This window comes from Artibeus jamaicensis, unplaced genomic scaffold (genome assembly GCF_021234435.1).
Source record: "Artibeus jamaicensis isolate MK-2021 breed Jamaican fruit bat unplaced genomic scaffold, CSHL_Jam_final contig_482, whole genome shotgun sequence".
NCBI classification, from domain to species: Eukaryota; Metazoa; Chordata; class Mammalia; order Chiroptera; family Phyllostomidae; genus Artibeus; species Artibeus jamaicensis.
Genome location: NW_026521857.1, coordinates 6,429,604 through 6,501,692, shown reverse-complemented (window position 1 = coordinate 6,501,692; position 72,089 = coordinate 6,429,604). Strand labels below are relative to the sequence as shown.

The 72,089-nt window shown below is 41.1% G+C and overlaps 1 protein-coding gene across 1 annotated transcript; it reads right to left on the bottom strand.

Moving 5' to 3' along the window:
• Positions 1–26,614: 26,614 nt before the first annotated feature.
• On the bottom strand, positions 26,615–48,571 carry STMND1 (stathmin domain containing 1). Its single transcript, XM_037147954.2, has 5 exons — positions 48,490–48,571; positions 40,754–40,934; positions 36,970–37,121; positions 27,488–27,619; positions 26,615–26,899 (listed from the first exon to the last, which is right to left on the bottom strand). The coding sequence occupies exons 1-5, from the start codon at positions 48,568–48,570 to the stop codon at positions 26,615–26,617; spliced, it is 831 nt and encodes a 276-aa protein (XP_037003849.2). The 5' UTR covers position 48,571.
• Positions 48,572–72,089: the final 23,518 nt, after the last annotated feature.

The window sequence follows — 72,089 nt, the reverse complement described above, 5'->3', positions numbered from 1 at the left end:
GTGGTAGGGTGAGGGAAGGAGAAAGGGGCCAGTGTGGGTACTTTGGTACTCGGTTCCTAAAGTACCGCATTAGTGTCCTGTGACTGCTGTGACTATAAACTGAGTAGCTTAAAACACTAGACATGTATTCTTTCACAGTTCTGGAGGCTGGAAGTCCAAAACCACAGTGTCAGCAGGGCCCTGGGCTCCTCCGAGGGCCACAGGGCAGAATCCCTCTCACCTCTTCCAGCTTTTGACGGCCCCTGCCGTTCCTTGGCTTGTGGCAGCCTCCCTCCAATCTCTCGTTCCACCATCACACGACCTTCCTGTGTGTGTGTGTCTCTGCGTGTCCTCTCTTCTTCTAAGGACACCAGTCATTAGATTTAGGGCCACCCTAAATCCAGCATGATTTCATCTATAGATTCCCCACTAATTACATTTGCAAAGACCCTATTTCAAGCAAAGTCACATTCTGAGGTTCTGGTGGGACATGAATTTGTGGTGGGTTGCTCTTCAACCACTAATATGGCCGTTGTAAAAGTGGGAGAGAGGGGAGGGTGCCTTATAGATGGTGCTGGATAGGAGATAGAACAAGGTACAAAGTTAAATGTTTTCTCTAGAACTGCTCTTTTCTGTTCCTCCCTTGCCAGGTGAGACATGTCTTCTCCTTTCAGAAAATTAGGCCCCAGGGAGCAGGAGGTGGTACCTGTGAGGGCCCCGCCATGAGCCTGCTCTCCTCCACTCCTTAGACCTGCAGTGTATCCAGAAAACATTTCCTGCTCAGCCTGTCTCCTCCCACCCCCACCTGCTCCTTCTTAGAGAGGGACATGATTCTAAGGAGCCAGGGATGGCTTCCCAGAGATTGGGCTGCGGAGGGTTTTGAATGCGATAGCCTGGTGTTCGAGGTCTCTGTCCAGGAAGAAATTATTAGGGACACTCACTCATATAAATGGCATCCTCTAATTATCTAAGTGTTCTTGTTAATTATCGACATCACTTGAATGCAATTGGATCCCCTCAACCTCTGTACTGAGTACTGTTCTGACGGTTTCATCTTTACCTCCAAAAGCTTGGGTCTCCCAGGCTCATCAGTGCAGCTTCTTGGTGGGCAGTGGACAAGCCCACGGGCGGAGTGGTGGATGCCTGGCAGCATTTTCCACCAGCCAGGCCGAGTAATCCCATGCACAGGGGCTGAACGCTTTCCTGTTAAGTAAGTGCCTGATCCACAACAGGGCTACCCTCTGGCCACTTTCATCTTGCTCAGACCTTACTGAGCCCTTTTAAGGTAGGGACCACTTGGCAGCTCTGTCAAAGAAGTGAGCCTCCTTATATCAAAAGTTACAATTCTGACATAATCCTGGAATTTTTTGAGACAAATAGTTCATATATTCTCAGTTTGATCACACATTATTTATGAGTTTTTTCCTTTGTGACAAAAGATCAGCTTAAATTCAAAAAGGATACTGGGGTTTCTTTTATAGCCACAGGAAGAAGGAACCAACAGCAAGATGGCGAGGATGCGGCTCCACTGGAGGAGGAACCGTGAGAGCTCTGCCCACCACCAGGATCTGTGCCTTGGCTCTGCTTTTCCATGCCTGTTCACCTCAGTTTCACTGCAGCTTGTGTGAAATTTTACATCGCGCTGTTCCCACAACTAGAACAAGACTGACTGGCTCTCTCTCTGGTCCCAAGGTAAAATAAAATGCCAGGAAGGCTGTGATTGTCTCACCTTGGGCAAGGATATCACTCCTAGAACCAAGAGCCCTCATATCTGGAAAAGTCACTTCCTTTGGATAATTTATTATATTATATTAAGATCCCTGACACTAGCTAAGTCATCTGCTCTTTTATGTAATGCAAGTGTGGAGAATATTTCCTAGAAGGAGGAAGCAGTGTTCACGTAAACACACCAGCACAGACCGAGGGGCACGGCTCTGTGAGGTAAAGGGACCAGCTAATCCTACCCAGGCCTGGCTTGGTCCCTAGAGGATGACGGGAAAGAGAATCAACTGGCGATCAGAAATAGTTTAGCATAAACACTCAGGCACCAATATTCTCATCCAAGAAATTGCTATGAATGTCAAGTGCATCATATTTTCTGAGGCAGGATCAGAGACCAGCCAGATTCTAGGCCATGCCAATAAAAGGATGAAATATTATGTTGTTTTTCCTGCTCACTAATATCCAGTTTTCCTGAAGCAACATTTCTCCTAGTGCTAGAAGGAAGCAAACATGTCTTTGGTCTTCTCTGGCTCTTGATGTCAAGCTCAGTTTTGCAACAGAAGGGCCCAAACTCATTCTAGTGGTCTATCTTGGCGATTTTCAACCAGTGTGCTACAAGGCTTTTTAACACATGCAGTACCTGACTATTCAGTCAGGGGCACTGACCTCTTTTCCCTTAGACTGTCAAATGACGAAATGACAACAGCCCATGACATCAATAGCTGCCCAGTGTAAATGAATCAAAATGATACCTATTATTTTTGTCAGATTGGCAAAAAATAGTTTTTGGTGTGCCACAGAATTTCAGTAACTAGTTTATGTGTGCCATGAGATTAAACGGGTTTAAAATTGCTGGTCTCCTCATAGCAATGTAGCTGCCAGAGAGAATCCGTAAAGCAGGACCTGGGTTAGATGAGGATGAACTCTGGACATGATACGGTGTTTGGGCCTCCTGGGCGGTCAAGAATCCTGCCCTTTATGGGGTAGCTGAAGGAATGGCAGTGACCAGCTGTCACTGGAAATTCTGATCTAGCTTCCTGAGAATTTGCCCAACCTCTGTGGGCAGCCGCTCTGCCCTGAGCGGCGCTCTGAGCCTGGCCTGCCATTTGCTGAACAGTGTTTTATTCTAGCTGGAGACTCAACCACTGGGCCCAGGGCCAGGACAGTCCAGTTTCTGTTGAGAAGTCAGGGATGCTTTCCATTTAATCCCATCTCAGATAACATTCAGATGCTTTAAGCCATAAAAATAAATCCAATTGTTTGAAGTCTAATGTGCGCTTGGGTCTTTACATGTAAACGATGGGAACTATATTTCATCATTGGCTCCAATAGAAAAAGCAGGCACTAAATGTTGTATGATGAAGCCTGGGAAGCCATTTCAAAGCCTACAATTGTCTACAGTTGTCTATAATGGGGGGGGAGTATAGAATTCAATAAAATGATAAGGTAGATTTTTTTAATTCTAAAGATAATATTTGAATTGATAATTATAAACACCATTCAAGTGGGTCTAACTTTATTTCTCAATTAGCAAAAGGTAGGAAAATCATTTCTGATTACTTTAGATCTGGGCCGTGATTGAACAGTTACTTCTGCCACAGAATGAGACTTGTTTCCTAAAGGGATTTTACTGTGGCAAAGCCTACAGCTTAGGAATTTGTCCAGAGCACCACCTACTGAAAAAATAGGTACTGTGGCAGAAACCTCAGGGGGGATGTAGATGAATTTAAATTTCTTGTTAAAAGAAATCAAGTGAAAACCCTTTTTGTCTCTGGTTTCTAAATGATTTAATATATTTTCTAACACATATATTGCCATAGTAAATCTAGCATAGTGAACACAACTAACCATTTCTCAGGCCAGCCAGAATCTGATAGTACTGTGAGGTCTCCCCATGAGAACTGAAAAGTCAGTTCTGAGACAGAGAGTGCCCTGACCCTTGCCTGGACAGCTTTTTATTGTTTTCTAATAGTGTACATCAAAGAAGGTTCTCATTCATTATGCTCACATTTACTTTAAGTGATTACTTTTAATAGATAACAAATGAAAGGATGTTACTGATTACTTCTTACAGATTAACAAGGAAAAATGTTTCAAATGCAAGGGAATAATAAGACTAATTGGTCTGGTTACACTCTGTCCTTGGGACAATTAGCATAGACTTCAGGAAATTACTTTAAAGATATGCAGTAAGCATTTATGCTTCAATTCAGGGTGAGGGCGTTTTAGCAAGAGCAAGCGTCAAAGCAGCCTAGGTATAATGCAGACCTGGTTTCCCATGGGAGAACCGATCCGTGGGTTTGGCTTCATGTGTGCTAGCTCACACCTGCCAGTTTTCTGATAGGGCTGGGCTACATTGGCCATTGCCAGGAGGACTGGTTCCCTATAGCAGAGGCCACTGCAAAAGGGCATTTGATTCCTCAGTGCCTGGCACAGTGCTCCTATGACTGTGCATTTAAAGCATTGTTCTTCACCTTGGCTGTATTTTAGAGTCCTCAGGGGGGCTTTCAAAATCACTGATGTCATGAGTCACCCCCAGAGACTAATTTAATTTGTCTGTAGAATGTGCTTGCAATTGGGAATTTTAAAAGTTCCCCAAATGATTCAAATGGGCAGTCAATGCTGGGAACCACTGATTCTGTAGGAACACATTCTATAGGTGCAGAGATTGCAGTATCACTTCTAGAAGGTAGAGGGCAGCACGAAGAGGGAGGACCTTGGGGATTTGCCTGGAACCACTCAGCAGCGTACCTGTCCCCAACAAGCTGCCTATGTGAGAGTAGAGCACTGTGGGAATTTTTCTGGCCTGCAATTACAGGTATTTGAGATGAGTGAAAGATAGAGTTTGAGGGCAATAGAGAGTTCCAGGAACAAACCTCCCCTCTGTCACTGGTTCACAAACTACCAAATAAACAAACAATTCCCAAAAAGGGAAGCAAATTAATAAAGGGCACATGAGAAATATTTAATTTTAGTAGTGATCATATGAGTGTGAGTGAAAATTTCCTCCCTCTTGGCTTGATCTCCAAAATATATAAAGAACTCACATGACTCCACTCCAGGAAGACAAAAAGAAAAACAATTAAAAAATGGGCAAAGGACTTGAACACACACTTCTCCAAGGAGGACATACAGAGGGCCCAGAGACATATGAAAAAATGCTCAGCATCACTAGCCATCAGAGAGATGCAAATTAAAACCACAATGAGAGACCACCTCACACCAGTCAGAATGGCCATCATAAACAAATCAACAAACACCAAGTATTGGAGAGGATGTGGAGAGAAGGGAACCCTAGTGCACTGTTGGTGGGATTGCAGACTGGTGCAGCCACTCTAGAAAACACTAAGGAATTTCCTCAGAAAACTAAAAATGGAACTGCTTTTTGACCCAGCAGTTCCACTGCTAGGATTATATCCTGAGAACCTTGAAACACCAATCCAAAAGAACCTATGCACCCCAATGTTCATAGCAGCACAATTTACAATAGCCAAGTGCTTGAAGCAACCTAAGTGCCCATCAGTAAATAAGTGGATCAAAAAACGATGGTACATTTACACCATGGAATACTATGCAGCAGAGAGAAAGAAGGAGCTTATACCCTTTGCTATAGCATGGATGGAATTGGAGAGCATTATGCTAAGTGAAATAAGCCAGGTGGTGAAGGACAAATACCATATGATCTCACGTTTAACTGGAACATACTCAACAAAAGAAAAAAACAAACAAAATACAACCAGAAACATTGAAATTAAGAACAATCTAACAATAGCCAGAGGGGAGTGGGGAGGGGACAGTGGGGAGAAGTGTTTTCAGGAACTACTCTAAAGGACACATGGACAAAACCAAAGGGGAGGGTGGAAGCAAGGGAGGGAGGTGGGTTTGGTTGGGGTCATGGGGAGTGGTGGGAAGAAAATGCAGACAACTATAATTAATAACAATAATTAAAATTGTTTTTAAATTTTCTTCCTCTTAACTACAATAAAAATTATTTTAACGATACTCAGTGTTAACAGGGAGGAAGTGAGACCAATCTTTGGTTTAACTAAATTTATGTTGCATGTCAATTGGGCAGCTTGGACAATAAAAATGTTCCTAACCTTTTGATCCTATCATTTCTTCTCTGAGAACCTGGTTTAAGGATGTAATTCACAATTTGGGAAAATCTATACACACAAAGGTGTTCATCATGGTTATACCCAATAGTGCAATATGAGCAACAGCCAAAGCATTAAGCAACACGAGTGAGGTTTGAAAGGGTATACGAGCTCTGTAACCACTGGGTGGAATAGTGTGCTGCCATAACAAAAATGAGCAGAACTAGGAATGCTGCCCTTGAAAATGTTTACGTTCTAATGCTAAATAAATTGTACTATAATGCTGTTCGTAAACTATACTTTCAATTGGGTTTTTTAAAAAGTCACCCGGGACATCTTCAATTCCAACATATTTCTCTCCTAGAGAACTATTATTTTGACACAACAGACATTTGTTTTCTGTATTGACTGGCCTATGATGGCTCAATTTTGTTTTCAGCTCTTTGAGCTAAACTGTCTATCTTTTGAAGTAGCTCTTGGTTATTTTCATCAGAGTGGACTATGAGTACAGACACTTATATTTTAACTCTCCATCTTGTACCTCTTTATAAGAGCCAGAGATTAATGAAAAGGAAGGCAATGAAATCCAATGAAGGTTTTCTCTTTGTATTGCACAAAGGAGAAATAAGAAACCCATTTCATTCATTTTTTAGGTGATCTACTCCTGGGGTCCCAGCCCCCCAAATCGAAACTTCCAGATGCTTTAAAATGAAAGACCCCTGCTGACTACCTCGAGGAGCAGTGTGGAGGCCTGGTTCATTACAGAGAGCAGAATCTCCAGCTCGAGTAATGATAAAAATGACCAAATAGCAAACTGGATGCGTGGAAGGGAAATTGCTACAAAATGAATAAGAATTATCTCATAAATCCATCTGCGAGAATTCCAGAACTTATATGGATATTAGAGCTTTGGAGTTGAGTTAAAACAGTTTTGCATGAGAAAGCAAAGCTGTTGCTTAACACAGAGGCCACAGTTCATGTTTCTGCTAACAAACTGGCCCGGGCTCTTAGAGCACTTGGATAACGAGGCTCAGCCGATGTACAGCCAATTAAGTGACACATTGAACTAAACGAAGGTTAAGTGGTGGTGAAGTACTTGTGATCTATTATTACCTTATTGTGAAAAGTTATTAACCTATTATTTAAAAAATGATTTAGTCCAAGTTATTTTCTACATTGTGGTCTGAAGGGTGTAATTAAAGTTTGGCTGGATCTGATAGGATTTGTTTTTTAATTTGTTTGTTCTGTTTTAAGGAAAAGAAAAGGAGTTTTGTTTGTTGTCTCTCCTACCTTCGTTGTCATCATCTGTGACTTCACCTAGGGCCTCAGATGATGCAGCTAAACTTCAGTCTTTTGCTGTCTTTCGGTTTTTGCCTCCCCCTGGTTGACTCAGAGTTCCTTTGCCTTTGAGAGGATGAAAAGCATTCTGACCAGATGAGCAGCGACCCTCGGAGGGAGATGGTAGAAGGTGGCAATTTGGACCTTAAGGCCATTTATTTACTATTATTAATTAATAATTATGGTAAGAAACACTTAATATTTACCATCTTAACCATTTTAAGTGCACGGTCGTGTTACATGTATGTGCATCATTGTGCAACAGGCTTCCAGAACCTTTTCATCTTGCCAAACTGAAGCTCCGCACCCATCAAACAACTACCATCCCCCCACCCCACCCCCACCCCCGGCAGCCACTGCTCTGCTGTCAGAGTCTGAGTTTGATTACTCTAGGGGCAGCGTGTAGTGGAACCGAAGAGCATTTGTCTTTTCTGACTGGCTTATTTCACTTAGCACGATGTCCTCAAGGTCTACCCAGGCTGCAGCACGTGACAGGGGCTCCTCTTTTAAGACTAAACCTCTGTGTTTCTGATTATTTATTTTTAGCATACAAATATGTTTAGTGATTCCCACTCATAATAACAAACAATAACAAAAGTAACCATAATTTCCTGTCTGTCCTCAGATAAACTCTCAAATGTCTGTCTTCGCTCTTTTTACTCAGTACCACAGTAAAGCCCCGCCACTCAGCCCTCCCTCTTTGGGATCTGGATTCTACCTCACCACTCCTTCAAAACTATTTCTTTGAACAGTGTTAGAATCTCCTTGAATATAAATTGAATATTTTGTTCAAAAATAAAGTCTTCTATAACAGGATGCACTCATGGGCAATCTACTATTGTTTGGTTTATGTCTTACTCCACACAGTTCTTTGCCCATCTTTTGCAAGCTCTCTTCTTTTTGTTTTTAATTTTCTTTTATTTTAGTATTGTTTTCAGTTATAGAACTCCTATAGAACAGACAGAAATTAAGCATGCTTTCAATGGACAGCTCTGCTCAAATGTTTAATTGCTCTTATATTCTGTTTGATATATTCCCCACCTTATTTTGAGACTAGCTTATTGTGCCTTTCCAGCTTTAAGGCTCACTATTACTTTCAGCCTAATTTTCTGGAGTCTGGTGGTCTGAAGAAGGTAGAAATTGAGCCAAGCTGGAGCTGAAGCCAGAGTCTGGGGGACGTGAATTCTGAAAGCACTTGGAGATTCTGTCTAATGTAACAGGGCCCACTCCACCCAGCAAGGGACGCATCCAATTCCCATGTGGTTGCTCATCTCCTGCCCTCCACCCCCCAACTCAACACGACATCTTGGTGAGTGGGAACCCTTATTTCAAGCATTTCTCAAGGCCTCCAAGGGAGAGAAGCGCTTGTAATTTGAAAGACTTTTCTATGTATTTCCCCCCGGATTCCAATTCATACCCTTGGTTTACTTCCCTGCAAATCGGAGGGCCCTAGTGAGAAGGCTGGAGACCCTGTGGACTGGCTCATCTTTCCTCAGCAGCGCTGCTGGGAGCAGAAGCAGTTGGGAGCCAGAGCAGATGGTCCCACTCCAGAGTCATTTGTTTCTTTCCTTGTTGCCTCTTTTTCAAAGAGAATGACATGAAGTTGTTCTTTTCTTCTTGTTTAATTATGCCTGGTAAGTTTTTATTGTTTCCTTTTGGCTTTTATGTTTGTTTTCAATTTCTTATTTCTTACTTTAGCTGTCGGGGAGAGATTCTAATAGTCGGCTTTTTTTCCGGCCATCTGTGCCTGGAAGGCCCTCGGTAATGTTCTCATTACTAAACATAATGATCCTTTGCTCAGTTCCCACCCCTCTCCACCCCCTAAGCCTTGACTATGCTTAAGGACATAGTTGACTATGGATGTAGTTGACCAAGATGATTTAAAGGACAGTTCGAGATGCCCTTTACTGACCCTAAGAGCTTTCTCTTTCTGACAACTTCTCACTAAAAAGAAGGTAATGGACTACTTTGCAGTTCCTGGTGCTAGTTGCTTGTTTGAATCACCTAGGGAATATTTTAGACACACTTCACTGTCAGGGATCTTAATTTGTTTTGCTTGAGGTTGAGCTTGAGCATCAGTATTAAAAACAAATAAACACACACAAAAATATTTATAGGAGATTTAATGAATGGCTGGAACTGAGAACCCTGGGTCCCTGGGTAGTGACAGCCCCTCCCTGCTCGGAGGCAGTAAGGCTGTCTCCTAGGTAGGAAGTGAGACTTACCAGAAATCCCTCAAAAGTGCAAGTAGTTGTAGGACCTTAGCAAGAAGGAAGATTCCATGAACAAAAAAGCACAATAAAGAAAGACAATAAAGATATAAGAACAGCAAAGAAGAGGGGCCCAAAACAGGATGCTGATGCTGTTTGGTGAGTCGAGAATAGGACCTCAATGTTGGGGTTTTAAAAAAACCATCCAGTTAATTGCGGTATTCAGTGAGATTTGAGAACTGATCCTCCAAATGTTCTTCGCTTGTCTCCTGCCAAACATGAAGTGCCAGAAAGCTCTCTCTAATGCAGGCTGCCTCGCCCAAATTTTTGTCCCTGGCTTTTTCCCCCCTTCTTCTTCTTCCTCGGGGCATTTGGAACAATCTGCAAAGCTTCAGTCTGCCTTTCGCCCACTTTATCTTCCATGCTGTTATTAGAACAGAGGTTCTCACACTTGAGGTGCTTCAGATTGGCAGGACCCCTCGATGAACACAGATTCCCAAGCCCATGACCGGAACGTCTGATTCTGAAGCCCAGGGCTGTGGTTATAATTTGGGTGTCTTTCAGGTTTCCAGATGAGGCTGCTCTTGCTAGCCTGGAGTCCCGCTTGGAGGAGCACTGTGCTAGAGTAGCCATCCTCAAACAGATGGGTGCCTTCGACCATCGGCTAAACCCTTTTCATGTGCACAGGGTAACACCCAACCGCGGAGCAGGGTACACAGCACTTCGGCTTTTCCAGCGACATCTCCCCGCACTTTGTCTCTGGCTCAGGTGCACCAAACACTTCCCTGTTCTGCCATCACTCCCAGTATTCTGCTTTCCCACTCCATCTTTGCACACACAGTCCTCACCTGGAGTCTTTTCCTCCCGTGTCTATATTGAGATGGACTCCCACTCATCAGTCAAGATTCTGCTTCAGTGTCACTTTCTTAATAACATGATCACAGAATCCTTCAGAAATAGTCTCTTTCTCCTCTCTTCTGTGCTCTAATTTGGGATGCTTTGCTCTGCATTTTGATGACCTGTTTGTATCTCTCTCTAATGCATCATAAGCTCTATAAATAAAGCTAAAATTTATTCTCTTTAGCTTTGTATTCTCTGTATTCCTAAGACCTAGCATGGTGTCCAGAAAAACTCACATGCTAAACAATGCTTGTTGCATGAAAGACTAGACAGTCAAAGGCAAACTATATAAGCAAAAAGAGTTGACTTTTTACTTAAATCATAAAATTATTTAAAGTGAAAAGACAGACTCACTCTTTAAATGGGGGTTGGGAATATCAATTAGCTGGTCTTAAAACTGTTTACAGGGCTTAGGTAATGGAATGTATGCAAAGTTCCCAAAAGAATTTCCTTAAACCTGTATTCTCTGCATAGAAGTAATACCTCATTTCCCACTTCTTACTCCTCCCTCCCAAAAAGGCTTCAGCATTTTAGATGTGATTGCTACAAAACAGAGTTCTGTGGTCTCACTCTTCTGAGCAAATAAACTGCACTTTTTTTCACATGACAAAAAGCCAGAGAAATGACTTAATAATACCCTTCCCACCTGAAATTTAGGACACACTGTAAATTGGAGGGAGGAGACCCAAAGTCTTTTTTTTTAAATTGAAGTTAATAGAAGTATTTTAGGGCTTAGACTCTTAAGTAGCCACAGGAGAAATTTAATGTAGCTCAAAAAAAAAAAAAACCCCTGCAGTTATCCATTTTCCAGTTTTTAAACTGGCTAGGCTTGGAAACCTAAATTTATGGACGATTCTAAGGGTGAGGATGTTTTCCATCCCTGACTGGTATTTTATAAAACATGTCACTGTGTTCGTCAGCCTTGTAGAACGTGTGCTATTAGGAGTTGTATACTCCAAGTGGGGGGGGGAGGTGGGGGCCCTAGGGGGATGGGCTTGGATGGTAGTAAAAGAAATGTGTACTTGAACAATAACTAAATAAAAATAAAATAAAATAAAATTCCATTTGAGATTAAAAAAGAGAGTTGTATACTCAGATAAAAGACGGGTCAAGGAAAGGGGATTGTTGGCAGAGCACCTGTAGGGAATTGATTTACAAAAGCATGTGAGCTGGTTTGTTCTGAGTTTTAAGCTTTCCTTTCAATAAAGCTTTGGCCAAGGACTTGTGGGTCTGCTTGTGCTTGTAGCACAGAGGGGCAAAGTGCTTGCTGTACATCCCGAGTGCTTGGCAGTATTTATGTGCTGAGAAATATTCCGGGATTCGGACACTGATCAACTTTACAAAGATGGAGGCATAGGTCAACACTTGGCCTCCTCACACAACTACAGCAAAAATTACAACTCAACTACACAACAAATACCAGCCAGATTTGTCAGAAAATCTAGCTGTGTGAAAGTCCGACGACCAAGGATTTAAAGCAGCCACATTCATCCAGACAGGCCACGCTACTCAGATGGGAAGTCCAAGCAGCTCCGCCTTCTAAATAGCCTTACAAGAGATGGGGCAGAACCAGGGAGGTGAGTTAGGAGGCTGTGACAATCACCCAGGTGAGAGATGGTTGTGACTTGGACAAGAATTTTAGTGCACAGGTGGTGAGAAGTGGGGAGACTCTGTACATATTTTGAAACAAGAGCTGACAGAATTTGCCGAAGGATCAGACAAAAGGCCTAAGAGATGTCAAGGATTGGGGTTTGGGGCCATGAGGGGGCGGAGGTGCCATTCGTTGATAGGGGAAAGGCCTTGCACTGTCTCAAGGCCTTTGATGTGGCCTTACCGAGCACTTGAGTGGAGCACGTTACCCTGAGATACAGGTGAGACACCCAAGTGGAGCCTGGACTTGGGGAATATGCCTGCGTTGGAGATACAAATTTGGTAGTTATCTGCATATGGATGGCATTTTAACCATCAGAGTGGCTGGGACCCCCAAAGATGAGAATCTAGCTAGAACAGAGAAGTCAGAAGAAAAGCCTATGGGCTTTTTGTGAAGAGATAAGAGATAAGAAGAAGTCAAGGAACTGAGAAGAATGTTGGAAGGATATTGAGATCACCAAGAATTAAGGCAAGAAGAGTGTTTTTTAAAAGTGCAATAGTATCCAGGAGCTAAAATATTTACGGGATAAACCACCCAAAGTTTTGCTTATTATGCAATCAAGTAAAATGATTCAACTGGTAAAACCCAACGGATTCCTTGGGTTTTCTACAATTGCGCTGCATATTAACTTCTATTAACTATCCTTTAGCGCCACCTGCTGGGCACAGATGAAAGCAGCTGACAGAAGGATGAGGCCTCCAAGGAAAGCCCTAGTGATTTTCATAAAGTTCTTGGAGGGTGGAAAAAAAATAGAACAGTTCTTAAGGTATGGTGATTAATTAATAATAACTAATTAATAATTACTTTGGAGAGATAGTAAATTTCAAAAATCTTGCCTTCTGAAATATCCAGGAAAGAAATAGAGGAAAAAAATGTGTAAGACGGAAGCAGAATTTGGAGAAGACTGAAAATAGGCACACGAAGGGAAAAGAGAGAGTCAGCAGGAATGAGATAGAATTGTCTGTTTGTTCTATAATTTGTCTTTGGGGCAGAAGACTATCCATTTTGTTATTTTTCATGTTTATATGTGTTTCCCCTCCTCCAATATGTTCAAGTTTTCTGTAATCAGATATCTCACTTTAAACATTGCTTGTAGCGAGCCCACTTTACCTGTACCTAGTACAAGGCCAGGCAAAGAGTAGATGTTTAATATTTGCTGAAGACTGGAGAACGGAGAAGAAACATTCAAAAGTGAAGATAGTTGTGCAACAGTGTGAATATACTTCACATAACTGCACTGTACGATGAGAAATGTTAAGATAGTTAATTTTATGTGATGTGCGTTTTAACCACAATTAAAGTAAAAAATAATTTTAAAGGGGCAACGTGAAAGGTCCTTCTGGAAACAGAAATATCCCGTATCTTGACTATATCAATGTCAACCCCCCAGTTGTGCTGCAGTTTTGCAAAATGTTACCACTGAGGAAAACAGGGTAAACGACCCGTGGCATCTCTCTGTATTATTTCTTATCACTGCAAAATAAAAAGTTTAATTTTTAAAAAGAATAAAAATACAATAAAATGTGAATAAAACTTATCAAAGACCAGAACCTGAATAAATTAGACTTCAGAACAGTTAAATGGATAGTCTGAAGCTTATCCGTGTAGCTTTCTCAAATTCTGTAGAGTTGGAAGCAAATTATTCAAATCCCTTGGTGGTAAATAGTTGTCAGGAGCAGCAGCAGGAGGTAATCAGACCCAAATCCAGCAGATTGGAAAGAGAAAGTGCTGTGTACCTTAAGGTTTCTGATAGATAATTCCTACGAACTTCTTATGAGAAATAACCATAATGAAGAAAAATGAATAACAATATGTGAAATTCAAAATGAGATATTAGCAAAATGAATCCAGCATCATATTAAAACAATAGCCATTCCTGACCTGTGATTTCCATGGTCTCTTGACTATCTAGCATCCATGTGCTCCTCTCTCTTCTGAATGGAGTCTCATTTCACTCAGGTGTCTAATCTTTCCAACTTGCCTCAGAGGAAGTGACCTTATTCCCCAACTCCAAGGAAGGATTTGGTTGGTCTAAAGGTACCTCCCGCTCCATTGACAGTGGCTGGCTCCAAAATTGGCATGGGCCAAATTTAGGCATATGATGCAAAAGGAGACACTTTCAGAGACCTTTAGGAAATTTCCTGTTTTTGAGGAACAGCTTCTAGAAGTGTCTTTTCTGCCAAAGGTAAGTAAGGAAGCATGTAGCCCCAATTGCTACAAAAACCATCCTACAACCACAGGAATACCCATGTTAGAATAATGCAAATGGCTGTGAGTAGAAGAACAGAGAGACAGGGAAATCTGGGGCTGAGATGACAGCTGAGCACTAGAACAAGACAGTGGAATCCAAACTACAGATGAGTGAAAGAAAAAAACCTGTAAGCCACAATCCTATGCCCAACCAGGACATCCCATCTCACATGTCCAAGAAATTTGAAAGTATGCACGAACTCAGTCTTGGTCTTGCCGAACCTTTGTCATTCGGAGTATTATGGGGGGAAAATGCATTCCATGGAAAGTAACCTCACAGGGTGATCTGATCACAAATTCCTAACTGGGCAGGTCATGGTGAGCAGTCACAGCTCACGCACATAACTTCTTTAGTAAAGGCGAATCTTTCCCTTACACAAGCCCTGTCCACTGTTGCTGTACATTCAGGTCAGCAAATCTCCGAAACACCCCCTTTCAGACCCCTCCTTCTGCAGCGTGAGATTGCATAGTCTTAATCTTAGTTGCTTTCTCCCACCTTCATGAATCTTCTTTTTGTTCCCTCCTTAGTTTCAAATGCATAAAAGAAACCACGAAACTGCTATTCTCTGGAGCCCCTGAGACCTCGCTCCCCTGCACGTGTCATCAGTTTGGCTCAGATAAACTCTTATGAGACTTCTCTGTAGGTTTGAACATTTCTTGTGTCGACATTATATACATCAGTACATTCTGTATTGTTTACAGTGGTGTGAGTTGGGCTCTTTACTATTTTTAGGCGAAAGCCTTCTAATTGATACAATGTCTCCGTTGGGGATTTATTCCAGCAGTGGCTGTGCTGTTTGGTATTGGCGAAGAAGCTACCTCGGTGCGTTCCACCAGCAGAACAAAAGAGAAAAACAGCACGACCATTCTGAGGTATACTGAAAAGAGTCCGGAAAAATTCAAGATATATTTGTGGGGAAGAGACTTCACTCATCAAACACTGAATAGAGAAATACTTACAAGCCCTCTTAGAGGGTGTGGAAGCAGCTCGGACATGTAGCCATCTGAGTGTTGCCATGTCTTTCTCTGTTTTCCCAACTCCAGTCTATGTGGGTGTGCTGACCAAACAACTTCTGGGGCCTACAGGAATCTGGATGAAGGCAAGTCTCCAGCTGGACTCCAGCAGGGAGAACCAGCATAGGGCTTTCTCTCCCAGGGGCAGGATGGTTGCCTAGAGACTGGTTTGAGGGAGCTCAGGACTGACAATGGTGGATTTGGGAAGAATGTAACTTTTAGAAATAAATGGAGCCCCTGGAGGGAATCACCATCCACTTGATGAAATGTGCTCAATTATTGGGTTCTAAGACCTTAAGAAGCTGCATGGGTTAGTTTAGACCTGTCTGTCCATGAGATCGATAAAGTCCATGGAGACCAGCATCAGGGCGCCTTCCCCCCATGCACACAAGGAAGGGTGCCCCACCCCACTGACCTGTACGTGTGAAACTCCCTGGAGTGGAGACTGGTTTGCCCCCTTCTTCCTATGACCGCTGCCTTTAAGGGCAAAGTGAGAGTATTTAAACACTCTCACCTGGGTGCTTCAATTAAATGTACAACAGCACCAACAGTAAAAATTCCCACCTAAGGGGGGTCATCAGTTAAAGACAGGATGACAAGTTGAAGCAAATAGAAGACATGCCCAAGGAAATGAAGCTGCTCCAGGAGACAAACAACATGGGGAAAAATATGATCAAATAAAAGGAGTCATGGGCAACACAGAAAAGAATTTATGAAGCTAAAGGAGAGAATTTAGGACCTCTGGTCAAGATGGAGGTGTAGGTAAACCTGCATCACCTTCTTGCCAAACTACAGCAAAAATTACAAGTAGACTACAAAATCAATATCACTCAGATTCATCAGAAAATCAAGCTGCATGACATTCTGACAACTAAGGATTTAAAGAAGACAAATTCATCCAATGGACCATACTCCTAAGACAGGGAGTCAAAGCAGCTCTACCTAATACACAGATACAAACACAAAGAGGCTGCCAAAACAAGGAGACAAAGAAATATAGTCCAAATGAAAGAACAGAACAAAACTCCAGAAAAAAGAACGGAATGAAATGGAGATAAACAACCCATCAGATACACAGTTCAAAACACTGGTTATCAGGATGCTCTAGGAACTCATTGGATAATTCAATAGCTTAAAAAAAAAACTAGGCAGAAATGAAGTAAAAATAAAAGAAAATCTATAGGGAACCAACAGTGGAGGGGATGAAGCTAAGAATCAAATCAACAATTTGGAACATAAGGAAGAAAAAAGCATTCAATCAGGACAGCAAGAAGAAAAAAGAACGAAAACAAAACAAACAAAAAACCAAGAATAAACTAAGGAGCCTCTGGGAAATCTCCAAATGTACCAACTTCTGAATCACAGGGGTGCCAGAACAAGAGGAAGAGCAAAAAATTGAAAACTTACTTGAAAAAATAATGAAAGAAAATTTCTCTAATTTAGTGAAGGAAATAGACATATAAGTCCAGGAAGCGCAGACAGTTTCAAACAAATTGGACTCAAAGAGGACCACACCAAGACACATCATAATTAAAATGTGAAAGGTAAAAATAAAGAGAAAATATTAAAAGCAGCAAGAGATAAGAAGACACTTACCTACAAAGGAGTTCCCATAAGACGATCAGCTGATTCCTCAAAAGACACCTTACAGGCAAGAAGGGACTGGCAAGAAGTATTCATAGTGATGAAAAGCAAGGACCTACATCCAAGATGACTCTGTCTAGCAAAGCTGTCATTTAGAATGGAAAGGCAGAAAGTGCTTCCCAGAAAAGGTAAAGCTAAAGGAGTTCATCATCACCAAGCCATTATTATATAAAATATTAAAAGGAATTATATAAGAAAAAGATAAAAACTATGAACATTAAAATGGCAATAAATTCAAAACTATAACTGAATCTAAAAAACAAACTAAGCAAACACATTGAACAGGAACAGATTCACAGAAATGGAGATCATTTGGAGGCTTACCAGCTGGGAGTGGGTAGGGAAAGGATGGGGAAAAAGGTATGGGGAATAAGAAGCATAAAGGGTAGCTACAAAATAGACAGGGGGAGGTTAAGAATGGTATAGGAAATGGAGAAGCCAATAAAATTATGTGCCTGACCCATGGACATGAACTAAGGGTGGGGACTGCAGGAGGGAAGAGGGGTACTGGGTGGAGGGGGGCAAAGGGGGAAAACTGGGACAACTATATTAGCATAATCAATAAAATATATTTTTTAAAAAGAAAGAGAATTTATCAGTTAGGCACTTCCAAAGATAAATAAAAGGAAAGTTTACTATTAAGGCTCACATTTCTAGGCTTGGAAAAGCAAGTACAAGAAACATCTCAATGACCAGAGAAAAAAGTATACCAAAGGAGAAAATAAGAGATTTGGAAAATAGGCCTAAACAATTAATTCTGTAAAAGTTCTAGAAACAGAGATGAAACTATAAAAAAAAAAACAAAAGAACATCTCTGTAAGTTAAATTGATAATGTTAGCCTGTAGATTTAAAGGGCGTACCGATTTCCAGACTGCATGAATGAGAAAAGATACATGTTTTAGGAAATCCCAATAAAATTCCTGAATTCCAAAAAAAAAAAAGAGAAAAATCATAAAGAACTACCCAAAAGAAAAAATCAGGCTGGCATCAAACTTTTCATAAGTAACACTTAGAAGCTAAAAGATGGTAGAATCAAACCTACAGATCTGTAAAAAGAAAATAACTACAAGTCTCAGTCCTTTACCCAACCAAGATATCCCATCTTGGTGTCCAAGGAGTGTAAAGGTGTGCATGAATGCAGACATTGTATCACCCAAATGGCCCTAAATGAGGAATTTTCTCAAGGAAATGCTCTAACAAGCCACAAGTCCAAACAGACATGAAGTTAGGACAAGATGAAGATGATAGGAAACAGCCAGGAACAAAGCAACCGGAGATATTTACGTCTGTAATAGATCAACATCCGTCTACCTGAAGGAGTTAGGGTAGACGGTCAGGGAAGCTGTATGTAAATGCCAATGTGGACTCCTGAAACAAGAGCATACCTTATAGAAAATTGATCGGTATTAAATCTAAAGTACTAAATTATCTTAGAAAAAACAGGAATTAGGGAGAGTAGTAACTAAAATCCTTCTAAAATTTTTAACTTAAGACCAGCTGAAGAAGGAAAAAAACTCTGAAAAATAGTCACTGATCTTATGGTGGAATACGGAACACGGGGGAGAAACAGCTCCTTAGCAGCCACCTCTGGGAGGGTTCCAGCTGGCTGGTCATCGGGAGGTTCCAGGGCGCACAGGGAGGATCCTGGTGTCTCCACTGAGAGCCCGGGCTTTCCTTCCTCTCCCCATTGTCTGCACTTGCCTACGGCAGTGCCGCCTCCTCAGGCTCTGAAAAAGTCCTTGATTATAGGAAATAGCTGGCTTTCATCAGGCTGAGTGACATGAACTTGCCAATAAGTGGCCCCTATGTAACCTACAAACCAATATCCAAGGCCATCTGCCATGAAAAGAGGACGTGCCTCTTTTCATCTGCTGTACTGTGTATTGCACAGGAGATGTCTGTCTTTCTAGCAACTGATTTGCAGGCGAGCAGTTGCCCACCTTGGGCTGAGGACCACAGTCCAAATGGATCGTCTGCCTTGGTGGCTGCAGCTGGCGAGTGCTGGTTTGCTTGTTTTTCTGTTGGGAATTTTCAGCATTCAAGCTGCACAGATTTCAACAAGTTTGGAAGGGTAAAGAATAGGCAGTCTCTCCTTGAAGAATTAAACAAATGGTTCCAAGTCGTCCAGCAATCACTCATTGTCACAATATTTCTGTGAAAATAGCAATTCTTCGCATTGTCAAATTCTCACAATGGTAGACATAAGAGACAAAAAGAAATTTTCCATTTTATAGAGCTTTTGAGATGAAATCTGACATTTAATAAACTAGCATTTGTATGTTTACAATAGCTAATACTATTGATAATATAATATTGATAAATTGAACATAAACCCTCCAACAATAGAGATTGGTTAAATAAATAATAGCATCTTCCAACTTTTTTAAAATTGCAAATCCCTTTAAGTGGTTTTAGAGTATTTTCAGCAATTTTGAATGGCATGTGAGAAAGATCTGATTTAAATTAAAAATATTTTAAAATATTTGATTGGTATAGTAAAGATTTTGTTATAAAATTTCCTTAAATACAGTAGATGAAATCAAATCTAGGAGATTATCAGTTAATTAAAAATAGTCAAGTAGATGGGTAGTTTACAGAAACCATGCTTATGTACCCTAAATATTTTAACTTAAAATATTTACATACAAGGTCTATCCAGGAAGTACCCAGCTATGTGCTATGAAAAATAGAGACATTTATCGAAGAAGATACAAGATACAAGAAACATTATACATAGGACAATGACACCCAGTCCCCTTTAGATTAGGCACCTTGGGACCTCACACAGTTCTTCCAGTCACCATCAGCTGCCCCATCATATTTTTCTGAATCTCATCAATGGTCTAAAATCTCTTGCCCTTCAGAGATGATTTTAGTTTTGGAAAAAGCCAGAAGTTGCTGGGTACCAAATCTGGGTTTTAGGAGGGCTGAGTCACCTGGGCGATTTGATGTTTCACCAAAAAACTCCACGTGAGACGTGATACATGAGTGGATGCATTGCTGTGATGAGGCTGCCAGTTACCAGTTGCCCATAGGTATGTCCTTCTGAATCATCCAAATAGTATCCGTAGAGGAATGTCCAAGCTTTACACAAAATTTCGATGCATATTCATTGCTGTACTCACTCAGTCACTTTGAATGTGACAGCTACACAGTACACATGCTCACTCAGTGGTGTCCATCACCCCCACTGATTAGTACAGTGAAGTCGTCATTGTTCACACATGCACATTCCAGTCCACTCTCCTTGGCTGCCAGGTTACATCAATGTCACACAAACCATTCTTGTTACATTAACAATGGTTGTACTTTTTCCAGACAGACTTCTTAGACTTTCATTTGAAAATATTTTGATGTAATACCAATGCATGAATAAAATTCCCACCTAAACCACATCCACGATTCATTATCAACAGTTGTAGTTTTAAATTTCCTTAATTGGACAGTGAAATTTGTACATTTTATGTGTAGGACTTTAAACGATTTCAAAAATAATTTTGTTTATTCCTTGATAGATCATTTTTTATAAAGCTATTCAAAATTAAATATAATAGCCAGTATAAATAGCATTAATAGGTTTTGGAATAAACTGAACTGATTCTTGGTAAATAATCAGCCCCGGGGACAGGGGTCCAGACCTGCTGAAAGCGCAGCCTTCTAGAAAGTGGCAGCTTACCCTGGGCTCGCCTGCAGAGGGCAAGACCCAGTGTGCCTGGGGACCACCCCGAGGGCTCCTTAAAACCGAAATCAGTAGGCCCCACAATGTGACACAGAAGGTCTAGGGCGGGGCCTGAGAACTTGAATGTATTCCAAGTTCCCAGGAGAGGCTGGCGTTGCTGGTGGGGGCGCCACATTCTGAAAACCACCCCCATAGACCAGTCCTACGATGCAGTAAATGAAGTTTGGATAAGTGATAATCCTCTTTCTTCCTTTTAACAAATAAGCACCCCCTTTTAAGTGAAGTGAGAAAAGCGTAAATTGTTATATGCATTTTTGAATGGTACATTTATTGTTTTAAGGATTGGTATGTATTACATACAGAGGGCATTTATGTATTAATTTAAAAAGTACTGCTTTCACAGCCCAGGTGTTTAGAATGATTGCATTTTGTGCTTGAAATAACCAATCGTTTTGTTTTTCTGACTATAATTTCTTCTTTTTCTTTTTTAAATTTGTTTCTAAACGACAAGAGAAAAGGTTTCAGACACTCTAACCGCAAACACATTCCTGGTAATAACAAACACTGCAACTGTGGTTAGTCCTTATTTCTGATCTGTGAGGAACCGACTCAGATAGGGGATGTAATAACTATCGCTCTTTATTTCTCTTTATCACATGGACTTTTGAAGCACGCTTGAGATCTTGAGGGTGATGAGATGAATTCCGCTTCCCAACCAGAAGAAGGGTCTGGAGGCAGATTTGCAAAACCAGTTGCCTCTGACCTTCAGTGTTCATTTGCAGTTGCACTCTGTCAGGGTTTTAAAAACAGAAATGTGTGCTCACTGTTTAGAGAGACTAAACAATGTTACATCATTATACTGTGGAAGTAGATTTATCTACATTGTTGAATGCAAAGAGCTAGTTGCAGAACAGCTTCTTAGTGTGCGTCTCCATCTTTGTGAGGAAGTGAGTGTACCAAAATGTTCCCAGCACTTACCTTGGTGGGAGGGGAAAATGTTGGACTTTTGGTATTTTCTGCTTCTGTTTTTCAGTATTTCCTGTTACATATTAGTTATGCCATGTGCAAAAAGGCAGCTATTATTTTTTAAATGCAAATACAAGTGACCCAAAAAGACCGTAACTGTCATCTCCCACGGCTTATTTCAGTGCCCTCATGGCCCGCCTGACACGTAAACTCTGCCATCCTGAAGGAAGGCGGGGCACGTGTGGGTTATATGGGCACTGAAGTGATCCGCCCGCTGACACACCAAAGCATTACACGTCTTTAGGATGCAGTCTCCATTGTATAATGGCTCCTTCAAATACCAGCTGTTTCCCAATACAAACACAGAAACAAGCATAGACATAAATTACTGGTAGTTACTATAGCAACACTTATGATAAATCCTGTTTTTGTATCTGAGGTGGCAATATTACTTTGGCTAACATAAGAATCTTAGGATGTGTATTATTTTTAATATATGTGAAATATTTTAAAATATATTTAAAATATTATTGTAAATATAAAAAGGTTATCGATAAGGTTCTCCCCCACAAAAAATATGGATGATTTCCTAGATATCAGATCATCTTCTCTTTGACACAGCATGACCACCTCTCTGAGAAAATCTACACAGGCTGTTTTCAGTTGCCCCCAATTAATATGATTGTAGAGACATTTACCAAATATTGTCTTCTTTACTCACAACTTCCTGAAGGTTGTGGTTTGATTTTAGTTAAAACACCCTTGTGGTTGTTCAAAATTTTATGTTGTAAGAATGAGAAGCCCAGTTATGTTTTTTCACCACAAAATTGACATGAAAGTAGAGGCTCTATTTAAAAAATCTCCATCTTTCTTTTCCATTACAATCAATATAAATCAACCTTAAAAAAAGGAAAAAAGAGAAGAAAGATGATCATGCAAAACAGTCCCATTTACATTTGTAGATTTTTTGTAATGTTGCAGGAATGTGGCTGATAGTTCATGGAAGGCGGGGCACATGCGCTCCGCGGCGGCCGGCGGGGATGCTTCGAGTCTCCAACCCCCCGTTTCCTTGTCCCCAGCCTTCAGATGGTTGTGTGAGTAGTAACCCACTGAGGGCAAGTGTTCCACTTTTCATTGTCTCACTTCCCGCCCTGTGAAAGTGGGTGGTCTTGCTAAGGAAATACGCAGTATTGTCCTTCAGAGTGTGCTACTCCTTAGCAGGTCCAACTCAAAACATGTACAGACTTTATCAAGCCAGAGGTTAACGTTTACATTTATTTTTAACTCAACAAACATGTCATCTAAGTCAGTATAAATAAATAGGCAAGAGCATAAGATTTCGAGAGAAAATATTATTTGGATGTTTATCAAGTTTTAGAATTTAATTTACAATTATTATTACTTGAATGTAATGTATTTTGGTCACTTAAATTTTATTATTTGCAGTGATCTGAATGACACCCAAGCCTTTTCCTGTGTCTGAGGGTGATCATTGTTAGCACTCTAAGATTTCACGAGATTGGCACATGCCACCACAAGAGAATCTTTACAGAAAAACCTCGGGACAGAGGAAAACATCGTGTTGCTCACGTAAGATTTCATATAAATAATAGTCTATAAATAATATGACATCTTCTACTTTACACAGCACTTTTAAACACATTATGTGATTTGGCACGACCCCAGGAAGGTGGCCACTCCAAATTAACATCTAGAGTGATGCGGTGCAGAGAGCTTACAGGACCTTCCCGGGCACACTGTTGAAAGTAAACTCCGGGCTCTCAATTCTACTCCATTGGTCTGTGTGTCGATTTTTCTGCCAATGCCGTGCTGTACAGGGACTATGTCAAATTTAAAAGCTTCTGCGCAGAGAAAGAAACCATTAACGAAACAAAAAGGCAACCAACTGAGTGGGAGAAGATATTTATAAGCAACAACTCTGACAAAGGGTTGACATCCAAAATGTATAAAGAATTCATACAACTCAATATCAAACAAACAATCCAATTAAAAAATGGGCAGAGAAGGGCCACAGATACCGCCCCCAAGAAGACATATAAATAGCTAACAGATGCATAAGAAGATGATCAACTTCACTAGCTATTAGGGAAATGCAAATCAGAACTACCATGAAATACCACCTCACACCTGTTTAAATGTCTGTTATCAACAAGACCAGTAATAACAAATATTGGACAGATTGTGAAGAAAATGGAGCCCTCATTCACTGCTGGTGGGAATGTTAACTGGTACAGCCACTATGGAAAACATAGGCACCCCTATGTTCACCACAGCATTATTCACAGCTGCGGAGACATGGAAACGACTGAAGTGTCCTTCCATAGATGATTGGTACAGATATACAATGAGGTACTGCTCAGCCATAAGAAAGGATGAAATACGGACATTCACAACAACATGAATGGACCCTGAGAATATCATTCAAAGTGAAATAAGTCAGACAGAAAAAGTTAAGAAGCATATGATTTCACTCATCTGTGGGATATAAAACTGAAAGCAACAAATGAACAAACAAGACAAACAAAGGAACGAAAACTCATAGACACAGAAAAGAGTGTAATGGGTACCAGAGGGAAGGGAATGTAGGGTAGTAAAGGGGAAAAGGGTTCAAACACCTGGTGATGGAAGATGATCTGACTTTGGGTGGCAGCACACATGCAATATGCAGATCATGTGTCATAGAAATGCACACTCGAAACCTATAGACTCTCATTAACCAATGTTGCCCTAATGAGTTTAATAAAAGGAAAAAGGTAAACCCTGGTTCTTAAAAGCTTTGGTTCTAAAATGAGTTTTGAAATAGGCCCCTTTCACCACCACCATCATACCTCTCTGACCTGTGACCAGGAGTCCTCAGTCCTGTGGGCTACAGGGACCCATGGTGTCTGTTTGTAGCAACCCAAAGGGAATGTATAAATAAGAGGTGTCGAGGGGCCCTCAAGTCAAACTGTCATTCCCCCAAGCCACTGGTTCCCAGAACAACAACCATTTCCTGGGACTGTCCTCCTGCTTCTGGACGATGTATGGGTACATTGATTTATCCACTGAAGAAATATTTACACAGCACTTTTGATATGCCATTCGCTTTCTGAGGTACAAAAAATGCAGTTGTGAACAAGACAGACTCATCTCCTGCCCTGATATACCAGTAGTAGTGGTGAGGCGATCCCACACAGGGTGGTAAGTGTAAAGATGAGCAGTCCGGGGTGCTAAAAGGCAACTGTGACAGAAGGGTGCTGACTCTGGGTGGGGGTGGGGTAGGAGGAAATGGCCTGAATGGAGACTATAATCAACATTAGACATAAATAACAACACTGGAGACAAAGAAGGCACTAGTCAACTAAAAGAATGAGTACAGAAGAGGGGAAAGAGGGAACAGCACGTGCAAAGACCCAGAGGCTAGGGAAAGTGTGATGAGCTTGAGTCGGGTGAATTGTGAAAACCAAGATCCTTACCAGTTGCAAAAAGGACTCTGGACTTTATCTCGACAATGAAAGGGACCAAGAAAGGGTTTTATACAGAAGACTGTTGTATAAAGGTCAAGGGAGTCATTGAACTAATCCAGCTGAATGATGCTAGGGTGGTCTAAACTAGGTGCCGACAGGGAAAAGTATGAAAATAGGTGCAGGATATCCTCAGAATGTAGACTCATAGAATTGATGCTTGATCAGATGCGGGGGGCAAGGAAGAAGGAGGAACCAAAGTATAATTCCAATAGGATGAGGGCCCCCAAGTTCTTTAGCCCAGAGTGCCTGCAGAAAAGTAAGGCACTGGCATTAGGGCCTCCTCACTGTTTACCTTATACCCAGGACCCCCTTCTATCCCCTAGATACAACTGAAGTTTTTGCTTTATTATATGAAGGAAACCATATTGTACTTAGCTCTGAGGGTTGCATATTTCTTCCTTAAGCTACATGGATAAAATTGTAATTCAACCAACTTCAAGATGTTGCTTTATTCCTTTATAACACAAAGAGGATTTTTAAAAATATACAGCATATGAAGCACACAAATAATTTTAAAAAGGTGAAAGATTTATATGATCTCAAGAGAAACCAGAGTATGCATACAGAGAATTAAAATACATAATATAGATTGTAAACCCTGAGAAAAAAGATACCTACTAAGAAGGGCTCCTGGTGGCTAACTGGGCTCAAATTTTAAACAACAAAGTCTAGCAGTCATTTCTGTACAGGGACCTCTCATGCAAACTGCACTTCAGGGAGAAGCCTGCCTCTGCACTGAACTGCCTGCATTTGGTGTGTTTCTGCCATTTGAGCCGGCCCTTATAAAGGAGTCCCTGGAATTCTATTTAAACCAATAGAACTGAGGTTTTCCTCATCCAAGTTGAGCTGCACAGCTCCAACCAACCAGAGCAGCTTTATTCTGACCAATCAGGACAGTGCTGTTTGGACTAATCAAACTGCAAAGATTTGGAGTCCTATTTGCATGAGGGTACACCAATCAGGGACACAGGGGTGGGGACTTCAGTTCATGCAAAGCAGCTTCTTTCCAGCTCTGAGAGCCATCTTTCCATTTCCACTGAAGATTGGAGACTCTGGCTCCCAGGCTGAAGCACTGAAGATGTCTCATCAGAACAGAGCAGAGCAGAGCTGTCTAACTGGAGAGGGGCCTGCCCCCAGGGCTGCCTCAGAGCCATGCTGTTTTCACAGCTGCGTTGTATCTCAGTTGAACTGTTTTGCACTGAATAAAGTTTCCTTCTTCACTGCACCTTAAAATGGGGATTTGTATTGGCACTGTATTTGTACCAACGACCATTAGTTGATAAGATCCATGAAATTTGTCTTAAAGGACACTCAGAGGGATGGACACAGCCAAGGGGCAGGAGTGAAAAAGCAAGGTCTCATTTGGCACAAATACATTGATGTAAACTGGGAGGTACTCATAAAGATATCTTCACAATATTTAAAGCCATGATGAAAGAGAATGCCAACTTTTAATAGAGAAAGTAGTCGAATTGTCTTCTTTTTTTTAAGGTGGCATAGCCATTACTCATTTACTTTACTCAACTAACTTCCAGCCCAGGTGATCGGGCAGTCAAAGAAAAAGATGAGACATACTAAGCATGTGACAACTATGGGGAATGGGTGCCTTTTCAAAGAATTCACATGAAATGGCTTACTAGAATATGTCATCTTCTTGGTTGTAGAACATGTCTGACTCCACGACACCAATACCTTCATAACTGTAGTTTCTATCACTTGACGTTGCATCACTTTTGCTCTTCTTCCTTTTCAACAGCTTCCCTCCTGCTAGGTCTGATGGTTCAAACACAGCAGAACCCTCACGGTTAAGTCCTTTGGCGAATGGAACCTCAACCCCATCTGGTTCTGCTGAATCTGAGACATTGATTGGGGACAAAAGTTGGTCACTCTGTATCCTTTTTCTTATTTCTTCTTCTTTCATCTGAAAAGCAGTATTAAAGAATGAAGAAGAGTCCAAATAGTGCTCTCCAAGTTTTCATTAACGTTGCCTGTATTGAACATTCGTGGCTTCTCAGTTTCATGATTGAACAAAGCTAAGTGACTTAACAAAGCTAAGTTGAGGAATTACTGATGAAGAGGACAGACACGCTCCCTACCCTCGTGGACCTCCTAGTTTAGTGGGACAATCCCAGAAGAGAGAAGGAAAGGAAGGCTGTCAGAGGGATGGGGACCACGAGTGCAGATGCTGCAGGAACTCATGATCTGCACACCCTCCTCTCAGATCCTATCCTCCACCCCCGCACCTCCCCTCACCTCTAGCCTCCAATAAGTTTTTCTTTTTTTCCTGTGAAGAAAATTCCACACTTCACTCTGAGAACTGGATATTGCTTCCTTAGCTGTATGGATGAAACTAATTCAACCAACTTCAAGATGTTGCCACACATTAAAACAAATTAAACATACTTATCATGAAAATAATTAATAATAAACCCACGCAATTTGTCTAACAGCTGCTGACAGGAAAGGCTCACCTCAGCAGGCACACCGGCCCCCGCCCCAGCTCGGGTACCTTCCTGCGTTCGGCCGCCGCCTGCATCTTCCCCTCTAGGTCCTTCCTTGTGAAACCCTTTTCCTCCTTCTTGATCTTGAGTTTTTCCAGCCTGGCTGGTGGCTTTCTCAGTGGCTTCTCAGTCTTGTCCACCTGGAGGAAGACACTTTTTAAATGGAGAAGCAAAAGTATTTATTGGCAGAGAGGAGAAGGTAAAATAAATGCAGTGTAAAATGTGAATCCTACAACTGTGAACTTTCCAGTGTCAGATTAAAAAAAAAACAAAAAACATGAAAAGTGGTAACAACAGAATTGAGACCTAAAGGAAAAATATCTATTAGGTGCCTAGGGAAAAAAAAAAAACAAACAGGCTCAAAGGAAAAAGAGGAAGGAAGGGAGGGAGGAAGGAAAGAAGGAAGGAAGGAAGGAAGGAAGGAAGGAAGGAAGGAAGGAAGGAAGGAAGGAAGGAAGGAAGGAAGGAAAGAAGGAAAGAAGGAAAGAAGGAAAGAAGGAAGGAAGAAAGATCCTGAAACAGGGCAAGGGCTCAGGAGAAAGAAAAAAACTTAAGAATAAACACAAGATAGAAAAAGGTGGCAAATGAGCAATAAATTTATGATTCAAGGTAAAAAGTTAAACCTGATGATTTTATAATATATCACAAGCTTCAATGCCTCTCATTTGGAATCCAGAGTAGTGGTTAGCACTTCTGCTATGGTGGAGGGAGAATTAACCATTCCTGAGCAGCAGCTCTGTGCTGGGCTTTGCTGTTGCTACTTTACAAATGTTCACATGACAGCAGAAAAACCATCTCATTTCATATGATTGACACATTTTAAATAGTTTAAAGAAGTAATAATGACTTTCTGGTTATACTTTCTTTTTAAAAAGATTTTATTTATCTTATTTTTTGACAGAGGGGAAAGGAGGGAGAAAGAGGGGGAGAGAAACATCACTGTGTGGTTGCCTCTCCTGTGCCCCCTACTGGGGACTGGGCCTGAAACCCAGGTATGTGCCCTGACTGGGAATTGAACTGGCAACCCTTTGGTTCCCAGGCTGGCGCTCAACCTGCTGAGCCACATCAGCCAGGGCTGGTTATAATTTCTAATCACAGAAAAAAGTAAAATTGTTGTACAGGATTTATAAAGAAAGTTTTCACATGTTTTTTAAATTAGATTTTAAAAATAATATACATCAATTATAAAAAATTAAATGATACACAAACAATTTTTAATACTGTGTTTGGCCATCTGGCCCTGCTCATGAACCACTTAACGCACGTCTGTAATGTTTAATCAAACATAAATGGGATGATACAAGAGACATTGCTCTGCAATTTGCTCTCTTCACTTAATTTAATATGAACATCCATCTACCTTACTATACATAGATTTATTATGACTGGGGAAGGTCTTGACAAACTCCAAGGCTTCATTATAAAACAAATTGAATATTATTTTAGATAATTTCTCTAAAAATGTTTAAAGACAAAAGAGATATTGATAACCACTGTAATATTTAAAAGACTGTCTCTCGCCAGACTGCAATATTTTAAGTACCAAGAAAATGAATCAGAAAGAGACAATTCAGCACAGGAGAAAAAGGCAAGGGATCTGTATGGTACTCAGAAAGACCTGGGTTTGCATGCCGACTCAGCCGTCCAATTCTGTGACACCTGCCTTCCTCGTTTGTAAACAGGTTTAATAACACTTTTGCATGGGATTGTTTTTCTTTTTTTAAAAAGAGTGGAGTAAATAGTAGCCACTCAGTAAATGGCAATTACTTTGCATTTGGTGAAAACATTGATTTTTTTCAAAGACAACACACAGAATCATAACCTATGTATGATTATACATAACCACAGAATCATACCCACTATGTATCATGTGTCTTGAAACGGAGGGATGAGAGTTGGAGTCACAGGAGCCAGCAGTCAGGGGGCCAGGGCTTCAACCCCTGGCCCACCACTAATATGACGTGACCCGGGACAGGGCACCGCTTCTCTTTGCACAGTTTTCTCAAAGGTAAAAAGGGTGAGGGGACTGATAACAGCTAAGCTTCCTTGTAGCTTTAAGATTCTCGGAAAGCCTTTAATAGGCAAAATCTGGGTCAAATTTTTGGCTCAGTTACATCCTTGAGGCAGTTTTATGTAGTGAGTTGTTCATTAAAAAATAAACAACTGGATGTTTGTCAAAGAAACTCCCCTTCCCCCATTATTGAATTATTTTTATGATAACTGGCTTGTAGGCTTCCTACTGACAAAAGCCGTCTGCTGAAAAAGGGACATATTTGTTATGGAGGCTCAACTAGACATACTGTGAAATCAGTATGAAAACGGGTTTTCAGGGGAGTTTACTCATAGAGGACTAAGAGAAAATGGAATGGTAACCCAAGATCCTACAAAACAAGGTTCAGTCAGGCTTTACCTAGGAGTCTGAACCTTGACTAAAATGATTAGATCGGTAGTTCTGAGATAATTTAGGATTTTCTGTTTGGGTGGACTTTTCCTGTGGCTTTATCCCAAAATGATGCCCATAAAATCATCTACTTCCTTCCCACATTGGAAGTTAATCCAACCTGTGCAACCCACACCCTTTCTTGAGTGAAGTATTGAAAGACATGACGGAAGATATCTGTATTCTTTACTACTGTATTTTATGAAGTCAGGATTTATCAACTCTTGGCACTTAAAAATGACAAGGATCGCATTGTACTTAGAAGAGGTGCTACCCACAGAAACATTAAAAAACCCCAACTTTAAAACCTATTGAAGTTCTAGCTTCATCACTTTAAGAATACCATGGGAAGACTGCCACACCCTAAGATGCCATGATAAAACTTGGGTCTTTTTTCCAGACAACTATATCTCTATCTCTATCTATCTATCTATCTATCTATCTATCTATCTATCTATCTATCTATCTATCTATCTATCATCTATCTGTCTATCATCTATCTATATACATATCACTTCTTGCATCCACTGTGTATTCCTCAGAGCTTCCCTAATTAACTATTGACCTACAGACCAACTACCTTGGCCAGGCCCCCTTTCCGGAGTCCTGGGCACGGAGGGAGATCTGGCATTGCTGCTCTGTCACTGTTAGACCTCCTGGGGGAGGCTGGTCTGCATGTTAACTGGTGTTTATCCAGTAACTTCCTCCTCAACAAACTCCCCATGAGGTTCAATAAATAAGGTGAGACCCTAATGTAATGTGAAGAAACTCCCCAACCAACACAGAAGGTTATCAAATACAGAAGTTGCAGGGGAAGGGGATAAACCTTGAGCAGACAGGAGGAGTCAAAAGAGTCTTATGTAGGGAGACTGAGGACGCTCTAGGAGACAGGAAAAATAAGTTAGGGATACAAACACCTAAACTGGTTAATGCTTATGTGAATACATGACAGCCAATCACATCTGTCTCAAGAGATTCATCCTAATCCTTACACATATTTACATGTGTGCACAAAACCAATTCACATTTACAGTATAGCCACTTACATCTCTTTAGAATATTTTAAAATACACTGATTCGTGGTGTCTGATATTCATCTATATTTCTTCCATATCATTATATTCTCTCTGTGAACATAACATCTACTAGTATGAATGTGCCTGAAAGCAGGGCCTCATGGAATTGATGTAGAACTCACCGACAAGCAAACAAAAAAATTAAGAGAAAAACATGGAAGGGGGCCCTGCGGTGGGCTCAGATACTGCCATGGACTTCTGGGGAGAGACCAGCTCACAGGGGGGGCCCCCGAGTCAGAATATGAATGCAAACCCTTACTTTTCAGCAGCTTTTGTCACATGTCACTCTCAATGTAACTGAGTTAAAGGTAACAACCTGGCTAAGAAGGGGGTAGATTTATATCTAAAACGCCCTTGTATTTAAATATGCTATTGGACTGAATAAAAAGTCTTGTTTTTAATGTGTCCTCACATCTATTACTCTGCTTGGTTCTCCATAATATTTACAAGGTTTTTTTTAAGTAATGAAGGAAGTGTTTACATGTGTGACTGAATGAAGTTAGTACACTGTAGTAACTGTAAACATTAACATCTCTTTTGTCCATCCTCTTTTTGTTTCCCTTTACTCTGGTTTGTTTTTTAGCCTATTTTATTATCTATTTTTGTTCCTAAAATATTTTTAAATATTAGGGAGTTAAAAGTATTCTTTAATATTTCTATTCTTAATATGGTTCCCCTTTCAGTCTTTTAAGTTTAATTTTCACCTTTTCACGGTGTCCTTATAACTTTTCTTAAAATATACAAGCCACCTGGTGTCTGACACACTTCAGTTCTCAACTACACCTGAATTGAAAGAAATTTTGCCTGCGACAATGAGCAATTACATCTCTCCTTCATTTCCGCACGCTTTCTGAGCATAGTCTTAGTCTTACACCTGATAATAGGTTGTATTTTCAGGAGTACTTTAGAATTCTCTTTCACAATAAATGGGGGATTTCACTGTAATGCTCCCAAGCTTTATGATGAACTTGAAGGCATCATATATTGACATGTTTGTTGAAACTTCAGGACAGTGGTTCTACATCTGGGCTGTCCATGGGAATCACATGGGAGCTTTCGAACTACCACAGCTGGGGCCCAGCTTCAGCCATGGGCCCAGCCCCAGCCACAGGGCCCAGGTGGAGCCTGGGCACTGGGAGTTCTGAAAGCTCCTGGGCGATTCAAATGTGCAGCTGGGTGAGGGAGTCCTGCACTAGGCAATAAAAGGCACAACTGTGTGGTACTGCAGGCCTCTTGCAAGTCTGGCTTAGGGTATCTTGGCCCAGTTCCAAAGCAAAAACAAGACAAAACAAAAACCTTCCCCAAAACACAAAAGAGCTGTGTTACTCCTGTCTACCTCTGCAGTTCTGTCACATTTAAATCCTTTGGAGAACACTCCAGCTATGCTCCTGACAGCATCCCCTCTGTGTAGAGTACAAAAACAGCCTTCATCTTTGGCACACTTAATGATGTTATGAAAATCATGCCCATAGTTTTTGTGCTTTTGTTTAAAGAGACATCTCTTTCATAATGCAGCTTATATTAATTAACTTTGTGGGTGCCCTTGTAAGGCCAGAGTCTGAACTCACTCATCCCTGGTAGTTGAATCACTGGAAAATGTTTTAATGTTATTCCCACTGGCATTAGCATCAAGGTTCCACAGCGTTTCCCTTAAGAAGGCATCGCTTAGATACTCAGTGTTTCCAAAATCTGTCCTCCTCCAGATTGTTCTCCTGTCTTTTTCTTTTGACAAACCTTCTTTTTTCTGACCACCTTCCACATGCCAGAGACTCAGCTACAGCTAGAAAAACATCTCTCTTCCCCATGTTCATACTGCAGACACATAGTTTTTAATAATTTCAAAAAAGGTACTTGTTGTAGACCACTCTGCCTGGTTCTGTGAATTGTATCTTGACCCCTTGTGGCTAAGGACAAGGGACAACCTTTGGAATGTGAGCTGCAGGAGACAAAGCTTGTCTCTGGTAGCAAACGGCTGCCTCAGTGTCCTCTCCCTGCCCCTAAAGCTTGGTCAGAAGTCAATGACGGGTAAGACCCCTCACGGTGGGGGGGGGGGGACAACTGAAGCCAGACTCAATCACTTGGGAGGCCTTCATGGAAGGACTCGGTGGCGGGGGGAGGCTGAAACAAAGAGGGAGCAATGGACTCTTCCCACCCATCCCCCCTTGCTTTGACATAGCCGGAGTCCCTGTGTTCTCTGGGAGAAGTGCTTCCTGGTTCTAATCCCCTTAAGCCTGAATACCTGATGGGGAGGTGCAGCTCCTTGCCTTGCTACAGTGCGTCCTGGGGAAAAATCTGGCATCACAAAGACTTCCTGATAAACCCGTGAAATCTGCTCTGCTAAGAGTGCTTTCATTCATATGTTAAGGGTTCAAGCAGGAAACCCTAAAACTCCGTTTCTGACAGACTCTGATTCATACTAAGCCCTCAGATTTCTTTGAAATGTTATCTACTGTTTGATCCTTGCTGCCCTGTATTCCTGTGTATTAAAATCCAATAAAAGCCTTTGGAGGAAGGGGCTCAACACCTTTTTCCCCTGAGAAACTGGCCACTGCTCATGGCCTTTTTCCTCTGGGAATATGGCCACCTCTCCTCCCCAAGCAGATCACATCACGTCTCAACCATGATTACTCTTATCTGTGGCGGCTGGGGGGACTTGCAAGGAAAGTTGCCCGCACAGGTACTACAAAATGCCTGTATCATACCACTGTACAAATGTAAATTGTCATTATGTTGGCATTATTTTTTCCATTATATGGTCCATTTTCACCAACTCCTTTCTCCCACATCTTCTTATTATTGGTAGCCTGATAATATCATTCCTAAGATTTAGCAATCTCCTTTTTTCCACCCAAATACTTTCTCTAGGACTTATTATCCTTCTTCCAAAGAAAACTCCACTTTAGATTTTATTGATGAGTTTTCAGCATTTCCTAAGCAGAAAAGGAAATTATCTTTATTCAAACACTAAGTGACTTGGTGTTTATCCTGAGTTGACTGTTTTTCCTACAACACAGGAGACATTGATATAATTTTGGTATCTATTTCCACTAGTGCTGTCTCTTTTTTCTTTCCCCTCTATTTTTTCCTCAGGTTTCTTTTCTTTGTAATTTCTTCTTTTATCTTCTTTCTTCTGCCTATGCTTTAGGTACTGCCTCTGTGTGTGGGCTTAAAAAAAAAGGAAGCAAAACAAAACAATGACAAAACTTGCTATCCTCTTCACAAGTTTACACAGAACTTATTAAAAAATTGAGACCTCCAGACTTTCCGTCTAGGTGGGTAAACATAGTTCACCTCCTTGAACAACTGCATCAAAATTACAACTAAATTATAGAACAACCATCACTCAGGGCCATCAGAAATCAAGTTAAATGGAAGTCTGACAATTATGGAATTAAAGAAACCACATCCATCCAGACTGGTAGGAATGGTAGAGATGCAGAATGGGCTGATCCCATGCCCATGAGTGGTGGATTAAAATTCAGGAGGAATGTCTCAGGAGTGCTGAGTCCCATCCCTATACCAGGACCCCAATCCACAGTTCCAGTTCCAGAAATATCAATCCCCATAACTTCTAGCTGCAAAAACTAGAGGAGATTGAGTCAGGGGAAGAAACTTCAGGAGTCCCAAGCAGTTTCCCTTAAAGAACCCATACATGGATTTATCCCAACTCACTTCCTCTGAGGTCCAGCACCAGGGTAGCAGCTTGAAAGGCACTAGTGGCATGCAGGGAGGAACTGAAGTGTCTGGCCTCAAGGCAAGAGCTGGACACAGCTTTCTCCCAGACAGAAAGGCAGGCAGAGGCCATCGTCCCTTTTTTGGGTGCTCTCCCTACAGAGCCAGAGAGCCAGCAGGTGGGTGCTATATCTGAAACTCCGTCAACCTGGCTAGCACTGTTTGTGCTGTCCTGGAGATCCCCAGAGGCTTTGTCCCACCAACTTCCAGCTGTTAATCATGACTTTTCCATATGAATGGCTGGTCTGGGCTCATGCTTCACAACTTCCTAAATCTTATCACAAAAGCAACAGTAGGCCTCAGTGAACCCCTAGTCCCCATGCCTCTAGCTAAGTGGCACCAAGCCAGCCACTTGTAGCAGCCAGCCTAGATTCACAGCTTGGTTTTACCTGGATATCACCAACCTGAGCACAAGTAGCAGCCATCTCAGATTCTTTATAGCTCATTCAGGATGGCTCTGGGTAAGACACAGGTGGCCAGGAACAACAGGAAAACCCCAGGTCCTGTGCACCCAGAGGGCAGTTACGGACCATGTTGGAGCACCGCCACCCTACCCCTGCACAGCTGATCCTTCACAGAGGGCAGAGGTTGGTGGTCTCTGGTCACAGCCAATCATTGCAGCAGATTGACCTGGGTAAATCCCTCCCATTGACCTGTCAACAGCAATCAAGGCTCAACTACAAGAGGAGGGTACACTTAGCACTCATGAAGGACATACCTCAAGTACCCAGTTTGGGTGATAGGGGAGATTGTGTCACTGGACCCTACAGGACACCTAGTACATTAGGCCACGCTGCCAAGACAGGGAGTCATAGTAGCTTCACTAAGTATATAAAAACAAACACAGAAGGGCTGTCAAAATGAAGAGACAAAGAAACATGGCCCAAATGAAAGAACAGATCAAAACTCCAGAAAAAAACAGCTAAACAAAATGGAGGTGAGCATCTATCAGATATAGAGTTCAAAACACTGGTTATAAGGATGCTCAAGGAACTTAGTGAGGACCTCACCAACATAAAAGATCCAGTCATTAACTGAAATAAAGAACAATTCACAGGGAAACAATAGTAGAATGAATGAAGCTGAGAATCAAATCAATAATTTGCTAAAAATATAAGCAAACAAGAAGAATAGAGACAGAATCATGGATATGGAGAGCATTTTGATGGTTGGTAGATGGGAGTGCGGTATAGGGGAAAAGGTGAAGAGGTGAAGGGATTAAGAAGTACAAATAGGTAGTTACAGAACAGCCATGTGGATATAAAGGACAGTATAGGAAATGGAGTAGCCAAAGAACTTATATACGTAACTCATGGACATGAAATGGTGTGGGGACTGCATGAGGGAGTTGGGGGTGCTGACTGGAGGGGGGGCAAAGACAGAAAACTGGGACAACTTTAATAGCATAATCAATAAAATATAATTGACAATATTAAGACCTCAAGACTTTGGCCACAATAAATTAAAATTAGAGTAAATATATTGATCACACTAAAGAAAAACAATGATAGATGAATGTCATCTTGAATGACAGTCAAGATGAATCATTGAAGAAAGATAAGTGTGAAACAATTTCTATATTTATTTCCTCATATTTAACCTCATAGTGTGTATATAAATGTATAAGCGTATTTGAGCTTTGGCATTTGGGCCTATTTTTTTTTTTTTTAAAGATTATTTATTTATTTAAAAAATTTTTTTTACTTTATTTTTTATTTTTATTTTTATTTATTTTTTATTGATTATGCCATTACAGTTGTTCTATTCTCCCCTTCATTCCCCTCCACCCTACCCCCCGTCCCCACCATTACCCCCCCTTTAGATAGATGGGGGGGCAAGAATAGTATGGGAAATATAGAATCTAAAGAACTTGAGACACATAGGCCTATTTTCTTCTTGGTTAAGTCAGAGTTCAGCTTTATATTTACAGTTTCTAGTACCGAGGCAATGTATAACAAAAATTGCTGAAAGAATGAGGCATGTTATTCAATGAGGCTCATTGTGTCTCAAATTTGGTAAAACCCAAGGTATGTTTTGCTGGATTCATTAATGATTAGGACAATTCTGAGTCTGTAGAGAAGGATGGTATGCAGAGAGGTGACGGAATTTATGGGAGAAAAACTGGCTTAGATAAATGCTGTCTGCATTGTGACTAAAATGCATATGCTGGAAATAACTTGTGAGCAATCACATTAGATCTATTTTTTAACTACAAGCTAATGTTAATTACAGAATTACTTGCCATGATATCGTACGATTCTCCATTTCTAGATACTTTGCTGTGGCTTTGTATTATTCCTTGAACAATTAATTCCTCTAGGATGTCTGATGACTTTTGTCGCTCTTGATTTTGTGGAGGTTGGGGTTTATGGATCAATCCATTGTTTGCTAAGTCTTCCAAGGGAAAAGAAACAAGAAAGCAAAATTTAAGCTTGAAGATATTGCCAATCAAATGCTAAATGGATGCCATTTAAGTCATGCTTCTTAATTAAATCTTACACTCAATACTCTTGCCTAAATACCTGTTTCTATTATATACCTTTGAATCCTTTGAAATTCACATTCTTAATGTTCTAACAGAGGATACATGTCAACATAATACACCATTTACTAAGCAGACCCCATATTAACATAACAAAAAGTCTTTCATGTGCTACTTTCTTGTTGTAACAACACTTGCACACTTGGGTACAACTGCATGGGTTCTCAGCACTAATTATGAAGCTAAACCACAGCTAAGAATGAGATACTCTTTCAGTGACTCTTTGGAGCTGCAGTCGGTTACTATGCTTTGTATACAAAGGATAAACAGTGTGGTGTTGCCAAGAGACTTCTAGTTCTGCAACCTTGAGTTTACAATTACGCCATCTGCTAAATCTACGTAAGTAAAAATAGGCCTTTTTGAAAAGGGTTTTTGAACTAAATCAGAATTGAAGTCAAGTGATATCAGCTAAATTTTTATTAGCGATTCTAAAATGGCACTGAAACAGTTTACAGAGGAACCTTTATAAACTGTCCTCACAGACCTCCCCAATTACAAATCACCCAATTATATAAATACACAAGGAATCACCTATTTCAAAAACTTCATATTGTAAGATAAAAAAGCAAAGGGATGTCTTCAGAAATGAGCTCTCTTCTGGTCTGTAATCATCACGAAGTCTGCGTGGTAACCAAATCCATTCCGTCTAGTGGATGGAGTCTCTTCATGAAAATTTCTGAAGTAGCACTATATTAAGCACTTTATATATTTTATAACATCTGAATCGAATATAAACTCTCTAAGACAGGTATTATTATCCCTATTTTACAAATAAACAACCTTAGATGAGAGAGACTAACTAACTCGCTTAAGGTGACAAGGGCAGTGAGCAAATTAACTAGGATTTATACCCAAGTGAGACCTCAACAACTGCATTCTTCCCCACCTCACTGCCCTCTTCCCAAACACGCCAGGCACACGGCTCCCACTGGCCACGGTCAACTTCATTTCCATAAAAAATGTCACACAATAAAATTATTCTAACCATTTTGATCCATTCTTTTCTCCCTCTGCTGGAGTATCTGGCTTGACAATTACAGTAGCTAATCTGTATAGAAATCTTTGGACTATGTCGGTCATTTTGACTAATTTTCGTAATTTCTGGGATATTGAAGAATATTGGAGAAATGTTTAAAAATAACATTGTACTTCTTTCTGATTATAAACATAATATATCATAAACTTGGAAACATTAAAAAGAATAAAAATATAATAAAAGGTCCATTCTCTTACTATTCAGATATAATTTTTAATATATAAAAGTTTATTTTTATAAATGTACCATCACATTAAACATGTAGTTTCATTTCTTATACGGTGAAACATTTACATTAGCATTTTCTCCTGCCTTTAGAAATTCTTCATGAGCATAAGTATGGAAAATGAAGTCATCCACGAAAATGTGGGTGAATTTGTCTTTAACTATGGTGTAAGGAAGGGCTTTCTAACTGGCTCAAAATCCAGATTTGATAAAAGAATAAATTGATAAATTTTACTATATTAAAAACTTGGCAAGGCCAAAAGTAAACCTAACAATAAAAGTCAAATATAGATATCTCATACCCCCTGCTGTTATGTACTAGACAGGACACAATATAATTGTTGGTATTCTTGCTAAAAATGCATCATCTGGACTTAATCATAAGAAATATAAGACAAATCTAAATGGGCACATTGTACAAAATAAATGGTCTATATCTCCAAATATATTAAGGTTATAAACAAAATACAAAGAAAAGGCAAGAGAATGTTCCAGATTAGAGGAGACTACAGCCACAAAACAGCTAAATTAAACATGTGATCCTGAATTAGCTCTTGAACCAGAAATTTATTCATAAAGGGCATTTGTAAGACAACTGACAACATCTGAATGTGGTCCCCAGATGAGGTAATAATACTGCATCAGTGGTAATTTCCTGATTCAGATCCTTGTACTGGGATTTTGCAAAGCATGCCCTTGTTTCTATGGAATACCTGCTGGTGTATTTAGGAGGAAACTATCATTATGTCTGTAACTTACTCTCAGAGAAAATATACTTGTATATGAGAGAGGGAGGGAGGGAGGGATAGAGAGGGGGAAGCCTATGAAAGTGCAAATGCGGTACAACGTTGACATTCGGGGAATCTGGGTAAAAGAAGATAGGCATTCTTTGCTTTTGTTTGCCACTTTTCTTCAATCTAAAGTTATTCAAAATAAGAAGTTTTTCTTACAAAAGGAAATATTTGGGAAACGTGAATGTGAAATTTGAAATTTTTGACAAATATATTCTGTAGCAAGCTGAGGTGAAATTGGGTAGAGAAAAATATAAAGCTCAGGACACTAATTCTTTTTCATTCCATGATAAGAGCATTCTTAAAACTAATTTACACTTCATTTTGGAAACATCTGCTTTGGTAGTTCACTCCCTCCCCAAGCGGGACAGTCTCCTGCAGCTCCGTTCTCCACTGCCCCCATCTCCACGGTCTTCCCATCCCGTTTTCAACAGCGTAGGGCTGACGTGTCTGACTGTCCCAGGGCACACCCAGGCCCCCGTCCACCTGGCAATCTCTAGTTTGCTAACATCATAGATATTGAGCATTCGTGCTGCACTGTGGGAGGCATTCCCATCAACAGAGTTTGTAGAGGAAAAATCCAACACACACACAGAGGGAGAGGCTGCCTGGCGCTGCATCCCTTCTCCTGCCTCACTCTCAGAGGTCACGTCTGCACCAGCCAGAAGTTGAGGGTGAATATGAAATTTGTGACAACCAGAGTATGCACAAGAGTCCAAGAGAAAAAAATCTCATTTAGCCTATCTGTTTTCGAATTCTAACTTGTACCTAGGGAAGAATCTACAGTGATAAAGAATGAAATGAAAGCTTTCACCCCAATAAAAAAACAGTAATTTTCCTTGAGATCTGGTAAAAGTTCAATTTGTTTCAAAGGCTGATAAAGTATAAATAAGAGCTTTTATATCAACCCAAGGTGGTAAATGGAGCAAAAACATGCCATAAGAAAAATATGTAGAAACACAGTTTCAAGGGGCACACTGGGTCATAATTACTTCTTTTATGCTTTTGAAAGATTCTTTCATTGTATATTTGCTGGTACTTTGGATGGGAAGAAATAAGGGAAACAGTTTGATGCTGCTTTTGTTTATTTTTTTTCAAACATAGAAATTCCCCTTGGAAAAATGTTAACGAAGTGGGAGTTTAAAGTAACTTCTATTCTTAAGGCCTATTACCAACCACCAATGAGGTTCTTAGTTAAGGGGAGAAAAAAGATGGTTTAATTAGGGCATGACCAGGAGAGTAATGGTTAGCATTATTTATTCACACAATGAAGGCCTAAGGCTAAATTCTAATGTCTTAGAGGTAGGGACCTTGACATTTAGAGCATTCCCTGGTCCACAAAGCTGTGGTAAAGGGGCCACCAAACACATATTACAAAACATATTTGGAGAAAAAGTATTTTATGGAGAGTAACATGAATCGGGGCTTTTACCTAAATTTATTCTTCTGTTTCTTTCACTAGGAGATGGGGAACTTTCTGGAATGGTTCCGGGTAAGCTTTCCAACTGGACCGGTTTTCCCTGGACTTTGGGGCTGCCCGCAGAGTCCTTGCACAGGGCAGCCTCAGGCTGGGGTCTGCAGTTCTCCCCGGAATGAGTCACACCCACATCCGCCTGTGAAAAGGGAATCATTTTGGAGAGTCAAGATTCCTAGAAAACGGTTTCTCAAAAAATGAAGACAATGTCGCAAGATTGGCTTTGTGAAAGTTTAGCTAGCTAGTATCTGTGGTAGGTGGAATAGTTCCCAGTGGCCTGCAGATGCTACCTTACTGGGCAGAAAGAATTTCACAGGTGTGATTAAATTAAAGACCTTCAGATGGCAAGATTAATCTGGACTGTTCAGGTGGGGCCTAGTGTAATCACAGGGTCCTTAAGGGAGGGAAGCAAAGGGAGATTTCACTACGGAGGAGGAGGTGATGTGACAAAGGAAGCAGAAGGCCCATTAGAATTCTATGCAGCAGAAAGAAAGAAGGAGCTCCTACCCTTTGCAAGAGCATGGATAGAACTGGAAAACATTATGCCGAGTGAAATAAGCCAGGTGTTGAAAGACAAATACCATATGATCTCACCTTTAACAGGAACCTAAACAATAAAACAAACAAGCAAGCAAAATATGACCAAAGACACTGAAATAGAGAACAGGCTGACGGGGACAAGAGGGGAGAGGGGAGGGAATTTTGGGGGAACAGGAGAAGGATTCACAGGAACAAGTATAAAGGACACATGGACAAAAACTAAGGGGGACAGGAAATGGGAGGGAGGTGGGGACACTGGGGGGGGGGGCTGGGTTGGGAGTATAAGACAGAAAACTGTACTTGAATAATAATTAAATAAATCTAAAAAAAAAAGAAGATGCTACAATCCTGGCAATGAAGACGGGGAAGAGCCTCTGGCCAAGGAATGTAGGGAATGCGGCCCTAAAAGCTAGAAAGGCAAGGAAAAGTCCCTCCACAGAGCCTCTGGTAGAAATCAGCCCTGCTAACCTCTTGACTTTAGCCCAGTGAAACTGATTCTGTACTTCTGACCTCCAGTACTGTGAGAATACAATTATATTGTTTTGAGCCATAAATTTATATGAATTTTTAGTGCAGCAATAGAAAACTAATACACAGTTGACCCTTGAGCAACAGGGGTTTGAACTGCATGGATCTATTTATACACATAATGTTTTAAATAAATATAGTCAGCCCTCTCTGTATCCATGGGTTTTACATTTGTGGATTCAACCAACCATGGATCAAAAACAGTATTTTCAATTTGTGGTTGGGAATGTGCAGATTTGGAGGGCTAGTTCTATGCATTGTTTGGCCCCAATTTACATAAGGGACTTGAGTATCCTCAGATTTTAGTATCTGCAGTGTGTGTGTGTGTGGGGGGGTGGTAGGGGCTGTCGTTCTAGAACCAATCCTTCATGGATACCAAGGGACGACTAATTAAGTTTGGGGGAAATTAAAAGTTATACACAGATTTTCCGCTGCAAGAGGTGTTAGTTCCCCTAAACCACTGTGTTGCTCAAGGGTCAACTGTAATATCAAATATGAATCAGGTATAAGCTGTTATGTTGAGCATCCTGAAAGATACAAAAATCAATCAAGTTCATAATCATCAAGTGTAAAAAATAAAGATACTGCTGGTAAAAATTTTAAAAAATTAATCCTCGTGAGAGGATTTGTTTATTGATTTTAAAGCGAGGAAAGGAAACACTGATGTGAAATAGAAACATCAATCAGTTGCCTTTGGTACCAACCTAAACCTAGGCATGTGCCCTGATGGGGAATCTTTATGAGATGATGGCCCAATTAACTGAGCCACCTGGGTTAAAGAAACTTTTTTTTTAATGTAACTAGCTTCATTGTTCTTGCTGATTAAAAAAGTAACATAGAGGTGTAAAAGTGATTAGCAATATTTAATGGTGGAAAGCAGTCATTGTCTGTTTCACTGTAGTTCATTATGTAACGGTCACAATTCAGTTAACCAGATCCTACTGAAGGCCGCCTCGGTTGTTTCCAACTTATCAATATAATGAACAGTCTTGGCACAGTATCTGCACATAGGCACCAGCCCGTATTCACCACTCATCCCATGAGGATAAAATCCTAGATGTGGACCTGTCAAATCAAAGAATATCTGCATTTTTATATCAACACGTGTGTCCAGAGGGCCCTCCGTAAATCCTGCACTGACTTACAGTCCCACCTTCTCCTTTTAAGGATGTTTGTTTGTTCACGCCACGACCCTACTGCTTGTTACCAGGTCAAAGCACAGTGTGAAAAGGGGCCGTGTGTGATTTAGTAAACCACTGACTCCAAAATGCTGGCTGGCGTCAATGTGCAATATTTCTATAGCGAAAGTAGAAAAGTAAGAAAGACCTAAATTAATGCAATTTATAGAACTGGCATTTATTTTTAAAAATATATGTTCAATACTAAATATGTTCAGGAAAACTTTTCTTGTGTCTCCTCCAATGCCACATCCCCTCTCTTGCACGGTTGGCTCTTCTTTCACTGCTTGGTTTACAGCTTTTCCACTTCCCATTCACTAGAAGCTTCTGGATGTTATCAGCCAACCTCTTCTCTTATGTAAGTCACAACCAGAGGAAGTCTCTTCAGTATTCTCAGAAGAGATGAAGAACATAAGCATCTTCTAAAGAATATTGTCTTCTGGCGATTCTTATTTATGTCTACGACCTTAGTTTCTCACCCAAAAGGTGCTCTTCTCCCCTGAGTCTTTGAGGGGCCTCAAGAGTCCGCCCCCCAACTCCTGCACTTTGCAGCACAACCCCGATACACCAGCACATGTTGGTATCTTTGGGGGAGTAGCAAAGGTCTTAAAGAGGAGAATGCTTGAATCAGGTCCTCATGAATGAATTTCCAGCAAGCAAAGACAAAAGGTCATTTTAGAAGAAAAAGCACACACAAACATGAAACAATATTGTGTGCTCATGAACTGGAATTGAACCTGAATTATTCCATTGTAGCAGAAACAGACTGAAGTAGAAAGTGGCAGGTGCTTAGGTGGGAAAGGGAAGTCTTTTGTGACAAATAAAAGAGTTTGGTTTTATTTTGAGTGCAACAGTGATCCTTTGTAGGACTGTCATATGTGGAAGTAAAGTAAATGATCAGTTGTGTTTTTCAGAAAGATCACTTTTGAGATAGAGCAATGGCAAGAATTCAAGGAAGGGACAAAACAGGGCAGCCAGTTGCAATTGTGGGGTTGTTGTCCAGGTGAGAATTGATGAAACACCAGCTAGGACAGCGTCAAGAAAAATGAGGAAAAAGCGGTGGGCTCAGAAATATTAGAAAGGTAGATAACAGACCTCAGGGAACTTCAGTTTGAAGGAGGGGCATCCCTTCTGGCTCTGAATTAGGACTCTAGAGCTAAACAGAAAACATCCATTTATAAAACAGGAAACCAATAAAAAGTAGGACACTAGCATGGAACTCTTGATATTTTTACCATAACAATCAGACAAATTTTGTAAAACCTAAGGCCATTTGACCACTGTCTAGCTGCACTCCAACACGGGAAGTCCCTCAGAGGCTAAGGAGAAGTCGCAGTACCCAGCGCGGCTGCCCGGCTCAGGGTCTCTGAGTGCAGTGAGGGGCTCTCCCAGGTTCTGACCTCACACAGCTCCTTACCACCGAGTCTGCGTTACACGATCACTCCAGCTAAACCAGCAGCAAGTTGATTGTGCTGAGGATTCATTAGTTCTGTGGCTCAGGACAACATGGGAAACTAAGAAAAAAGTCAATGGACTGAACAAAGTAAGCAAACAAAAACTCCACGGATCAGAAATAAGAATCGGCACAAGGAGAAAGCCTGAGAGACCCTGTGTGCCTTTCTCCTCCTCTCGCCATTTGTCTTTCTTTATAGACACGGTTACTGCTGGCAGTCCCCGTAGAATAAGGCCACTGGGAGAAGTCCTTACAGATAACATTGATATATTATTATATTTTTATGAACTAACTATTATTACATCAAACAGGGTCTCCTTTTCCTTTGTCATGTATAATGTACATGCAGGGTGGGGAAAAAGTAGGTTCACAGTTGTGAGCATGCAAAACAGTGTATTCTTGTATTGTTATATATTATTGTATTATTTTCCACATGAACACCTGTAAGCCTGACGTCGCCCCACCCTGTGTATATCAGTTTTACCTCGTTGTTGTTACTCACAACAAAGGAAAACAAGAGCCCATCTGCTGCTAATCCTTCTGGGGTTCTCAGTTCCTACCACCGTTAAAGACCGTGGTGGGTATTCTTTCCCCTTTTCCCAAATGAACTATCAAAACCCAGTGTCTGCAGTGATTGTAAGACAGACGTTTTTACAAGTTCATTTTGTTTGGCAGATCTGTCTTTTATTGAATTAGTGAAGCACTAAATAACACACAGGGATTAATTTTGCCCTCTCACATTTCCCACTGGAGAACTTAAAAAACTTAACAATAACAACAATAAACAAAATGCCCACATTGGAGCTGAGAGCAAATGGGAATATTTTCAGTCTAAAAGGTGTCTTTTCATGAACACATTCTGATTGGAAGAGATTTAAATGCAACGACCCTGAATGACTGACCTCCTAATTGTTTCATGGAAGTGACTGATCCAGGCTTTAGCAAGGAGTTTTCCCCACTGACGCTTATTTGGATACAATCTGCCTTCAGGCTCTGTGAGTGGCCACAACTTCAACTGTAGCAGATGAAACACAATCTTTCAGCAGAAAATAATATATACCAGCCTTCAGTAGCCACGGCAGAAATTTAAGATTTTTCTCTTTTGAAAATTGAGAATGTCTTTTAAATATCTATCTATGTGCAACACATCTTGGAACTTTTACCCCAATTTCATAATGTAGATTTTGGAGTAGATATAGTTCAAAGACTAGAGATATTTACAAATTAATTAGACCTGTGCATCTCAGCCACGTGTCTAGAACAGTTTTCTTGTTCTTTCTGTGCACGCTGTGTTTCTATTTCCACATCAGTAAGTCTGTCTGCGGCGGGACTGGGGGAGGCGCAGCGAGGGGGTGAAAGGTTTTATTTTCCTCCTCGAGATGAAGTTGTAGCGGAAGAACAGACTTAGTGCCTTTGTACATTTTGTATTCGTTTTATTTTGTACTTCATTGTCTTGGTGAAAAAGTTTGGTCAATTTTTCACACCGCTGAAAAACTGACAGCGCCAAGCTGAGAGCTGTGCGTAAGAAGAGTCGAGTCCGAAGAGGCACTGGCCTGACTACAGGCAGGATTCGGTCTTGTTTGGTCTGGTTGTCCGCAGGTGGCGTGCGTATTCCAAAGCTTTGGGGAAGAAATTTTCCAGCCAGCTTGGAGGGAGTCATTTGTCAAGGCTCCTTGGAGCACAAACCTTCTGAAATCACACTGTTGGCAGATACGGTTTATAAACATAATTGTCCACACACACGTAGGAAGCGTTTGTTCTTCAAAATTTATTTTTTTCTAGTTTACTCTAGTGAATGAAATAATAAATAGCAATGCTCCAAAAAAGGCCAGAAATATGTCCTTCTAAAAACTGGACTTTAAATAAAGTATTTAGTCCCATTAACTGACAATAAACAAGAATGTTCTTGTCAAATATTAGGGAAGAGTATGAAGGATCCTTGGAGTCTATTCCAGTATAGCTTGTCCCTTTTTAGAACAAGCAGAAACTTTGAATTAATCACATAGAAAGAGATTTCCTCAAAGAAAAAAGTTTCCCATCATTCTTATTTTGCATCATTTTACTGCAGTGATTTCTCACCACTTTAGACTAAGGTAAGGTGAAGAAAAAGTCTGCAGGCAGATCTCAAGGAGTTTGATTCAGAATATTTTACAATTGTGCCACCAAGAAACATAAATATTTCATGCAAGCAAACATGCTCATCTGATTTTAAAGACACTGCTGAACTACTGAACTCACAGTCCCAGGAATTTATGAAGGTAGCAGAAGCAGCACTGTTCTGATACCAAGTGTTTAACTAATAATTATACCTTTCCCAGATCTGATTTCCCAAGTCAAGTGCTTGGGGTGAGGGAAGAGAGATACTTGCATGAGTTGACTTTGAATCTATTTTCAGGTTATTTTAATACTGGATTTCTTCCTTGCTGACTGTCCTTAGTCTGGTTACTTGCGAGGAGAGAGGCAGGCACTAAGGCATGGGAGGAACTCGGAAGGATATTTTGTTTTCTGTTGCTTTTGGAGAGAGGAAAGGAGAAACAATGATGTGAGAGAGTAGCATTGATTGGTTGCCTCCTGGATGGATACTCCCAAACCGAGATCGTAACTGCCCAGACAGGGACCAAACCGGCAACCTGGCATGTGCCCTGGCTGGGAATGGAATCACGACCTTTCGCTTATGGGCTGATGTTCCAACCAACTGAGCCACACCAGGCAGGGCATAGCATTGCAAGTTCTTGGCTGGTGGATGGGAAAGTTTGTGAGTGATAGGGACTGGAGAGAAGAGGATGGTATTAGAGAGATTGGAAGGATCAAATGTCAAGGGTTCTGCACACTTCAGAAACTTTTTTTTAGTGTGGGAAGCAGACTGGTTAGAATGATGACAGGAGAGGCAGAAAGAGCCAGGAAGAGGTCGCTGGGCCCTACGTGCAGGCAGTGGCAGCTGGGGCGGAAGCAGGTGTTTTCTGCTGACCTCCCCCAGGGCAGCAGGTGTGAAGCTTGAATCTCAGCCTTTACTAGACCCTGGTTTGTTTTTTGACTCCAATAGCCAAGCAGATGCTCCTCACACGGAGTAGGTGTTGTAGCTGGTGCTGGAGAGTGTCTTACATGTTGCCTGTGAATAGAAGGTGTGTGCTCTTTAAACTGTAGTTCCAAAAATGCCCTTTGGGAAAGGTGACAGGATGGGCTTAACTCAGACCATCTGGGCAAATTTATTATCAGTGTTCTCTTTCATTCTTAAAAGCACCCTCTTTTGATGATAAATTTTATGGTAACATTAACTTTGGGATCCCTCTGGAGGAGACTCTTGTGGGTTCCTAGTCCTGTTTGTGGAATGTTCGATGTGATGAGGATGGGGAGAAATCATGGACCTCATTTCTGCTTGGACCGAACTATCCCTCCATTCCCCACCCTGGAAAAAATTCCCCTGCAGGTCTCCAGAAGAATTAAGGAAGAAGCTACCTTGTGGGAGAGTGGAAAAAGTATTGGAATGAGACTTTTGAAGATTAGATTCTTTCTCCAGCTCTGCACCCCAAACCAGCTGTGCAGCCTTGGGCAAGTTGTCTGGGCCTTGGGCCCCCCCAGAGTCAAGGGAGACCTCTTCCAGCTCTAAGTAATTGCCAAAGGGCGCACTTCCTGGAAGCTAATAATACATGGCAGCTCCCAGGTGCTCTCACCTGCCCCTGAGAATCATCTCCAACCCCCAGCTCCGTACAGAACGCACCACTCACCCCGTTATTCCTGCCCTTGCCTCTGCCTCTGCTCTGGGGTGACATCTCTTTTGCTAGCTCTTGAAACAAAAGAGTCGCCAATCTGGTCCTGGAGCAGCAAGGATCCCGGTTAAAACAGCAGTTAAACACTGGACGGATAAAATTGGTTCCAAGCCGTCCCCCTACATACAAGCCATCCAGCCTGAGCCCCACTGACCCTGCTCAGACCCACTCCAGGACCCCCACCCCGCCCATGCATGGCAAAGGTTTTTATTCTTTTGTCTGTTTTACCTTGAATCCCTCTTCCCAGCCCCTCCTGGGCGTGGGGACGAATTTCTGTTCCTCAGCAGGCTGGGAAGGTCCACAGCCCATGCTGCTTGCTGCGCTGCGCGCTCCTCCCTTGACCCGGCTCCGCCGTGCGCCCCTCCGGCTCTCACAGCCGCGGCCTGACCGAACCCCAGGGCCCCGCGTCCAGCACCTGCGCCCCAGCGCCTCTCCCGCCTCCAGCAAGGAAAGGCTCGGCGGGAGGCACTGACACCTGGGCAGTTGCCAGGAACTGTTGCCACAATAAACCGAGAATCGCCAGACCCTGGGACTTTTGTAACTGAGAACCGGAAGATCGGAGGCGTCTAATTCACCACTGGGATGCAGATTACAGCCTTTTCCAAAGGGAAGTGAGGGGAAGGCCCGCTGCTGGCCGAGTTAGAGTTCGAAGTACCGTAGTCGTAAGCATCCTGCGTGGACTTCTTTCCTCCTAAGGCGCAATGGCATACACCCCCACCTCCACTGCCTGGACCACGCACTCCATTTCTTGGCTTTTGTGCTTCGGACTCCGAGGAGACTGATTGTGGGAAGGCGGCTTAGGAGTCCAGTGGGCAGAAGCGGCTCTCGAGGACCGGCGGGCAGTGAAGGCGCCCTGGACAGCACCGGACGGCGCTATCACGGTGGCCACTGGAGAGGACGGTCACACAACCAGAGATCCAGATGGTTAGGATCATAAACATCTCAGCAGCCGAGACACGGGTCGTGCAAGTCATTTTTATGAAAGGTGTGTTTTAAGAGCGGTTAGGAAAGAGCATGGATATGACTATTTCTCTAAGAGAATTAAATTAAAAACGCTGTAATCCTTCCGAAAAGGCAAACCAGGCAGACTGCTCACATGAGCAACATTTTTTCTCTTTATTCGATTTTCAATGCATTTTCACTTTTGAAAATTAAAACAGAAAAAGGAGCTAGAAGGGAATTTACAGATCACGGAGCAACCGCTTATTTTGCGGGCTGCAAACCTGGGCTCAGAGAGACTGAATGACGGGGATGGGGAGGCGGAGTCGGGGCGGACCAGCCACGGAGGAATCTGGGGAGAAGAACCAGGTGGCCCGACTCAGTCCCGCCAGGTATCCACCCAGAAAAATACTAGCGAGAATTCTTGGAAATGTGACCCGATTGAATCATTCCAGGGAAATTAATGGTCAGCTCTATTATAAGAAGCTGATTATTTACTTGATAGCATTTAAACTCATTCTCGCTCTGTCTCCTTATTGCTTGGATGCTGTTGTGTGCCAGTTGTTCTTTACCAAAATTGAAAAAGAGGACAGACGAAGGTCAAAGCATTATAATTATTGAACAGCAAGCATTAAAATTTTGTGACTGAAGAGTTGAAACAAAGCTCAATGGTGTTTGGGGAGTATCTCTGAGAAAATTTAACTCAGGGGATAATAAGTCACATGAAATGTTCCACCTGGAAACTGGAAATTTTTCAACTAGAATAATCCAACACAGAGGACACCCACGAAACGTTCTTGAGATGGTTTAAGGGAAGTTTGAGGGATGGACCTGTGAGTGGGGTATTCCTCACTCACCTTCTAAGGCAATCTGAGGTTTGTTGGGCATCCCTGTGGATAATGGGGTGGGGCCCAACTGTGCTGTACCGGTACCTTTGGCAGCACACTCTGACTACAGTCCAAAGTCATGGAAATGCCTTTTCCAGGGACCGGCTAGAGCCTACTCATGCTGCCTCGTGAACGCTCACTGTCAGGAACATTTGGGCCTGGTCATTAAACAGCCTTATCAAAACTTAGATGATATAAACTTACAATTAAACGAGTTCTATTAAAAACAGACACCGAATACAACTCATTACTTTCTAAATATTTTATTACAGCTTACTATTATCATATTTTTGAGTTCGTTCAGGTCTGTTGTATCTGTTGAGTGGAACCGTCATATCGTGGTGCACTGCTGTGTATCTCTTCCCAAGACCATGTTCAGTGACATCACATGGATAGTTTGAAATGACCTGAGGTGGGAATATGTGCACCATGCAAATCAATAAACACTACAGATACTCAGGCCCCTCCCACCACTCCCCCACTCCCAAACTGGTTATTAAATATCTACCTGTGCACACTGCCTTTTCCCTGATAGTGCAGAAAGCCAAGGAATGACTGTGCTGTTCACCCTTCTCCCCCACAGACCTCTCTCTGCAGTGAAGTGGCTTCAGCCACCCAGTGCTCCCCATGGGATGAGCATCCTTTCCACGTCTCCCTCTACACCGGAGCCGGGGCGCTACACCAAGCTCTGTGCTCTGGCTCCTTAACTAGCACGCTCCGGGGCGGGGCACCCTGTTCCCACCTTGGAGACTGCTAGAGGAAAAAGTCCTCAGATTCTCCCCAAAGCAGGGCCATCACTCGGTCATTTTAAAGTGTCACTACTATCCTTGATTTTTTTCTGCAACTCTGAATAATTCTGAAAAGGTTACTTCTCTGCTTCCCTCCGGTATATTTATTTAAGCCTGAAGTTTGTGTAGAGCTTTGTGTCTCTGGAGTGATAAGGATATTATAAAGAAAAGTGCTGCTCAAACTTCAGTGAACACACCCTAGGGTCTTGTTAAGATGTAGATTCTCAATGGTTATGGGGGGTAGCAAATACCACATTTCTAAGAAGCTCCCAGAGATGCCATTGCTGTTGGTACAGGCTCACATGATATAGGAAGAGTATAGGACATGTGTGAACATGAAATTATTACTTCAAAAGACAGAAAGAAAAAGGGAAAATGGACAGAAGAAGGAAGAAGTAAGAAGGGGAATGATGGGGGAGAGTTACAATCAAGTCTATTGGGCAATTGGGTACAGGAGGAAAGAGACACTGACCTCATTTGATCGAGGTATTCTCTATCTAGGAAGCAACTTGATGCATTAAATTACAAACTGGAGTGTAATAAACCTGAGTGTCACCCGTTTCCTGTCCTGCTACCCTGGTGGAGTGGGGACCTTTGTGTTAGTGAGTCAGGGTGAAGAAGAAAAGAAAACCCTATCTTACCATCACCCAAGCTCTGGAGTCCCCTTCCCTTCTGCTGTCTGTCCTGAGCAGGAGCTCCCCTTCCCAGGACGGCTGGCCAACCAGAGAGCACAGAGGTCTTGCTGCAGGCATCAAGCACACTCAGGCAGGGTCAGCACTGTGCAGCAGACAGGTTTCAAACTTCACAATGAAACTTTCCCAGTTTCACTTTAGACCCTGAGCTTCTCAAGGAGATAGGGAGTCACACAAAGAAATCAGTTTTGAACCCAACACCAAATTCACCAAATTTACTGGCATGCTTCCCATGAATAGAAATATTATATACTGACCTTTACTCCCAAACATATATTGACTAATTATTACAGTGACAGCTGACGTGTTTGATGCTTGCTAATGTTTAGGTAAATGAGGGAAGCTGATGGCTTTGCTGGTATTTTTATTTGAACAATTATTAGCTTAGCAAGGACTGGAAATCTATGCCCCCACCCGAGGCCACTGCCTGACTTTGATACATGAGTTAAGAATGGAGTTAATTTTTAAATAGCTGGGGAAAAAAAGAAAGAATACTATTTAGTGCTTCATGAAAATGATGTGAAATTCAAATTTCAGTGTCCATAAATAAAGTTTTATTGGAACACAGACACTTGTTTGTTTATACATTGTGGCTGCTTTTGTGCTATAAGAGCAGAATTGAGTGAGTAGCTGTGACAGAGACCATATGGGCCACAGAGCCAAAAATATTTATTGTCTAGCTTTTTACAAAAATGTTTGCTGAGCTCTCATTTAAAATGATAAAGTAATTCCCACAAGGGTATTAAATAACTATGTGGAATTCTAATGGGTTAAAAAAGTTTATAAGGCTTCCAGGAGGGCAAGAAACCTGCTAGGGACTAGCTGCCACACGGGGAATTTAGCTCATTAACTAACTGACCTGCAGGCCTGTAAGACATCGTAAGTGGCTTCATTCAGCTGCTAAAACCCTGCCCGACTTGGCTTGCAGCACCCTGTAGGACAGGAGGACTGCGGAGTCGGGACAAAACTCCACAGTGCTGCTTTGCCACTTTGCCTCCTGAGTGGGTGTGCAGCGAGCATCTCAGCTTTTGGAAAAAGAAAAGAGAGCGCCAGATTGTAAGAAATGGGGTGGCATTTCAAAAGTCATCTTGAATTTAAAGACCTAATTTTGAAACCCCATATTGTTCTGGTTCTTCATGTTCCTTTGTCAGACACTTCCACCCAAACACTGTATTTCTGGAAGACAGTCCTCTGCCTCGCACATACAGCTCGGCTCAGATGCGAGGGGCCTCTGAAGTTTTTATCTCTGGAATCCTCTGGGGCAGGTTGCCTCAGTAACAGTACCAAGCACATTTAGAAGGCTCACAAGTCTGTCCACAAACAGCTGTGTGATAAGCTACTATAGTAAAGGAAAATCGTACCAGGATATCGTCAGTGAAACACATGTACACAACAACACATTTGCATAACCAAGAATTTTGCAGTCCATGTGGGAACACTTGCAATAACACCAGAGTTGAATTAACAAAGTCGCCTCGAAATGTAGAGTGCAAGCATATTTTAGGTGTCCCTTCAAGGGACTTGATATGACAGATTCTTGCAGAGAACAACCAGAACTAAATAAATAAGCCCACACACAGGGGAACAATTGTTTGCCAAGCCTTGGCATTAAGCCAGCAATCTCGATGTTTGCTCATTCAACACAAACTGGGTAAATACAGAGAGAAAACGCCACTCTCAGGGCAATGGCTCAGAGTGGCGGCTGAACAGTAAATTTAACCATAATGATCTCGTAGAATTATAAGACTTCCATTTACATCTACACTTAAGAACCTGTTCTGAACCACGTTTAGATATTATATGGGTCTAATTCTGTGCTGAGATCTTAATGGGGATGTGTAAAGGGAGAACCAATACTTGCCGAATGGCAGTTGTAAAGGCAAGTTTGCTTTTTAGAAAGCTGTAACAACTCTTAAGGTTACACATGGCAATTTCACACACTGATATTCTCACAATTAAAGAAAAGTAATATTTAAATGATTTTTACTGCTTCCAATTTCAGCAGTATGTGGGCATCGAGCTCTGAGACTTTTCAGATTAGTGGTGTGATTTTTCCATGCTGGCCTTGAACATATTGTTTGACGCTCCAGGGGAGTTTGGCTGCTTGCAGAACCGAGAGGCTAGGGGAAGAACAAAGCTCTCTAAGAGACTCGAATTTTTCTGTATTGGAATGTGGAGGAAAGAAGGCTGAGCCAGCTGGCCCGATTCTGATTCCGGTCCTGCTCTGAGCTAGTGGACCAGCCTCCAAGGAAGTTACTTAACCTCTGGGGGCCGGCTCCTCACTCTTCTAATGAAGGGGCTGGAGTACGAGATGCTGGATATTTAGTAGCCCCTGGAACACTGGTTCTTGATGGGAGGAGCTATAGCAGCTGTTTCAGAATAACCTCTGCTGCTCGTCGTAAGTGCTGGTTCCCAGCCATGTGAACCAACTTATTGGGTCAGAATCTCCGAGACCGGTGCCCCAGAATCTGCACTTTCAAGAATTGTCTCACATTATTCAAATGTGCAGGAATGTTTGCCATTTTGCAGAGGGAACCTGGCCTTTCAAGGGAGGCCGACCTTGGGGAAATTATTTCACCTTCCTAAGTCTCAGTTTACTCATCTTTAAAATGGGACACAGCGATACCTGAAACTAATACAAAATAATATTGACTGTAAGAATTATATATACTTTTGATTAAAAAATAAAATAGGAAATAGAAACAGTATCACCTATTTTATAGTACCTAGGGTTGTTGAGAGGGTTAAAGATTTTTTTTAAAATGCATAGAAAGTGCTTCGCTCACCGTAATTATGCACTACATCACAGCTAAGATGATTTTGACCATATTTTGACATTTAGAGTTCACCTATTTTATTTATTGTAAAGCAGATAAAATCTGACATAAAGTCCACAACTATATAAAATTCACAACACCGTAAAGGAAGAAAAAAGATTTTGTTGAATAATCTGACTTTAGAAAAAGATTTAGGGTTTAAAATTTTTTTGAACCATGAGATTGACTGCAGGTTATTTTTATACCAACATAGGTCAACTTACCTCGAGCCTAATGTATCAGGCCCTAACTCTAGGAATATTTTTTTTAAAGTTCGGCATTGCGGGTCACATACCACCAGCCAGACTCAGGCGTTGCCTTTCACAGTGGATGCTGCGTTTTCCTCTGGAGAAGCCCCGTCTGAGCCCAGGTGAGGTGGGTAGCCCCACAGTTCCCTTCTTCACCCTCCTTCCCTCTGTCCTCTCTCTCATTTACAGCAGCTACAGTGAGCCGCCCGTTCTCCTTCAGAACAAGCTGCTGTGAGGGCCTGATTGTCAGAATTACTTGGAGGGAAATTATATCTCTCCTCTTCTAGAAAGTCTGTTGAGTCTTGCCAGGAGAATCATCACAGTGAGGGTGCTACTTATTTCTCTCCGTGCGAAGACTGTGAAGTTCAGGTGTAAGTACTGTTGCTGGGGTTGAGATGAGGGAAGTAGGGAGGGAGAGAGAGAGAGACTGAAATTGTTTATGAAGGTTGAGACAACTTTTCCGAATAGATAAGCTTGTGCAGTATGCTCTGGACCAGTCTCCACTGGAAAAGAGGAGCTTGGTTCTTTACCTTCTCTGTGCATCCACACAGCAGGGGGCGCCAGCGTCATTGCTTGCAGAAATGGCCCATTTCCACTGGCTTCCCCATATATGCATTGGGCACCTAGTTCGTGACAGGTTTGCTGTTGGGCCCATAATTAGCCCATGTTAACTCTGCTTCAGACTCACCTTTTAGCTGTGTGTCAGCAGGTGGAACTCTCATAGTGACAGGCGTTAAAAGAGTAAAGGAGTCAGGTAGACATTGTGGATATAGAATGAGAAAATGTCTTTCATTTCTTAAAAAAAAAAAAAAAAGGTCTTTGTTAGAGACGCCTGCCCAGATGGGGAATGTGTGTGCTGATACAAAACACCAGCTCAGTTTTGAAAATGGTCCTGATAGGTGTTGATGGTTAGTATTTTGGTATGTGTTTCAGTACCTGCTTTTAGGTGCCAGTCTTAAGTAACTGTATAGTTTTTAAAAAGTTTGTGCTATTCAAGTCTTCATGGAGCATACATCAGCTTGTGTGGGACGTTTTTCAGGATCTGCGACCAAGGTCCTGTCCTTCGGGGGTTCTTCTTACCAATTTTCTCTTGGTGGCATGTCTCAGACCAACCACTTCATTTTTCTTGTGAATCCTTCAGTCACTTCTTAGACTGCTACCGAGGAATCCCAGCTGACTCCATACCTACAGATGCTTATAGAATCAGTTACTCAACACATTACGTTTTAATTTATGGCCAGACATCTTGTTACTTCCATCGAATCGAACCAGCTTTCTCACGATCCACACGTGTTTATGTGGCCTGTTTCTTTTTATAGAACAGACTGAGGAAGAGGACAGGCAACATGCCTCTTCGTTTCTCTTGGGGCAACTTCGAAGCATACTTTGCTTTTTTCCTAAAAGAATGCCATTTGCTCCACATGCTTATTAACTCAACAAATATTTATTGCATTCCGACTGTGTTCCAGGCACTGTCTCAGGTGTTGGGGGTACAGGAGAGACCTAAACAAACGTCCTACCTTCATGGAGCTTATGGAGGGGCAGCAGAATAAACAAAAAAGTATCTACCATGAGAGGTGGTGAAGGTGCCGTGCAGAAAAATAAATCCTGAAAGCAATAGAAAGTGACTGGAGGGGTGATGCAATTTTAGATTGGGGAGTTGGGAGAGGTAGAGAGGAAATGACCCTTACGGGTGTGAGTGGGTGCAGAGAGAACAGTAAGCAAAATTCCCTGTGCAGAAGTGTACGTGGGACGTGTGAGAGAGAGCCTGGAGGCCAGGTGTCTGCACAGGAGTTAGGAGGATGCAGGGAGGATGTCAGAGAAGTAACTCATGTCAGCATCATTGCTCTTAGGAGTGGGTGGGACCTCAAGAGAAGCAGCAGCATCTAGTTCTTGTTCTTGAGGAGGTCGTGTATCATTGTATTCATCGTAGGAGTCGCCTGAGGATCAGGGGAGGGATATCGTATCAAGCTTTGGGCCCCGGATGTGGCGGTACCTAATGGTCCTAAGTCCATGTTGCCCATGTGGGTCCTGCTATTTCCTATTCCCTCAGTCGAGTTTCTCTAGCACTTGGCAAAGAATAATACTGTATTCCATGAAAACATTTCCTTCATTTTCCCCAAAATGTCTTTTACCTTACAAACAGGCTGTGTTAGCATGATGGGAAACATGGACGTGGCACAGACAGGGGTGAGCGCCAGCAAGTACCGCAGTGGGAAGATGATTCTCCCAACAGATTTTATAGCTAACAGCGCCCTCAGTTCCTTTCAGCACAGTATTCGGAGACTCAAAAAGAATAATGAAAGAACTGTCCATACTGGGCTGGCCTAAGAGTTTCCTGCTGAATTTATTCTTTTTTTAATTGAATTTATTGGGGTGACATTGGTGGTTAATAGAACCGTACAGGTTCAAGCGTACATTTCTGCAACATATCATCTGCTGAATTTATTCTTGTTCCCCTCCAAAGTTAATCCCAATTGACTATTAATTATACTATTTACCAAAAGGAGAAACAGTAATAGGTATTTGCAATGATGTTAGCAGGGATATTCACCTAACAAGGAGAGTCTTACTTTCAAAGGACACTACACCATGTCGTGAGGTTGTACTTTCACTTGCTCAGAGCAAATGTGGTGTCACTTTAACCTCCTAGAGGGAAATATTCCACTGTTATCCTCTCATACATTTAGCTTTTATTGAATTAAATTTAGCAACAATTTAAAACTTTTTAAAATTCCCCATTCTTTTAGGAAAAAAGCAAAGTTGCTTCAAAGTTGCCCCAAGAGAAACGAAGAGGCGTGTCGCCCGTCCTCTTCCTCAGTCTGTTCTATAAAAAGAAACAGAAGGTGAAACTGAACACCAGCCTGAACTGAACGATTCCCACACAGCTAGACAGATTTAAGAAATTCAGTAGAATGATGCCTCCAACCTTCTTGCCTTTCCCCTGATGTGACGTGGTCCAGATAGACTTCCAGTCAAGGTGGAACAATCAGGGCCAGACTTAGCCTCCCACTGGAAACCATTAAAAACAAAGTATGTGAAGCTTTGGTTTTCAAGGCACTGGACAGCAGACAATGAAAGGCAGTGATCTCTGAGAGATGGAAAGCAAATGAAATGAGCCTGGTCATCTCCAGATCACTGCCTTGAGAAAGTTTCCAGACACTGCAGAAGGCAGAATCCCATGAGAGCCCAGTGGACTCCTTTAATCAAGGAGAAGCTGAGAATCCCAGGAGGAAAAAGGGGGCTAGAGTTTGCAGTACAAAGTCCCTGAGAAGAGACATAAAAAAACCCACTGGAGATTTCAGAGGGCTGCTTGAGTGCTCATCAAAGGACTGATCAGCACAAGCTTATGAGAAAGCTACTCAGGCTGCAAAAAATAATCACCCAAAAGAATTATAAAGGATAGTACTCAGAGCTCTCACAGTACTGGTTCTCAGCAGCCAGCCTAGAACACCCCAGGAGGCATAGGTTAGAGAACTCAGAAAGTGCTAAATGCTTGTCATTAGCAGTGAGGGAAAAAATGGTTCCTTCAATAAGCATCATTGTGGTCCGACCTAACAACTCATAAAAGCAATACCTGGAACTGTGTCCAAGTAATGGAGCTGCACTACAAAACAAAGTTCAAGTATATTTATTTATAGGAACAAAAACTCTCCAGAAGCCCCCAAAATAAAATTGATAATGCAGACACATTAAATAAAAAACTTATCAAGCATGCAAAAAAGAGAAACTATCATCCACAATTAGAAAAAAAATAAGTAAACCAAAACTGACCCCAAATATACACAGATGTTAGAATTAGAAGACAAGGGCATTAAAACTTATTATTACTGCATTCTATGTGTTCGAAGAGGTAGAAGAAAGTTTGAGCATATTAAGTAGAGACATGAACAATATAAAAAAGATCCAGACTGGGTTTTTGGAATTATAATGGCTGAGATTTAAAATATGTACTGAGTGGGATTAATGACAGTTTTAGTCCACTTAGACCGCTATAACCTAGTACCGTAGGCTGGAGGGCTCACACACAAGTTTATGTCTTGCAGTTCTGGAGGTCTGAGTTCATGGCTGCAATCTGGTAGGACCCCTCTTTCAGGGTGCAGACTCCTTGCTGTATTCTCACACAGTGGGAAGAAGGTGAGAGAGCTCTCTGGAGTCTCTTTGACAAGAAAGGGTACAAATTCCATTTATGAAATTTCCACCCTCATAATTTAATCACCTCCCATGTTTTCACCTTGTAATTCCATCACAGTGAGGGTAAGGATCTGAACATACGAATTTGGGGGGAACACAAGCATTCAGTTCATTGCAATGACCAATTAGACATTGAAGAAGAAAATACTAGTGAACTGACAGAGCAATAGAAACTCTCCCAAATAATTTTAAAAAAAGACTAAAGTAAAAAAAGAATAGAGTATCAGTGAATCAAGGGGCAGCTTCACTTAACCTGAAATACTTATAATTGGAGTTCCCAAAAGAGAGAGCAGAAGTGGGTGGAGAGGAGAGAAGAAAATATCTGAAAAAATAATGACTGAAAAAATTTCAAACTTAATGAAAACTATAAATCTACAGATCCAAGATGCTCAAGGAACCAGTGGCACAAGAAACAAAAGAAAATGACACCAAAATATGTTATAAACAATTACTCAAAACCACTGATAAAGAAAACTCTTAAAAGCAGACAGAGAAAAAAATACCTGCTATGTACAGAGAAACTTTAAAGTAGTGAACGTCTTACAAGTCTGAAAGAAAAATAGAGCAACCTGTACTTTTATATTCTTTGAAGATACATTTCAGAAACAAAGGCAAAATGAAGACTGTCAGATATACAAAAGTTGACCCAAAGCAATCTGTACATTCAATGCAATTCCTATCAACATACCAATGGTGTATTTCGTAGAACTAAACAAATAATACAAAAATTTATATAGAGCCACAAAAGACTCAACATAGCCACAGCAATCTGAGAAAAAAAGAACAAAGTTACAGGTACCATGCTACCCAATATCAAATTATACTACAAGGCTATAGTAATCAAAACAGCATGGAACTGGCATAAAAACAGACATATAGGTCAAGGAACAGAACAGAGAGCCCAGATATAAACCCATGTACATATGGTCAATTAATATTTGACTGGGGAGGCAAGAACATACAATGGGATAAAGACAGTCTATTTATTCAATAAATGATGTTGACAAAATTAAAAAGATACATGCAAAATAATTGAAACTAGACCACCTCTTATACCATATACAAGAATAAACTCAAAATGGATTAAAAATTTAGATTAAGACTCAAAACCATGAAAATCCTAGAAGAAAACAGGCAGTAAAATCTCTATCTTTTCTCTTACCTACAAAAAAAATATATTTTTTGATATGTCTCTTGGGGAAGGGAAACATAAAAAATTAGCAAATGGGATTATATTAAACTAAAAAGTGTTTGCACAGCAAAGGAAACTATCAGGAAAATGAAAAGACAACCTGCTGAATGAAAGAAGATATTTGCCAATAATACATTCGATAAGGGATTAATATCCAAAATTTATAAGGAACTCATGCAATTCAACACCAAAAAGATAGCAAACAATCCAATTTGGAAATGGGCAAAGGGCCTGAATAGACACTTCTCCAAAGAGGATGTACAAAGGTCAATGGACATATGAAAAGATGCTCAGGATCATTAATTATCAGAGAAATGCAAATTAAAAACACAATGGGATATCACCTCACACATGTCAGAATTGCTATCATCAATAAATCTACAAACAACAAGTGCTGGTGAGGAGGTGCAGGAGGGGAAACCCTTGTACACTGTTGGTGGGAGTGCAGATCGGTGCAGTCACTATGGAAAACAGTATGGAGGGTCCTCAAAAAATTAAAAATGAAACTGCCTTATGACCCAGTGGGTCATAATAATATACTGGGTATATATTTCTACTGGGTAGAAATTTAAATCTTTAATTCAAAGGAATATATGCACCCCTATGTTCATTGCAGCATTATTTACAATGGCCAAGATATGGAAGCAAGCCAAATGCCCATCAATAGAAGATTAGATAAAGAAGATATAGTACATATGTATACAATGAGTGGACCTAGAGAGTATTATGCTAAATGAAATTAAGTCAGTCAGAGAAAGACAAATACCATATGATATCATTTACATGCGGAATCTAAAGAACAAGAGAAATGAACAAACAAAAAGAAACAGACTCATACATACAGGGACTGATGGTTTGTGGTGGAGAGGGGTGTTGGGGGACTGAGTAAAAACAGTGAAGGGATTATGAAGTGCAAATTGGTAGTTACAAAAGAGTCATGGACTGTAAAGTACAGCTCAGGGAATATAATCAATAATATTGTAATAACTGTATGGTATCAGGTGGGTACTGGAAATATTGGGAGGACCACTTTGTAAAGTATATGATTGCTAGTCCAATAATATTGAATGCAAACTGATACTGAAAAATAAAGTTGAAAGAATTCACCCTTGCTGGGTAGCTCAGTTGGTTAAAGCATCCCAATATGCTAGAGTTGCAGGTTCGATCCTCAGTCAGGGTACATATAAGAATCAACCAATAAATGCATTAAAAAATATAACAAGAAATCAATCTCTCTCTCTCTCTCCCTTTCCCCCTTCCATTCTCTTTCTCAAACCAATAAAAAGAAGCATTCATCACCAGCAGACACATACAGAGAAATGCTGAAGTCCCTGTAGGCAGGAAGAAAATGGTGCCAGATGGAAAAATGGATCTACACAAAGAAATAAAGAGCACCAGGAAAAGTAACTACATGAATACATAAGTAAATAAGAGTTTTCTTATTATTTAAAGCTTTTAAAGAGATAATTGAGTATTTCAACACAGATAACAATGCAGTATGAAGTTTATGACATGTGAAAGTACAATGTATGATGGCAATGAGGACACTAAGTCCATTTGTACTAGACTTTGGGAGAGGGACATGGAAATGCACTGGGAGTATAATGAAAGAACCAATAATATCATTTCTGGATAAAACCCCAGGTACATGGAAACTAAAATATATGCTTCTAAAAAATCTGTGAGTCAGAGCAACCAAATAACTGAAAGAGTCATGACACCTGGTTTCTTTTTCCACTTCTTTGGGAAATTAAAACACCAGTGATTATTATGATGTTTTGAAGTAGTAATAAAAAATAGTAATTATAAATAATAGTAATTGGGGAGTATTTTCATTTTAAAAAGTTTTAATCCTTATCCAAGGATATTTTTATTGATTTTAAAGAGAGGGGAATGGACAGATAAAGAGAGAGATAAACATTGATGTGAAAGAGAAATATTGATTGCTTGCCTGCTGTATGCACCCCGATCAGGGATCAAAACCATAACCTAGCTAAGTGTCCTGACTGAGAATCAAACCTACCACCTTTTGCTGTAGAGCATTGTAGGACAGTGCTCTAACCAGCGGAGCCGCCTGGCCAGGGTTGTATTTATTTTCTATAGCTTCATAACAATTCTCCACAAATGTAGTGGCTTGAGACAGCACACACTTACCACCTCACAGTTTTCTTGGGTCAGGAGAGCAGGCATGGCTTAGATGGGTCTCCTGTTCAAGATCTCACGGTGTTGGCTGGGGTCTCATCTGGGATGCAGGACCCTCTTCCAAGCTAATGTGATTATTGGCAGAATTCATTTCCTTGCAGCTGTGGAACTCATCGAAGCTTGCTTTTTCAAGGCCAGCAGAAGAGACTCTTTGCTGCTTCTTTTATCTCTGACCTCTGGACCCTTTTTAAAAAGGCTCACTTGGTTTATTCAGGCCCACCCAGGATAATATCCCTTCTGATTAACTCAAAATCAACTAGTGTAAAACCTGAATTATATCTGCAGATACGTTCATTTTTACTATATTTATAACGTAATCATGACTGTGACACCCCATCATAACCACAGGGTCCACCCACATTCAAGAAGATGGGATTATCTTGGGGGTATGCACCAGGATCCTGGAATTTTAGGGGCCATCTTAGAATTCCATGTGCCCCAGGGAGACATAAGAAAATGAACACAGGTAAAGGGTATTATTTGCCAATTATTTGTATTCATAATCCCTTCAAAGGGACTACATATTGTTGCTGGATGCAAACAAGTAGCTTCTATTGGCTTTGTGTAATTTTGTTCCTCAAGACCGTTCATAAGGTTTTGAACAACCTTAATAATAATTATGGTAGTGATAACAGTTACTGTTTCTTGAATGTTCTATATGTGCCTGGCACTTTGCACAGTATTTTGCTTATTATATCACATTTGCCCATCTCATAGGTAAAGAAAAGATCTTACAGCATAAAAATCTTAAGTAACTGGCCTAAAGTAACACAGCTAGCAAAGGAGTTGAGATTCATCCCCAGAGCTGTCTGATTCTAAATCCGGCACTGTAGGGAAAAAAATGGGAATGCAGAGAGCAATGAAAACTGTTTTTACTGCTCATTGTGCTTTGTGAAAGCTAGTCATTCTTTAGTGAATTGTTTCCATCAAGGATAAATGCAGCCAGCTTTTGGGAAATGCTCTCTCAGTTGGAAAGAACATATAGCAAAGATATATATATGTTTCAACTCTGTTACAGCATTTTCTATCTGTTAGAAACATCGTTTCCCACACCTCCCTTTCTTCTATTTTTTTCTCAAAGGGTAGAACAAGGTCATACAACTGTAAGTAGTTGAACTGTGTCTCACAGGTAAGTTTCTCATGTGGAGTGTGAAAATGTACTTGGAAACATGCAAACCTGTGTTAAGGTGACACTTCCTTAAAATTTAGTTGTTATGCAATTATTATACATAATTTCACATTTGATCATTGGCAGTATTTCTATTATTTCACACATGTGAAAATGTTTTGCTGCCCTGAAATCTAAGTCCTAAGGCAAAGCTAGCTCCTAGCACACTGGCTATTTCACAGATATTCTCTAAAATGAGGGTTCCCCAAGCAGTTCATTGGCTTCATTGCTCTGGTCACTGCCTCCCTGGACAGGGCCTAAGAGGGAACAAATGTGTCTTCTGGAGGAAGGAGAGTGAAAGAAATGAAACGGTAACCCTTAAGGAAAAGATGCTAGTGGGGTAGACACAGAGGTTTTCATCAAGAAAATGCTCTCATGCCCTTGATTCTACCTTCTTTTGGAGAGAAGTGAATACAGCAATCTCCAGAGAAAATCTGTGGATCCCCTGCTTAAACAGCATCTTCAAACATACAAGGCTAAGTAATTAATGTTGCCACCAGAGGGCAATAATACCACAGTGATGTTGGAATAGTAATAAGCTTCTTTATTGCCTCCAAATCATCTACAAGAATAATCTTGCATGAATAAATTTTGTGCTACTCACAGTCTACAACACAACTAAATAGTAGTACACTAATTACATTTCTGCTTTAAGGTAACAGTAATAATTAGCCTGTGTAGCCTGCACAGTTGGGAGGGCTTTGCAAGGAATACTTCTATTCTCTTTGCTACCTTCCCCCTTAGAAGGAAATCAGCCTTAAAGGGATTATGATGGGAATCACGGGCAGTGGGTAGGTATAGACTGTAGCAGGAAGCCATTCAGATGAGGAAAGTGAAGCCAGAGACATGAAGAGTGCATTTCCCCCAAAGCCTCCTCTTAGAAATATGATCATAGCCCAGAGATCCTAAGGCCCAGCTATGAGGAGTCCCACAAGACTACACAGCCCTCTCAGTGAGGAAAGGGGCATCATCTCTTCAGTGTGGCCACAGCTTTAGCATGCTCTCATTGAGTTCCTCCTATGGACAAGGAATGCCCTGGGTCTGGGGGGTACTGCGAAGAATAATAATAACAATAATAATCATACAGACATGATCCCTGCCCCCAGGAATGTGGGGTATATCTAATGAGTTCATGGTCAGATGAACATGTAATCACGAACTTAGATGATATAAAGGAAAGTATAAGTTAGTGTGAGGTCATATGTTGGGCCAGGGTAGGGGTCAGAAACTGACCTTTAACCTGAAGCTTGAGGGAAGAGGCAAACAAAAAACTTGGAGCAGAGTGTGCCAGGCTGACCCTTCGGCACACTGGATTATAGAAAGAGAGGGTGGTGCTGTTTAATGCAGAGCCCTCCTTAGGCCACGTCCGGGGTTTGGGATTTTACCCCGAGTGCGAGAGTAAGTGTTGAAGGGTTTCGTTTGGAGGCTTGACATGGATCCAATGATGTTTTTGTAAAATCAGTCCGTCTTCTCTTTGGAAAGAAAATTGAAAGTGAATAAGAGTTAAAGCAGAGAAAATTATTGGGAGGCTGTTATAGTCATCAGATAATAAACAATGAGTAGTAAAGATGAAGAAAAGTAAATAGATCCCGGATGTTAGGGTTAAAAGAGAAAAAGGGGTCAAAAATGGCCATCCAGATATTTTGCATATGACAGGGTGGGTGGGTGACATTTACTGAAACGGGGAAGGCAGGGAGAGGAACAGAAGATCAAGGATTCTGTTTTAGACTGATAATTTAAAATGTCAGGGAGACATCTAAATAGAGATATCACGTTGGAGCTCGGGAAGAAGGTGTAGGCTAGAGTCTCAGTTTTAGGGACCGTCAGCATAAAACCCTGAGAGTAGATGAGATTGCCTAAGAAAATACTGTAGAAAGAGAATAGGGCCAAGAATTGATCCCAGGAGGACGCCAACATTTAGAGGTCAGGCAGGAAATGGATACATGCAAAAGTGGCTGAAGGAGCCACTTGAATAAAAGAAGTAGGAGATATGTTTAAGAAAACCTAGGAGAATGTGGTATTATGGGAACCAAGAAAAGAGCATCTTTCAAGAAGGAGGGAGTAATTCACTGTATCAAATGCTGCTGAGTAACTAAGCAAAATAGGGCCTGAGAGGGAGAGTTGAATTAAACAGTATAAAAACCATTGGTTACCTTTCCTAGAGCACATTCAGTTGTAATGGAAAAGGAAGCCAAATTAGAGGGCTTCAAAAGAAATGGGCACCTAGTACACAAAAATAAATCCTAAATGACTTAAATGAGAAGGGAGACACTAAAACTTTTAGAACAAAACATGGAGAAATATTTCCATGATTTTAGAATAAGAAACAACTTTGTGAACAATACAGGAAAAAGAACAAATTATAAAAGTGGACTGATAAATTTGACTACATGCATATTAGTAAGAACTTCTTAATAGTAAGAACTTCTGGTTCAATTTATATTCCACATTTAGAAAGGAGAGAAAAAATTTACCCATGTGTGTGCATATATATATAAGGTCTGCCAGAAGGTATCCATCCATGTACCATAAAAAATAGAGATATTTATTGAAAAAGATACAAGAAACATTGTACATAGGACAATGACGCCTCAGTCCCCTTTGAAGTACGCACCTTGGGACCTCACGCAGTTCTCCCAGTCACCACCAGCTGCCTGATGCAGCTGGTCTTTCATATTTTCCTGAATCTCACTGATAGTCTGAAATCTCTTCCCTTTCAAAGGTGATTTTAGTTTTGGGAAAAGCCAGAAGTCACATGGCCCCAAATCTGGGCTTACGTGGGGCTGAGTCACCTGGGTGATTTGATGTTTTACCAAAAGACTCTGAATGAGATGTAATACAAGAACAGGCATGTTGTCGGGATAAAGCTGCCAATCACCAGTTGCCCATAGCTGTGGCCTTCTGAATCATCTGCATAGTTTCTGCAGAGGAATGTTTGAGCTTAATGCAAAATCTGATGCAGATTTGTTGCTCTACTCGCTCAGTCATTTTGACTGGGACGGTGACACAGTTCACTCAATGGCGTCTACCACCCACAGTGACTAGTAAAGTCATCATTATTCATTCATGGGCATTCCAGTCCACTCTCCTTGGCTGCCAAGTTGCATCAATGTTGGGAAAACTGATCTTGCTATATTAACAATGCCTGGACTTTTCTTGACAGACTAAAATTTTATGCACATATGAGTATATATTCATATTGAATATATACTGAATGAATATATATATGAATGTTTATAGTAACATGGTTTATAGTAGCAAAAACCTGGCAAAAGTTCAGATAATCAATCAATCTCAAATTAGTTGGTATATAAATGTGGTATATTTATTGAACAGAATATTACTTGACACAACATGTAATGAAAGTGAAATATGTGGGTGCCTTTCACACACATAATATTGAATAAAAACTTTGATGTACACAAGATTATGTATTGTGTCCAGTTATATAAAGTTCAAGAGTATCATTTAGAAACATGGATATAAATGACCAAAAGAATGAAAAGTATTTGGCCTTGGTCAGCAGTCTTGGGCACAGAGAGTAGGGAAGAAGGCTACATTTTCAGTATATTTTGTGGTGATATTTCTTTTTTAAAACTATGTACACGTAGTATTTTAATAAAAATGTAATAATAATTTTAAAATGAAGGGGAGGTGAGGAAATGGAGACTATATGAGGGAATAACTTTGGTTCTGAATAGAAATATGGAAATGGTAGTTAGCTGAGGCAGGAGATGCAATTGAGGGGGTGACTGTTTTGGGTTTTTCCCATGAAACATATTTGGTACCAATGGCAAGTGTCGAGAAGGGGAGGTCATGGATGCAGACAATTAGGGAGCTAAGCCAGAGTGTGGTCCCTGAGAAGGCCGGAGGAATTAGGGACCACAACACCTTTGACTTGTGTGTGATAAGAAGGAGGAAGGAGAAAACCATTATAGATACAGGAAGGTGAATGAGTTTGATAGGACTATGAGAGAGTTCCTATCAGATGGGCTTCCTTTTCTCTTTTTTGGGTGACAGAAAGATCATTTGTTCAGAAGGGAGGGAGAGTCAGAGCTTTGAGAGTGGGGACATTATGATTTTGTCATTGTAGGGTTGGACCACGCTGGGTGTCCACTTGAGGCTGGGGAGCTTATCATGCTATCGGCTGTCTCATGTGTACACTCACTTTGGCCAGGCTTTTAAACTCAGGGAGTGACTTCTACCCTGAAATAGATAGTAGAGCCCAAGTGGCCACTCAAAGCAACAGGATAAGCATGGCACAGCGTTTGGGAGGTAAATTTTACATGGCAATCATTAACTTGAAATATTTATTTAAAAATCAAGAGCTCATAACATTTGAATGAGTCCGAACAGATTTTTACAATAAATGAGGATATTTTAAATGGTACATTATGATTATAAGAGGTGGCTCCATGCTCTCCCTTAAATTCCTGGGCAAGTGACTTATTGGTTGCCCTTGCAGATAGGGATACCTGAGTGCAAAACTTTGAGAGCCAATTAACAGGATATGTGGGTGTTGGAGTCACACAGAAGCAAGTAGAAATTAGGAACCACATATTTGGACTCTAAAGCATGTGCTTCTTCTACCTTCCCACATAACATCTAAAATTCTTCTTCAAGATTGGTCATTTCTGTGTCAGAATATCCTTTTAACCCATATTCTAAATGATGCATGCAATAATCTTGTATTTCTTTTAATCAACAGGCAATGATGAATGTAGCTCCAGAATTTTGGCTGTAACTAGAATTTTATTAAAACCTGTGGCGATGTCTGCCTATCATTTTGCTAGTGGGCTACTTGTCTATTTTGAGCCTTTTGGTGAAATTCAGAGCTGTACAAATTGGGTTCAAAATTGCACTAATTCTGGACTCCGTTTAGGAAAATACATTTGCATCTCCATCATCCCTGCTGTTTGACAAATGAGCAAAAGGAGTCACAGAGGTGTTGCTTGCTCGAGATCCTAAACTCTTAAGCAGAAGCCACTAGTTTCCTGTTCTGTCAGAGTAAATGGCGCTACTATTTTTAGTTCGGAGTTCTTTTCCATTTCTGGTTATCATGATCAGAGAGACACAAATTCTTTGTTTCTATGATACTTTCTGATCCCTTTCAGAAACTCACAGGCCATGTATTGTCACAGAAACTCTCACATAGTAAGGCCCTTGGGTTCAGGTGGCAGGTGGAGAGATTAAAAAGTCTATGTAACAAAATAAATATAAAATATTACCTCAAACTATGTGCCAGGAATTAGAATGAAACCTGTGAACTTAACCTTTTTAAAAATAACTTGCCAAAACCTGTTATCTTCTTAATGCTTTGCCCTTTGAAAAAAGCCGGAGGCGAATAAATTTTACTGGTAATGAATACATTCATTGAAAAAGAATTTAAAGAATGTCTAAAGGGATAAAAATTATTTTGAGCATTTAGGAAAACTAAACACTTTATCTATACACTAAGAAGGGTAATATGATATTGGAATCTGATGACAGAGTAGTAATCAGATTCAGGAGAAATTTGCCATTGACAGGAAATGGGAGACAGGGGGCCGGTGCTGTCGTGGTCCCAGGAAGGGTCTTCATTTCATAGGTACGGTAGCAGTGCACCTATTCCCTAGAGTGATGGAGAAGATAGAAAAAAGAAAAAGCAAACCAGGAGAATGGGAAAATTCTGTCCCATTCAGCCAGAATTTTCATCATGTGTTTTGATTGGGGGGCATTTTACAATGCAGAGCGCATGAGTAAAAAGTTTCCAATCTCCTCCTTGCCCCACCACCTACCACACATCCCTAAGTGGGAGTAAAAGGAAAATGATAGTGATGAATAGAATCTTCCAAATACCACCTTAGAACATGATGTGGAGTTGTGTTCCTGTGGCATGGAGACCCCCACCCCCAAACTTTCACCTTCTAGTACGCATGGCTTTGTGTAATCTTCTCCCCTTGAATGTGGGCCGGCCTGGTCACCTGCTCTAATCAGTGAAACCCAGCAAGATGATGGGTGTCACTTCGGTTATTAAACTACATAGGACTGTAATTTCCAGGTTGCTAGCAGATTCTGTCTCCATTGCTGCCTTTGATGAAGCAAGCTGCTGTTTTGGAGAGGCCCACATGCAAGGGACTGGCCAGTAGTCAGCAAGAAACTGAGGCCCTCAGACCAAAAGCCTGCAAGGAACTGAATTCTGCCAACAACCTCATGAACTTGGAAGTGAATCCTCCCCAGTTGAGCCTTGAAATCAGGCCTCACCACAGGGAAGCACCTGGACTGTAGCCCTGTGAGAGGCCCAGAAGCAGAGAACCCGATTAAACCACACTCGGACTCCTGATCCACAGAAACCGTGAGATAATGACCATGTGCTCTTTCAGCGAAGGATAGCGTTTTACAAGTGCATGAGGTTTTCATGCTCTCTCTGACTTCCATACTTTTGCCCAGTTGTCTCTTCTGCCAGGAATGCCCTTCCTTATCCTTCCCTTCCTTTAGGCAGACTCCAGTTTTTCTTGTAGTAGTTGGCCATGGCACTCACTACCTGAAAACTTTGTTGAATAGTCAGGCCTTTCCCCTCTGTGCCTTTTTTTTTGGCATCTTGTACCCTCTCTTGTCCTGCTTGCTGCATTGTCATGATCGTGCATGGGTCTGACTGCTCACTAGACTATGGGATCCTAAGGGCAGGGATTGTACCTCTCCATCTATTTCCCCAGCATCCACCAGAATGTCTACCCCAAAGTGTTTGTAATATTAATATCTGCTAATGGATAAACAGGTTCTGAAAGAAAAACACCCAACGGTGCCTTTGTGAATAGGCCAAGGATCACAAACTCACCCCAGTCAAATGCCATGGTCAGAAAAGTTTGAATAAGCAAAAGATTTCTCAGTTTGTGCTGCCGGCTCCCCATTTTGAAAACCACACTCATTGTAATCTACTGCATGAACATTTTAGCGCAGACAAAAGACCTGAGATACTGGAAAAATTTGTCTCCAGGAAATTTTGTTTTGGTGAAGAAAAATGAGCTTGGGATGCCTAAGATACTGCCCTGGATTCCAGGCCCTTTCAGACTAAAACCTGACTTTGCACGTATTCCTTCTGTCCCACTTCCACACCCCGCCTCCAGCCACCACCTCTGGTTTCCCTGTTGCCCAACCCTGTACAGCCATGGCCTCCATCCACACTGGGCTATACCTGGGGCATCTGGATGGTAAAGTTTGCCTCTTTACCCTCCCAGATACACTGGGGAAATTGTAATCTGTGGATACACAATATCTCTTGTAGTACTTCTGTCTAGGGGACCTTTCTTCTGGCTTTCTTTGTGTGTTAATACCAGCCAGTAGCAAAGCCTCACGATGCTGGGGGGATTTATTGCCTTACAGGTTGGAGGTTAGGTGCATGGGTTCTGATTAGAGTATCTTGATTCAAATCCACTGCTTCCATTCACTAGCTGTGACACTTTGGGCCAGCTATTTATCTGTGCTTCACTTTTTTTAATCAGTAAAATGGGTGACAAAATAGCACTCACTGCATAGAGGTGTTTCAAAGAGATTAAGTGTGCTGCCACATCTTTAAAGCTATTGAAATAGTACCTGGCACTATATAATCACTTGCTCTTGTTGAAAATTCCAAAGTTTGCCAAATAATAAGAAATGTGTGAAAAGGGATCCACATGCTAACTTCTGGCCAGCAAAATGCTACAGAAACACCATGCAGGAAATGTTTAATATTGTGTCATTGGACAAGTCCAGGTTATATTAAAGGTGGAATACTTCAGATTTTTATGCCTCTCTCCCACTCTCTTGCGATTCCTATGTGGTTAACAGGATGATACCCTTCCTTCAGATAGCTCTACATCCTGGCGCCTTTGTCCCAGGGATCTTAGTAATTCTCCCTTGCAATCTATGGCAGGACTAGTGTTATCTCCATTTTTTTCAAATATGAGAACTAAGGGACTAAAAGATATAATATGGACTGATGGATATAGTCTGGCCTACATTTAACTAAATCCCTTTAGGTTCAAGCTTCCTTGTCAAATCTGCATTGGTGATGGTGGTCCACATTCATTTCTCCTTTATCTCAAGCCTATAACATACTCACTGCTCAATTACACACTTTTTTGATGGTTGTTCTCTCTTTCATGCATATTAGTTATGTTTCAGCAAGGAAACTTACTAAGGCTGGGAACTATATCTTGCACATTTATTTTCATTCTTTCTATAAAACACCTGCTGTTAAGCTCTGAGAAATAGGTTATTAGGGACAGAGTAGGTAATGGGTAGGAGAAACCCAGCAGTCTGTGCCAGTCTCTGGAATATGTGGGGTGCCTGCATGTCGGTAGGCAGGTGGCTTTTCTTAAGATGTGCTATCAACTAAACATATGCAGCTTCAACATCTCTGAGCCCGGGGAAATTTTTGCATGGAAATTAATAGTGATCTCACAACTTTGATTAGTCCTGGTCCTGATAATTATTGCCAATCTGTGGCCAATAGAAATATGCTTTCTCCACCCAAGAATTTTTGGTATTTCATGCTACAAAATGCTCTATTGCTCCTAGTTGACCTTGGCTGAAAAAAATGTTGCAATAAATTTTTTTAAAATTTTGACCTCTTATATTCCAAAATGATAGTATCATTGAGCATTCATAGTAGTTAAAATTGGATATGCTTGTAAGCAACAATTAGCATTTTTCTTTTCCAGCTTCTGATTTGTCCAGCAGCA

Coding starts and splice junctions, on each gene's coding strand:
- STMND1 (XM_037147954.2), bottom strand. CDS start 48,570: ATGGGCTGTGGACCTTCCCAGCCTGCTGAGGAACAGAAATTCGTCCCC. Junction 27,620..36,969: donor GAGAATCGTACGATATCATG/GCAAGTAATTCT, acceptor GTCTTCCTCCAG/GTGGACAAGACTGAGAAGCC. Junction 26,900..27,487: donor CGGCGGCCGAACGCAGGAAG/GTACCCGAGCTG, acceptor ACTGCTTTTCAG/ATGAAAGAAGAAGAAATAAG.